The 69,619-nt window shown below is 55.6% G+C and overlaps 1 protein-coding gene across 4 annotated transcripts; it reads right to left on the reverse strand.

Annotated features, from left to right (window-relative positions):
* Positions 1-7,457: 7,457 nt before the first annotated feature.
* On the reverse strand, positions 7,458-58,434 carry FOXP4 (forkhead box P4). Of its 4 annotated transcripts, none has more exons than XM_070456459.1 (17): positions 57,907-58,434; positions 40,688-40,922; positions 28,462-28,557; positions 21,861-21,983; positions 21,259-21,345; positions 19,564-19,711; positions 19,218-19,428; positions 18,869-18,973; positions 18,062-18,149; positions 16,870-16,953; positions 16,554-16,761; positions 16,387-16,463; positions 15,530-15,631; positions 11,810-11,931; positions 10,318-10,384; positions 9,759-9,928; positions 7,458-9,329 (listed from the first exon to the last, which is right to left on the reverse strand). In XM_070456459.1, the coding sequence occupies exons 2-17, from the start codon at positions 40,904-40,906 to the stop codon at positions 9,182-9,184; spliced, it is 2,055 nt and encodes a 684-aa protein (XP_070312560.1). In that variant the 5' UTR covers positions 40,907-40,922; positions 57,907-58,434; the 3' UTR covers positions 7,458-9,181. The 4 variants fall into 4 exon arrangements, with proteins under 4 accessions (XP_070312560.1, XP_070312562.1, XP_070312559.1 ...); XM_070456461.1 differs by having other exon boundaries at positions 16,554-16,725; positions 57,907-58,433; XM_070456458.1 differs by having other exon boundaries at positions 19,218-19,431; positions 57,907-58,433.
* Between the last annotated feature and the right edge of the window lie 11,185 nt (positions 58,435-69,619).

The raw sequence follows: 69,619 nt of genomic DNA on the forward strand, positions 1-69,619 counted from the left end.
ATCTGGGAACAGCCTTCATGGCCACTTCATGGAACACTTCATGGCCAAGTGTTCTTTGGGAAGCAGGGAGAAGAGCAGAATGAGGAAGAGGAGAGATGGAGGAGAGGAATGTGTGTGGACAGAGGGGCGGGTGGGTGAGGGTGGCCAGCGCAGAGGGCAGGGGCGAAGGGGGTGGGCAGGCCTCCAGGGTCAAGGCCTCAGGGCGATGTCTTGGCTCCAGGCGCTGACCAGCCCCCTGCCCCACCTCCACTTCCCTACTTCTCTTTCACCTCCACATCGGGTGTCAGAGGCAACTTCACCTTCACCTTCACTAGGCTGGGTCTCCCCTCCCTTGGATCAGCATCACCAGGTCCAGGCCGGGGCCTCTGCTCCCTCCCTCCTCTGGGCCATTTGTGAGTCCCATGACTATGTCCAGACTCCCCCTCCCGGAGCGAACCCCAGCCCTCTTCCTGAGCAGCTGAGCCCGGGCCCTGGGGGAGATAACAAGGACGGGGTATGAGAGGCACCTACTCTGATGGACAAGGGCGGGTCCTCATGGGAGTGCCATGCTGAAACTCTGCTGCCCTCTCCTACCCCCACTTAAATATGTATGAAAACCCACAACATCAATACAGTCAAGAAAACAGATAGTAAAACCTCTTCTTGACATGCCAAGTCTATTCCCTTCCCCGCTGGGGTCCTCACTTGCTCTCTCCCTCTGCTGCTAAACTCGGTGAGAGAGAGTTTACACCCCTGCCTCCCTTCCCGCTCCATACATGGCCTCCTTAACACAACTCCCTTCTCTCAGAGTAGATGCCCTCCTAGGGCGCCAGGGGCTTCCTGTTGCCAAGTCCGTGGGGGTGATGGTAGTGGTTGAGCAGGGGTGGTTCTTCCAGGCTTTGCCCTCCCTGAGCACCTCAGCCCCGCCGTGCAGAGCCCCTGCCTGGGCCTCAGGCTGCCCTCTCACCCGGCTCACCTCCCTGATTGCCTCCTCCATCTCTGCCTTCCTTCCCAGCCACGTTTCTTGGCCCACAACCAGATGTGGGCCCAGATGGATCAGTACTTCAGCAAGTTTCATCTCTCCAGCCCCTCTGCGCAGGTCCAGCTTGTTTGTCCTGCCCCTCCCTGCAGGCCCAGCTGAATGACAGACCTCTTCCTTGGCCCTATCTTGAGCCCAGAGGGGCTGAAGGAGTGACATTTCTTCCTTTGGCCCAGGACCCAAACCTTGGAATCGTTGTTTTGTTTTTAAATGAAATAATCAAGCCACACAAAAGTATCAGGAATGACAGGATGAACCCCTGTGTTCCTACCAGCCGGCTCAAGAATAAGTATCATCGATATACTTGAAGCCCCTTGAGTACCCTTTCTCATGGCATCTTCCCTTTCCCAGAGAGGCAACCACCATCCTGAATTTGTTATTCATCATTCCTACAAATTCTTTAAATGTTCATACATGTATATGTGGCTTACACACGCAGGGCTTCAAAGCACTGTGTAACCAGCGGCGCTCTGTGTATCTTTCTTCCATTTTCCCCCTCAAATGTACCCTGCTTATGACAAGTTGTGCTGTGGACTCCTTTTCTCCACAGTCTAATATTCCACTGTGGAAATGTGCCACACTTGACCTCCTCCTTCTCCCCATAAATAGACATTTCAGATACACCAGCTGAGGTCATTTTGGACTTTTCTTCTCATGCAGCTACCTGGTCCCAGCGTCCACTCTGTTCAAAAAGCTTCCTGATATCATTTCCCAAAGCAACCTCCCTTTTTAGGACTCCATTACCTGTCACCTGGACAGCCCCAGTAGCCACCTAACCAGCCCCCACAGTCCCAGCTTAGCCCACTCGCCCCACAGTTACTTTTCCCCCACAGCTGATATCGGCTGGGTTGCCTCTGCCCTCAACCCTCTCCTGGGAGCTGCCCCCCGCCCCCAGCCGGGCCCCCCAGCTGGCCTCGGACTCTCCACAGCCTGACTCCCTCATTTCCCATGTCAGCCCCCACTACTGCAGCCGGAGCTCCAAACGTTCTAACCTGCCTTCTCTCAGCTGTTGCCCCACTTGCCAAGCTCTCCTGCTGCGTCTTCGCTTCCCCTCGTGGCTCCTCCAGTACCACATCTTCTCTGAAAAGCCTGCTCTGAACACCTCTGGAGGCCACAGCCCAGGGTGTTGGAACCAGATTTAGCCCCGGAGAAGGCAATGGCAACCCACTCCAGTTCTCTTGCCTGGGAAATCCCATGGACAGAGGAGCCTGGTAGGCTACAGTCCATGGGGTCACGAAGAGTCAGACACGACTGAGCGACTTCACTTTCACTTTTCACTTTCACGCACTGGAGAAGGAAATGGCAACCCACTCCAGTATTCATGCCTAGAGAATCCCAGGGACGGGAGCCTGGTGGGCCGGCGTCTATGGGGTCGCACAGAGTTGGACACGACTGACATGACTTAGCAGTAGCAGCCAGCTCACTTGAGGCTACAGTCCATTGGGTCGCAGAGTCGGACACGACTTGGTGACTGAATGACGATCACGATAAAGCTCACCTGAAGAATCAGACTGTCTCCCTCTGATGCCAACTCAGTGACACAGGCCACAATTCTGAATCTCATCAGCAGTACCAGCAGCATTGCTGCCGATGGGGTATCAGCCAGTGTGGGCCCCGTGTGCAGGCTTCATGAGTCCATTTAATTCTCCCCTCGATCTGAGGAGTCAGGGATTCTTTTTTCTCTTTTAAGATTTGGGGGTGGGGGATGTGAACCATTTTTTAAGTCTTCATTGAATTTGTTAGACTATCGCTTCTGTTTTTGGTTTTTTGGCCATGAGGCATGTGGGATTTTAGCTCCCTGACTAGGGATCAAACCCATACCCCTGGATTAGAAGGTGAAGTCTTAACCACTGGAACACCAGGAAGTCCCGGAGTTAGGAATTCTCATCATCACTTTATAGATAAGGAGACTGCTCTGAAAGTCACTTGCCTGAGACCCAGCCTGTGCCAGAGGATGTATACTGTCGTTCAGCAATGACAGTGGTGAGCCAGGCTTGTCAGCCCACGGCCTTCCCCGCACCTGCCTCCCCACACAGCTCTGTTTTCTGCCCTGTGAACCTTTCTGAAGCTCCATCTAGGCGCTACAAGTCTAGAATGCCTTTTTCTCTGCCCGTTCCCTACAGTCAGTTTCCCCTTCCCAGCTGTGGCCTCCAGGAGCACAAGGGGCCCCTGAGCCCCATGGTAACTGGCAGCCAAGGTTACATTTTATTAACAGCTATTATGTGCTGTGGACCTAGTGAGCACCTAATATGCATGACAGGTTTTTATATGTGTATCATTATTAATCTTTTCAACAAACCAGTGATGATCACCCCATCCCAATTTACAGACGAGGAAACCAAAGCCCAGAGAGATCAAGAAGTTTTCCCAAGACCACAGAGCTAGCAAGAGGCAGAGGCAGGATCTGAACCCCTGCAGGGCCTGAGTTTCCTCCCCTGCAGTCCTTGGCACTGATAGCCATCAGTTTCCCGGCCAGAGAGCTGAGAGCTGAGTCCGGGGCTTCTCTGCTGTCCACCCACCCATGACCGCGCTTGGCCTGCTCTTGACCCCAGGGAGCAGCCGATGGAGACAGTCTGAGTTCCAGTCTGAGAGCAGGAGGGGCCCTGACCCTTAGTGGGGATGAAAGGCTTCTATACAGGACCAGGAACTCCAGCATGCCCACCCCACCCTGTACCACTCCGTTTAATTCAAGCCATCTTTCAAAGGTGGCCAGTGCCCCCTCCCCAGCTCCTCTTAGCTAGGACAGAGGGCCTTTCAGCCTTGGCTGCCACCGTGACCACTTTCTTGGGAGGGGTTGTTTTTCTAAACTTGTGAACCTGAGGTGGAGACAGACTGCAGGTGTGCAGGCAACCTGGGCCTGTGTGATGGGATGTCACGGTCACTACCATGTGGTTTGTGTCCCTGCCCGGTGTGGCCACAGGATAATTGCAGGCTTTCAAGATGGAAGGGACCTCTTGGTGTAAATGTAGCTGATTAGCATCACGTGTGTGTGCCCATGTGTCTGTGCACACGCTCAGGTGCGTGCCTGTGTGTGTGTGTGTGTGTGGTCCTTGTGAGTCCTCCCCAGACCTCTCCCCTGCCCAGGGGCCTCTCTGCCCTCACCGCTCAGACTCTATTCCAGCAGGAGGCCCCCCACTACCTCCTCCCCCCTGTGTGATTATTTTTACAGGGCGTTTCAGCCTTCTTTCTCTGGCTCCCTCTGTCCCTCAGTGATATTTCAAGCCTCAACTTACCTGGTTCTGCCTAGAGAACTCTGAAGCCAGGGCCTGATTCCTAGCTCTGAGGCACTCTGTACCTCAGCTTCCCCTTTTGGAGTCTCCAAGAAGAGGGGAGGAAGCCACAGCGTACAGTGTCACAAGAAAGCTGAGACTAAGCCACCAAGTTGCTCTCTCCTCTTCCCCCAGACTGCAACCAGATTCCTCATTCTTCTAATGCTTCGTCTGTTAGTCTCTGATTTCCTGAGTCTCAGTTTCCTCATCTGTGAAATGGGGATAAAAATAGTATCTGACTCAGAGTTAGGTGGCATCACCTACTCAATGGACATGAGCCCAAGCAACCTCTGGGAGATGGTGGAGGATAGGGTAGCCTGGCGTCCATGGGGGTCTCAAAGAATCAGACACGATTTAGCGACTGAACAACAGCCAACAACAGAGTTGCAAAGATTAAACAAAATATAAGGCTTCTCTAATAGGATGTGGTATGTGATAAGAGCTCATTAAATGTTAGTAATTACTGTTACCATTAAGAATCTTTACTGAGCCCTTTACGGTGCCCAGTGTACCAGGCTCCAGAGGTGTCTTCTCTCCGGATCGCTCTCGTCTCTCTTACTTCTTCCGTTTCTGTGCAAGGTGCTTCATAGGTCAAAGTTGCATGGGTCTAGAAGCCCCCGAACAGCAGGAGGAATACTTTTCTGCCCTGGGCTAGAGACTGCTCTCTGGGACTTGGGGTCAGAGGGCTGTAGTTGTCACAGGAAGTTGAGCACTCCCTCCCACACTCCACCTCCCATCCTTCCCTGGAGGGCAAGTTTGCCCAAAGAGGAGCAGAAGCTCAGCTTTGTCTGAAGCGCCCTCTGCTGGCCACTGGCAAAGGCCTTGGCCGAGGGTGGCTAATAGAGGAAGAGGAGGCTCCCGAGTGTGAGGGGAAGGGAACGTCTGCCGGGTGCAGAGTCCACAGGGTCACCAGTGAGTGTGCTCAGTCGTGTCCAACTCTGCGATCCCACAGACTGCTGTCCACCAGGCTCCTCTGTTCATGGAACTTTCCAGGCAAGAATACTGGAGCGAGTTGCCATTTCCTACTCCAGGGGATCTTCCCAACCCAGGGACCAAACCAGTGCCTCCTGCATCTCCTGCATTGGCAGGCGGGTTCTTTACCCCTGCACCACCTGGGAAGCCACTGTTAGTTACCTTCTCACCCTCAAAATGTCTGGCTTGGAGTATCCCCCCCCCTTTTTTTTGTTGCTAGCCTGAGAACAGCTCCCCAAGACAGCTTTGCTCTAACCCAGTAAATGCAGAAATATTCAGACCTGAACAAGCAACCAGCCACAGCTAATAACCTGCTCCCGGTAACAGTAGGAAGGAGAGAAGCTAGACAACATGCAGAACTTCCTGACAGCAAAACAAGACTGGGGGTGAGGTGGTTCTTATTTAGGACGTAATAAATCCCATGGACAGAGGAGCCAGCGCGGTGGTCTCCAGTCCATGGGGTGGCAAAAAGTCGGACACAACAGCATCTGAACAGCAAAAGATGGGGGTGGGGGTGGGGCTGCCCCACGTGGGATCTGTCAGAACAGTAAGGACATTAATGTTGAGTCTGTAACTCAGAAGATGGAGGTCCACAGCAGCCTCCTGTTTCCTACATTTTAAGACCTTCTCTGCCAACATCTGGGACAGATCTCAGCTCACGTCCAAATTTACTGTTCAGGCATTTGCCACATCCCTGGGGGAAGGAATAAAAAAGACACTAGTTTGAAGTAGGAGAAACTGAAGTTGGACCACTTGAAGGGCTGTCCTGATACTGAGGCTAGGTGTCATCTTGTCCCATGAGTCTCCCATGTGGGAAGAATACTCCTAGGGCCAACCAGGGAACAAACCTTCTCCCGCGGGTGGAGTAGGGAGCTGGCGGGTGGCAGCTAACACCTCTGGATTCCCTAGAAGGCTGGTGGGTTCCACGGGAAAGCAGGGGGAAAGGGAAGCGGCCACAGTGAAATTGAGGGTAGCTGCTTTGCTGCATTGTCGAGAATGCCCAAGAATGCCTGTTGTCCACACAAATTACATGAAGCTAGTCCTGCTGTTGAGAACCCTGGCGGCCTCCATGGAGGGTGAGGGGGGCAGTGATTCGAGCAGTGCTACTTCTTCGTAGCGCCCGGTGGGCAGGTCTCCCCTGGCCTGGCCCCTCCTGAGATGCCCTCTCTAGGAAGGGACAGGGGATTCACTCCGAGCTCTGCACCAGTGTCCAGAGGATTAGGGCAGGGGGAGGAGGTGGGGTAGACTGGGCTTGACAGAAGGTGGAGGACCACAGATGATGGCTGAAAGGAGTAGGAAAGGCCTGAGACAGGAAGTCAGCAGAGACTCAACCTCCAAACCCTGCCGGCTCTTTCCCCCACTACTTCCCTCAAGCTTGGCTTTCGGTAAGTTTCAGCATTTTGATGCTTTGTGGGATTACTGGGTCTGCTTTCTCAACACCTTCCCTCCTCTCTCCACACTTCCCCCAAGTGCATACACTCCTTCCCGGGCCCCGCTGTGGAGACGTGCCCAAGGTGCTGGAAGGGAGCTGGGAGACAGCCCAGTGGTGGGCACTGGGGTCTGAGAGGTGGGGGGCTCCCCATTGGGGTTGGGTAGTGGGTGGGGGGGTCAGGATTTGGTGTGGGCTGGTGCAGTGCTGCCCCCTACCCTGCTCTGCCTTTAATGGCCTGAACCTCTTCCTTCCCTTCCCCAACTGTCCGGGGTCCCCTTTGCATGGGCTGCAATAGCCCCTTTTTTGACCCGAGTCCACCACTGCTTACACTGCATAGTGGCGGACAAGCATCTCAATGCCACTCCCTTCCCCACACACGCCTATCCAGGTAGCCTTCACCCATGGGTGATGGGCCCAGAGGGCTTCCCGGGCATGTGCTTCTGCAGCAAGAACCCTCTGGATCCCAAGAGGAAATCTACTCCCCAATGAAAACGTCCAGGCAGGAAAGCTTCGATGTCAAACCCATGAAGGAACTGGGCCCAGGGGTTGTGACTTTGGGAGAAAATAGGAGAACGATGGAGACCTGGTTTGAGAGAAAATTCCCCAGATGACGAGTGGAAAAGGGAGCCAGGTGGGGCAGAGAGGAGCTGGAACAAAGCTGTGAACGAATGTGGAGGCGCAGGTGCTGGGCTCGGCCCACTTCCGCGCTTGCAGCAAGAGCCCCTTGCCCACAGCGTCCTCCCCTCCCTTGCTGACACACGCAGGGCCCGGTGAAGAGAGGACGTTTAATATTTCTGTGCTGGTCAAACAGAACACAGGTGGGGAGTACATAGGGGAGGGGGCGGAGGGCCCCCTGCCTCTTGGGAGGGGTGGCTTGTGAAGGGGTGTATGTGGGGGTTTCTTGGGAAATAGTCCAAGGAGTCTTCTCAGCAAAGGGGCCTGGCCTGGGGTGTAAGTATCAAACACACCCAGTCCTTGGCCTTAAGTTGGGGTCCCCCATAGGGGGTCTGTGGAGAGAGTCTCACTTTTTTTTCCAGCTCCTTCGCTGGAATCCACACTCCCAGTGTGATGGGGAACTTGGTCCTGGAGAAGGGGGTCTGGAGAGCCCCCAGGAAGCAGCCCACGGTTGGGAGGAGGGCTCCCCATGCCCCCGGCCCAAGGGGACGAGAACCCGGGGGGCAGAGGGAGCTGAGGGAGGCAGTCTCCTCCCCTCTGTCCGTGCTCCTTCCCCCAGGCCAGGCCGAGCAGAGGGGAGGTGCGCAGGGCCCCCAGCTTCTACTGAGTCCCAGGGTCCTCAGGGTGGGGGTGGAGAGAGGGGGTCTTGGCCACCAACAGACACTGTAAACTTTGGTTTAAAACAATAACTTAAGTCGGGAAGGGCTTCCAGCCTGAGGCTGGGGTGGGCAAGAGGACCAGGGGATGTGGGAGGCGACAAAGGAAAAAGCCAACGAAAAGTTTTGGTTTTTGCTTCTGGCATAAGAAAGGTCTTTGGTCATCCGTGTAACTGAGGGGTGCGGGGTGGGGGGCGGGTGAGGGAAGACTGCAATGGGGGACCTGAAGGCTGGGGTGGGAGTGACCGGTTGGGTCACAGCAGCCACCATATTCATCCCGCCCGCCCCTGCCCGCCCGGCTTCAGCTGGGCCTTTCCCCGGGATAGAGGCAGATGCTTTCCTGCAGCCCCGGCACCACCCGGCCTGACTCCAGCCTCAAGGGTGGCTCGGCTCCACCTCCACGAGTCCACCGGGCACAGGCCTCTTCCTGTGCTTCCTGGCATGGGGGGCAGCGGCCAGCAAACAGGGATGCAGGCCTATTCAGCCTGGAGCCGGCCGCCCTACTTCCACGGGCCCGCCCTCAATCCGGGTTCTCCCACCACTAGCTGTGGCTTCTGAACAGGCAGAGCTGAGGGGGCTGGTTTCTCCTGGGGCTGCTCTGAGATTTAGCTGCCCTGACCCAGGCCAGGGCAGGGGAAGGAGTCGGGCTGGAGTTATTTCTTCACAGTACGGACAAAATGGTGGAAGGGAGCACAGATGGAGGAAGTGGGGGCCTCTGGCCAGACCACGCGGCCAGAGCCAGGGGTGCGGTGCCCTGGGTTTGAGAGGGTGGCTTAGCCCCGCCTGCGGGTCTCCAAGGCGCTGAGGGGCCCTGTAGGGGCCAGCTGGTGGGGGAGGAGGGCCCTGCTACTGCTGGTGGTTGGGGGCGGGGGGCGTGGAATTCAGATGTTGGGGGGGGGGTCTGAGGAGGGGTCTGGGCCCTCTGTGTCCTCTGCCGGTCCCAGAGCAGGGATTCTGTGTCCCCTCGGGGTGGGGGGAGGACCGTCCCTGCCCCCGAGTGTCGTAGGTCAGTCAGGTCACCTTGGGAGTTGCTGGCCCAGCCCCCCCATCTGAGTCCTGGAAGTGCCTTGAGGTTGGGCGGGGCGTGGAGTGGGGTAAGTGGGGCCTGGGTTCCCGCAGGGAGGGGTCTCACCCCTGCCCCGCCTGCCCCTGGAGGCCCTTAGGACAGTTCTTCTCCAGGCAGCTCCTCCTCCAGGTCCCTGTCTTCTGGAGGCCCCACGGTGCTGGGGTTGGGGGGCCCCAGGGGGGGTCCGGGCCGCCTGTCTTCCTCGGCCTCAGCCGGCTCCTCTTTCACCTGTACCTGGTGGCTGTGACGGAAGGGGTGATGCGGACACTCGGGGGGCCTTCCCTGCCCACTCCCATCCCAAAACGCATCCAGAATCTGGGGGCACGGGGGGTGTCTCCCCAGGAGCCCCTCATTTCTGAGGGACTGAGGGCTGACATCAGTCTGGTCTCCCCGGGGGCTGTCTTCAAAAGAAAGGTGTTGGGATAGGCAGAGACGGTCCTTGGTTGGGAAGGAGAGATGAAGGGAGATGAGAGAGGATGGAGGGAAGGAAATAAAAAAAGAGGATGGGGGTGGGGAGCCATGAGGAGAGAGGGGGGCCACCGGTCCTGGGAAGAGAGCTGGACCAGAGGTGACAAGATAGGGATCCCAGCTGCAGGGGGACAAGATCCCACCTTCCCAAGGTTTGGGGGTGGGGGAATGGGGTGGCCTGGGGTCCACGCCGCAACCTCACCTGTACTGGGGTGGGGAGAGGCGAGGCGGGCTGCTGCTGCCGTTGCTGGGCAGCGGCTCCACGGGGGCACCCGCGTCGTCGTGGCCGAGGGGCAGGAGGCTGCTAGCGGAGCCAGGGTTCAGCATGCCGGGGCTGTTGAGGAGGGGGAAGCTGCTCTCGGCCAGGGCAGCCTGGAGAGCACAGAGCGGAGGCCCGTCAGCAGGCTCCACCTGGTTGGGTGATGTCCCTTCCCCAGCCCTCGGGAGCCTCCTGTGCCGCGTGTCTGCGCCCTGGCAGATCTCCAGCGCTCCTGCCTCTGATTCTGACCTGCCTCCCAGCTTTGCTGAGAACCTGGGCGTGACTTATTCCTTCCAGGGAGACAGAGGACCACCCCCCCCGCCCCAACACACACACACAGGACAAGCCAGGGCAGGGGACGCCATTACCTATCTGTGCCAACCTCCCTGCCCCGTGCCCTGTGTCTCTGCCGGAGACAGTGGAGGAGGCTCTCTTCCGAGGCCAGTGAGCGGGTGGGAAGGTGAGGGGGCGGGAGGGCGCTGGTCGGGGACCAGTCCACTACCTGGTAGCTGGCGTTAAGTGCTCCGTAACTGAGGCCCGAGATCATGTTCTTCACCAAGGTGGGGCTCCTGGAGGAGAGAGAAGGCAAGTCTGCTTCATGCATCGGCTTACTCCTCACTCAGGCCTTGACCCTAACTGAGGGCCTGCTCTGTGCCAGGGGAGGGCCGTTCACTGTCCTGGAGGTCATAGTCGGCCGTGCCTATCTTGTTCAGCCCTCCTGCTGACCTGAAGCAGCAGGAACCAAGAGCCCCCTTCACGGGAGAGCTGCCCGGGCTCCTAGGGACCCTGGAACACGCCCAGAGTCTCAGAGCTATAGTGAGACAGATTCTTCCCTGTGTCTTGCTCCATGTCAGGCAGCCCAGTAGTTTTTCTCTTCAGTTTAGATTTCCTGCTGTCTGACAAGGTCTGAGTGATAGCCTCCACAGTCCCCTTTCTGTAAAACCCACTTTCCTGCCATCCTGAATTTTGGGACATCTAGTATGCCATGTGCTCAGCCTGTCCCCACATGCTCTATACCGCAGGCTTTTCTACACAAAAAGGACTCCAGGAGTTGGGTCAGGAAAAGCAGTGGCTCAAGGCCATCCTCTACAGTGACGACCCCCTAGTTTAGAGAGTGCCTCAGAAAGGTTAAGAAGCGGGCCCAAGGTCACATAGCTGTGGAGAAGTAGAGGTATAATTAGAGCCCAGGTCTTCTGATTCCAGGGTGAAAACAGGACATGAAGATTTTAAGTGTTGGGACTGGCATATGAGGGCACTCAGAAGGGGTGTGGTTCCTTTTTGAGTCCCAATCCTGCCCCAGCCCCCACTGCTGCCTGAAGGTAAAGAGGCTCTTGTTTGGGGAGAAGGAATCTTTGAGGGGTATAGGCACCCACAGATATACATCTAATTGCTTCACACCTCTCTCTGCCTCCTCACAGGCCTCTGGCCCAAGAAGCACAGGCAGGCCCACGTGAGATGTCTGGGGTGGAAGGTGGCGGTGCTGGGAGGGAAGCTGAAAGAGGAGCTTCTGACCCTCTCCCAGGTCCCTCAGTCTCCACTCAAAGCGCTACATGGGAGACGTCAGAGACCCAGCTTTGCCTGGGATCTGCTGGGTGACCGCCTTCCAGCCCCTTGCCCTCTCTGGGCCTCCTCTCCCTGTAAAAAATGAAGTGGGGCCCAGGGATCTCACAGGTTTGGCTCATCCCGTGACAAGAAGGGGGGAGAGCAGCCTTGGGGATGGTAGCCCCTTCATCAATGGCCACGCTGGCTACCACCTGCTCACGCCCTGGCTCCGGCTGAGGGCTCCACCCTGATGCCGGGTTCCTCTCAGCTCCTCCCTCGGTCAGAAGCAGAAGACTGAAATGTCCTCTCCCTGAATCACCTGTCACTTCTAGACTCTGGGCCATCCTGGGCCCCTGTGGCCTCATTTCTCCCCACCCTCCCTCCACGGTGGGAAGGCTCTGGTGCACGGAGGCGCCCTGGGGAGGAATGGGGGGGGGGGGTGGCCCACACACCCCGTCATCTTTGGCGGTCTTCGTTTCTGGTACTCCCGCTCGTCCACAGTCCACACAGCGCCCTTGACGTTCTCCACGCGCACGAAGCACTTGTGCAGGCTGAGGTTGTGTCGCACCGCATTCTGGGGGAACGGGGACAGGAAGCAGATGCTCAGAGGGGGCCCCTCCTCCAAGTGGGGGAGCACAGACAGGAGGGTTCTCAGGTCCTACCTGGTCCCACCTTCCCAGGCCTAGTGACAAGCGGCAAGGGGTGGGCAGGAGATGACACAGCCAGAGCAGAGAAGGCCCCTCTCCGCCCTGGAGCCAGGGGTCCCCGGTACCCCTCGCTGCCACCGGCCCGCTGTATCGTCTGCTCCCCGCCACATTTTAGAAAACTCTGTCTACCAGGTGACTGACACCTCATTAGCAATAACCCATTTTCCCACCACCATCAGACAGATGCATGCAGCCGTTGGGGCTTCTGAAGAACACGAGATGCCATCCAGGCCCTGGCCCTCAGTGAGCCTGGGACGTTGTAGCTCAGGCACACACAGAGTCTCTATTAAGCCTCAAAAGTCTTGGGAATAACTCAGAAGCCTCGCTGCAACTTCCTCTGTCCCCTTGGAGCATGGGAGCCTTGACTCTGGGCTGTGGCTGAGACTGTTATTGTTTAGCCGCTCAGTCGTGTGACCCCATGGACTGTTGCCTGCCAGGCTCCTCTGTTCATGGGATTTTCCAGGCAAGAGTACTGGAGTGGGTTGCCATTTCCTTCTCCAGGGGATCTTCCCAACCCAGGGATCGAACATGTGTTCTCCTGCATTGGCAGGTGGATTCTTTACCACTGGGGCACCAGGGAAGCCCTCTGGCTCAGAACACATAGCTTATTGAGAGCACGAGGTATACAGTAGGGGCCTACTGCATGTTTGTTAACATAAGGAAGCTGGGAAAAAGGCGAGTGTGAGTTTAGTGGCTGTACAGAAGGAAGAGGAGGCAAAAGAAGAAAAGTCACCTTGGCGGTCCCACCTCCTCCCAGCAGGATAACTTCAGGAATTGAGGTCATCTGGTTTGTAGGACACTTGGGTGGGGGCAGGGTGCTTGGCCCAAATCGCCCCCTGGGAGCCTGGGCTAGGACCCTAATCCATCCCCCGCCGCTTGCCACGTCCCTCACTCCTGTCCCCCCATTCTCCTCTTTCAGCTTCACACCCCCAGCCATCCCTGCCCCTGTTACCTGTCCCCCCAGCCTCCCCCCACCTCATCTCCATCCTTGTCTCCTCTTTACATTTCTAAACGGGGAAGAAAGCAGGCTGGGCGGGCAGCCCGTGCCCCTGGAGATCCCCTCTCCCTCTCTCCCTTCCAACTCTTGCCACTTGCAACTGGCCCGATTTCATTACCAATTTTAATTTGCCTCTAATTAAATCCTGTGTATTTTTCCGACTCGCTTGCTAATCCACGAGGGAGGCGGGCGGCTGGAGTGGAATCTCTTGGAGCGATAATTACAAAGGGCCTAATCACGCCGGGGCTCCTGCCTCGGAATAAATTTGCCCGCATTACGGGGCTCCGATCCTCCGCTTTGCAAATGAGAATGACCCCAATTTCCGAGGATGGCCTCACCGGGGCTTTTTTCCCTCATTTCGAAGCCTGATTCGTGATGAGAGACTAATTCGTTACGCTGAAACATTAACGGCAATTTAAGGGGTCTGGCGGGGGCTGCGTAAACAAAAGGACCGGCCCACAACACAGGCCCTGGGAGGGGACGGACACAGGGGGAGGGCCAGCAAGGACCGTCAGCTTGGCAGATGGCCGCTCTGTCCCCGGATGAACGGCAGCTGGCCTGGCCCACACTGGCTCCCGACCCTTCTGCCCTGGTCTGAAGCGGACAGCATCCCAGGCTGGGGGGCCTGAGGAAGGAAAGGAGGAGGGAGGAGAGGAAGCTGAAGTAGTTGAAGAGAAGAGGAGGGACCTCACGGAGCAGATGAACGGGTGGAAAGGAAACAGATGAGTCGGGTGTGTACGCAGGGTGCATTTCCCAAGTGACATGAGTGGAAGCTTGGCGGCAAAGACCCTGAAAGTCAGAGTGGACCACAAGCTGAGATGGTTTCTGCTGTGCCACCGGGAGGGCACAGGTGGTGCCCTACACGTGGCAGAAGCAGCAGCAGAGCACAGCTCAATGGGACAGTCACTCACTGAGTGGGCTTCTTGCTGGGACCTAAATGAAGCGAGGGGAGGTGGGGGTGAAGACACCCACGGAGGGAGACACACTGCTGAGACGACCAAGGCTGGGCCACCAGTCAAAGGTGGTTGGTATGAAGGCCCAGGGGCTTGGGCTATGGGAGGGGTGGCTTCCTAATGGTCATCGAGGGGTTTAAGGAAGTCACCTAAACCAGCTCCTCCTGACCTCAAGAGGGATTGCAGAGGTGATATAGTTAAGAGACGACAGGAAAGGAGGGTAGGTGGGTGAGAGGAACTCAGCCCCCAAGGAGGAGGCTGTCTGTAGCAGTGAGGCTCCACACTGATTCCCCTAAAGGTAGAGGATTAATATAGTAAAGCAAATGTTACATAACAACTGTAATGATCCCGACATTTGTATAGGACTCTGTCCTTTATGAAACCTGGTATCCAAACCGGCTTGCAGGTTGGAGACTGAACCAGGTGGCCCCCAGAAGGCCCTGCTGGCTCAGAGAGAGGGCAGGACTGTGGTTGGCAGGAAATGACATCACTCACAGCCAATCAGAGCAGCTGTCCCAGCCTCGCAGCATCTTTGGCAAGCATTGGGAATTGGGCATGGGGATACAGAAGGTCACGAAGCAGTCTCTCCTGCTGAACTTAGCACTCTCAAGGAAGAGAAGGCTGGGCTCTGTACAGACCCCACCTGTCCTGATCACTGGTGGGGAGGGGGTCCCTGTGACACTTGTGGAAACCTGGTGGGCCAGGGGAGGTAGGCTGCTAACTGCACCTTCTGCTCTGGCCAGCAGAGGGACTCAAGAGCCAGGGATCTGATTCAGGTCCTGCGACACCAGGCCCTGGTATCCATCCTTTCCCACAGAGAGCGGACACTTCCTTCTTTCCCCTCAGCCGCTCCCACCCTGCTGCACAGAATTTAATACTTTCACCCATCAGACAGACAGACAGACAGACGCACACCCCCCACGCTGGCTCTAGAAAAATAAACAGCTTAGTGTCTAAGCTCACATCTCTGTGTCCCATTTTTCTAGGATCTGCCCCTTGCCTGTTTCTGGTCCAGCAGGAAAACTCTACAGTTGAAGGTGTTAAAATGACTAATTGGATGAAGACAACTATCTTCCTGCCACTGATGGTGGAATTGGGGAAGAGTATGAGTGTCTGTATTTGTGCTCCATAGTACAGTCCAGGATTTCGGTCTACACACATGTCCAGGCCTGCAATCACCCATCCCCCCCACACCCATTCTAGGCTTAGCGCTTTGGCAAGGAATCTGGACCTTCAAGGTCTCCTGTGAATGGGACCCAGGCCTCCCCACCAGGTTCGGGCACTACTGACTCCTGGAGGCCCTACTTGAGGGGGCTGGGGTCTTTGGGGCCGGGGGTGGCCCTCTAGAGAAGTGGAGGTAGGGGCTTAGGGCCCAGGGCCCAGCCTGGGGCCCGCTGAGTCATTTGTACAGAACTGCCTCTCCAAGGGGCCTGTTAGGCAGCTTTGGTTTCAAAGAGATGTGGAGATGTCCAAGGCTGCCCAGGGCCCTGGTGAGGAGGAAGCGGCATGCCTTACCTTCCAGGTGGCCGTGTTCCTCCGGAAATAGGCAAACATCCTGGTGAACCAGTTATAGATCTCGTTCAGGGTCAGCTGCCTGTCGGGAGTTTCCAGGATGGCCTGTGGACAGGGAAGAAGTCCAGGGACCCTCAGTCTGGGCCTCCAAGGTTCACAGGCCTGTGTGCTCTCCCGAGCTCTCCTCTAGGGCCCTTAACTCATCTGAGGGCAGAAGAGACCCACAGAGGAAGCACGTGGACAAGACTGGGGGTGCTCTCTGGTGCTCTGAGAGGGGCAGGCTGGTTGCAGCCCAACCAGAGGCTACAGGGAACACAAGTCTCAAGGGCCATGCACTTGCTGGAGGAATGCATGAATCTCCGCTGGAGGAAACATGGCTCAAAGGGATCCTGCCTCGACTGGGAAGGAAAGCAGCATTCTTGAAAGTAGTGCAGGCCAGTTGGAATTTATCCTGGTTTTGGCAAAGGGCACCCCAAGAATGAGATGGAGAGTGTGTGTGTGTATGAGAGAGAGACAGAGAAAAGAAGACACGCTATGAGTGACCGTAAGTCTATTAGAAAATAGTCTCACGGGAGTAACATGTATGTGGAAAACAGAGAATGGATGACACGGTGGCTATTAGCAGCAAAAACCGACGAGTGTGCTCTCAGAGGCGGGTCCACCTGACCAGCAGGCTGGGATCAGCTGAGGTCCCATGCGAGAGGCCATTGGCCGAGGAGGAAAACGCGGGAGCGATCGGGACAAGACTCCCGTGATGCTCTCTGCTCCCAGGATCCCCTGGGGGCCGGGACCCTGAGCGAGGAGCGCAGCCAGTGTGCCGCCCCCCACCCACTCCCTCTACCTCCCCACGGCTGGCTCACCTGGCGGATCAGGGAGGCGTAGGTGAAGGGCGGCCGGACGTCGGCGTTCTTGTAGAACTCATGGTTCTGGGCCAGCTCTGGAGGGAGACAGGGAGAGCCTGAGGAGGTAACCGGAAGCAGGGGCTCCGGCTGTGGCGGAAGACGCCCCTCCCTGCGGCGGCCCTTACCTGAGGAGATGGGGGAGCAGAACTTGTCGCTGCTCCTCCGCCGGGCAGGACCCCCACTGTGCAGCGAGGCCGAGCCCAGGCCGGGGGGCCTGAGCGGGGTGACGGGGGCGGCGGCCGAGGTGGGGGGGTGCGCAAGGCCGTCTGGGAACGAGTCGGCTGCGGAGACGGTCACCTTGAAGAATGAGGAGGAGCCGGGGGCTGGGTTCAGCTGTGAGCAACGGGGCAGGGTGCTGAGTCGGGGGGGCAGGGGGGTCCCCAGTGAGGGGCGGGGGACGCGCGGTTCTGAGAGAGCCACAGGGAGGGGAGAGTCACTCACTGGCTGGCTGAAGGGCTTGGGTTCCGAGGGCCGCATGTGCAGATGGGTCATCATGGCCTGCAGCCGCTCGCTCTCCTTGGCGAGCTGTGGAGAGGCGGGCGGTGAGCTAGGGACCTGTGCTAGGGGCAGCCGGGCCCTCTTCCCCTTCCACATCCCAAACCTCCATCCCCAGGACCTCTCATCCCTGGCCCCTGGCATCTCCTTCCATCTCCTGCTCCAGGAAACCCTCCCTGCTCATCCGGACTCTGTGTCCCCGGCCTGGAGCCCAGCACAGCCGCTGCCTGTCGGCGCCCACTTCTCCCCAACAGCACATGCCTTTTCTCCCCCTCAAGGGCAGAGGCTGTGGCTGAAGTTCAGTGGCACTTGTGTGTGTGAGAGTGCCCTCACACACTGAATGGGGATACAGGAATGGATGGATGATTCATTCACCCCTATTCATAAATTCAATGGATCTTTCACAACCATCCTCTCACGCCAAGGTGCTCTGCTGGGTACTGGAAGGCAGTGGGTAAACATTGGTTGGCTGCCTCAGGGACTGTCGCGAGTAGCCTCCGAAGTATTCCAGGCTGCAGAGCGTGGACCCTGGAGCCAGACTGCTCTGGTTCTAATCCCAGCTCTGCTACCCACTGGCTGAGTGACCAGAGACAAGTTACTGCACCTCTCTGTGCCTCTGTTTTTTATATCTGTAAAGTGGGCATAGCATCTTCCCAGGTGGCGCACTGGTAAAGAATCTGCCTGCCAACACAGCAAACGCAAAGGGACACAGTTTTGATCCTTGAGTCGGGAAGATGCCCTGGGGTAGGAAATGGCTACCCACTCCAGTATTCTTGCCTGGAAAATTCCATGGACCGAGGACCCTGGTAGCCTACAGTCCATGGAGTTACAGAGAGTCGGCCACGACTGCGCACACACGAGGCAGGCATAATAATAGTACCCTCCATATAAGGTCATTCAGAGGATTCCTTGAGTCACCTAGGTGTTTAGCATAGCACAAACAGGTGCTCAATATGTTAGCTATTCCTGTTTATTTTTGTTGTTTTTATTAGTATGTGTCTCTTTGGGACCTCCCAGCAGAGTGGCCCCCAACCCTGGTTTTCCCCCTCAGAATCCAGCTGTGTTCACAGACCTCTAGAGCATAAGATGACCCTTCCAGGAGCCCCCCGCACCCTGCCCCCACAGCCTGGGGCCACACCTGGATCTCCAGCTGCTGCACCACCTGCATCTGCACACGGCACTGGGCCGTGCTCCGGTCGTCCAGGGCGTGCTCCGTGTTGAGGTGTCTTCCCGGGGGAGGAGGGGGCGGACGAGAGAAAGTTGGCCCTGGTCGTCCTGCTGTCACCACCCTCCCCTCCCCTCCTCTAATCCCGCCCACGGCCTGGAGAGCAGACAGACCATGACATACAAAGAAGGGAACCAGACAAAAAAAACGGGCAAAAAAAAACAGGGCCACGGAGGAAGCCGCCTTCTCGTCAGCCTCCTTTGATGTCTTTGCTAAAATCCCAGCTACAGAGAGATCTAATTGCAAATGAACTAATTAAGTAAACCTCTGACGAAGCGTGAAAACAATTTGTTTGACCCTGATGCAGCAAGGGTCTGGGAGACAGCGGAGTTAATCAGTCAGTGACAGAGCCTGGCACGGCTGTGGCAGCTGGCCGCCTGCTGCCAGCCGCCTGTCCGCCAGGCCCAGAAGCCGTCTCTAGGCCGTCACTCGCCGGGCTGGGCCCGGGGGAAGCTAGGGAGGGCGGTGGGAGAAGGTCTCTCCTCCTCACACCCCCACCCTGCTGGGCTTCAGCTGCCTGGGGACTGGGAACTGGGGACAGGGGACAGGGTGGGAAGGCTGCTAGACCAGGAACACAAATTGTGGGGGGGCCAGGTAGGAGCGATGAGGGAATTGATGGTGCAGAGAAGGAACGAGTGCCCCCCTGGGGTGAGGTCGCAGGACACTTGGGCAAGTTGGGTGGCAGGCTGGGGGACAAAGGAGCGGGGTGGTGACACCTACTTGATAAACTGGCCCAGGTCTTCACACAGGGTCTCACAGCCTGGCCACTTGCACTCTCCATGTCCGTACAGGGGGTGGGAGCCAGGCATCTCCTCGTGGGAGGAGCTGTGAGGACAGGAGGGAGATGGGGGTCAGCGACCCGGAACACCCCAGCAGCCTGGGTTCTGCGCAGCCCCAGCTCCCCTACAGATAAGGTTTCAGTCCCTAATACAGGTTCCCCGGAGGCCGAGCACAGTTTTGTGTGCCCCGGGGAGAAGTAAACCCCCCAGCCCCCACTATGCCGGCCCTCAGGGTCAAGGCCAGCCCCCGGGCAGGTGTGCAGTGCCTCCTCCTGGCCCGAGCTCCATACCTGTCTCTCCGAGGTGTGAGCACAGTGGGCTGTCCGTTGGGCAGGGTGTGGTGGGAGAGGGGGGGTGAGACTTTGGGGGGGGCGGCGAACGAGGTAGCGGTGGTGGCCGTGCCGGTGAGGTCCAGCCCCTCCTGCTTGACGCTGTCCTCGGCAGGCTGCCCAGGGGCACCCTCGCCCTTCCACAGCTGGGGCAGGTCTGTGGGGCACACAGCTGCTGCGGGGCGGAGAGGGGAGGCTGGTGGGGTCCCAGGAACACAGGCGGCCCCCTGCTGCAGCTCGCTCCTGGACGCCCTTGGGGGCAAGCGAGGGCGGTGGGGCTGGGGCTGGGTGGGGGCTGGGCACTCACCTTGTGGGAGGGTCTGCAGGGGCCCCGAGGCTTGGCTGGGCTGCAGGCTGACCAGCCCCTGTCTCTGCAGGTTGAGCAGGTGCTGCTGCTGCAACTGTTGCATCTGCAGAAGCTGCTGCTGGAAGGCCAGCTGCTTGTTCCCCAGGGCCTGGTGGGGGGCCCGCGGGGGCGGGCAGAGAGGAGTCCCCTCAGCCTCCGGCGTGCCATCTGGCCCCCACCCTGCAGCCACCCCCTCCCAGGGCCTGTCGGCTCCTGGAGCTGTCGTGGTGGCGTCCGCCGCTGCAGCTTCCCTGCTCCCGGCCCAGCTTCCATAGGGCTGCATGCTGCCTCGCGGTAAACACGCCTGCACGCACGCACGCAGGCGCGCAAACACACACACACACACACACAGCCAGACCCAGACACGCAGCACGACGCCCTCCTTGCTCCCGCCTCCCTCCTTCCGCGGCTTCAGCTCCCGCACCACAGCTGTGCTCGCCTTGGGGGGGCGGGGGGCTCTCATCACAATGATGGATGAGCCTGTCAGACTCGGGGGGCCACTCCCGCTTGGCAGGCACCCTTCCCACATGCCCGGGGTGCCCCCCTTCTGCTCTGAGGAGGGGGCCTTCTCCCCTCCAGCTCCTCTCCTCTCTTGCTTCTTAGATTCAGAGAATCCAGGAGTCTGATGGGACTTTTAACAGATCAGCATTGACAGGTCACCAGACAGGGGAACAGACACATTGCTGCTGCCCAGGTGCCTGCCGCCTGCCTGCACTTGCTCGTTCTGCTCTTGCTGGCTCTCTCTCCCCTGCCCTGGCCCTTGATCTCCCTACCTGCCCCCCACCCCCTACCTCCCTAGATTCAGTACTTCACACAAGCATTGGCGAGTCAGTCTGTCAGTAAGTCTGTTCTAAAGCCCCAGGAGCCAAGCAAGTCCTGGGTGCTTAGGAGGCAGGGATTAGGAGACAGGGATGGCTTGGAGGTGGGAGATTGAGGAGAGTGGCTTTTCAGTAAACCCACCCTAGAGACAATGCAGAGAATGTAACAAACACAACACCTCCGCCAGGGAGGCTGAGGCTAGGAGGGAATGACTGGGCGACAGCAAGGCAGCTTCTGGGAAGAGGCAACTCAGAACATGGCTGTGTGTGGGTGGCAGGAGGGGGGCGGGGGGCAGGGGCAGGAGGTGCGGGGGGGTGGTACAGGGCCTGGTGTGGAAGCTTAGGAGGCACTGTGGCCCAGAGAGGGAGAGTGATGTGGGCTGTGGGGTCCCCTGGAGAGGCAGCGCAGGATGCTATAGAACGTGACAGGAATTGGAACAGAGGTGAAGGGACTGAAAGATTCTCAGGACCAGGCCTGGAGGGCTGAGGTGCTGGGTCACTGAGATGAGGAGGCAGGAAGATGGTAGGACCACTAGGCAGCCTGTCCTGAATGAGGACACTCACACATCGACACACGCGTGCTCAGATAACCCAGGGCTCGGCGCTTCTGCTCTCCTCATCCCACAACACGAGGCGAGGAGATGAGGACTGAACGGGGTTGAGGGGAGATGGAAGAATGTGCCTCCACCCCCCACCCCCTCCCCAACCTCTCCTGATTTTTCTGCTGTTCCCACAAAGCAATTCTCTCCTGACCACTCCGGCCAGGATGGGGTTGAAGTGGCGAGTGAAGGGCAGGCGTCCTTTGAAGGGCACGTCCCACCCTGTCCAAGCCCCTCACCTCTTTGGGTTGCTGCTTCCCGGCCTGCTGTTGGGTGAGGAGTTGTAGGTGGAGCTGCTCTTGCTGCTTCTTGTAATATTCCTGCAGCTGGGGGCGGGCAGAAGGGCGGAAGGGGGTTAGCGCTGGCTGGACTGCTGACCCCAAGGCAGCACCAGCCTTGTGACTGGGCTGCTGAGAGACAGATGGCCCAGCAGGGAGGGCTGCTCTGCCCTTCCCAGTCTGTGTGGAGAGAGGTTCCCTGAGAGCCAGGACCGAGAGGGGCGAGGGGAGCTTCCCCCACACTCTGTGCCCTCCCTCTCCCCTAGTAGGTCAGGAAAAGGTGGGGGATGTTCTCTGTCCCTCCCTTGGGGTTTGGAAATACAGGTGGGGCCAGCAGGCTGTGAGGGTAAAGGGGGTGAGGGGTCTGCTGTGGGAGAGGCCTGCCCTCTGACCTCTCCCCAGCTGTCCTGGAGGAAGGCAGGTCAGTCTGGCCTGAGCAGTCTCTCTGGTTTCCGCCACTGCTGTGGCCCTTGATGATGGTAGTAAACAGGGTGGGAGTGGGGAGGCTGGAACACCCCGTCCTCCCCTCCCTGCCCTTCCCTTGGCCCTAGGGGCAGACTCACCTGCTGGATCATGAGCGCTTGCTGCTGCTGGAGCAAGGCCTGCAGCTGGGGAGGCGACAGGATCTGCTGCATCTGCTGGGGGGTAAGCATCTGGGGCGACATCATGGCCACGGACACAGGCACCTGCGGGATGGGTAGGGTCAGATCGCTCACCTCCTCCCCGGCCCCACGGAGGCCCCACCCAGGGCCCCGCCCCCAGCAGGGCAGCCTGGCTGCGGAGTGAGCAGCCTTGGGTTCACATTCTGGCTCTGCCACCTGCTAGCTGTGCATCTCCAGACGAGTGACTCACCTCCTTCATTCTTGGTTTTCTTTCTTCTTAAAACAAACATTTTTTGGCCATAGAACCTGTGGGATCTTAGTTCCCCAACCAAGGACAGAACACGTGCCTCCGGCAGTGGAACTGCGGAGTCTCATTCACTGAACCACCAGGGAAGTCCCTGTTCTTGGTTTTCTTGTCTCTGAAATGGAAGCAGCAACACTGCCTGCCTCTTAAGGTCATCACGGGGGCTAAGGACCTAATACTTAGAACCTTAGAGCCTGCAGATGTGCTGTGCTTAGTCATTTAGTCAGGTCCGACTCTTTGCGACCTCATGGACTGTAACCTGCCAGGCTCCTCTGTCCATGGGGATTCTCCAAGCAAGAATACTGGAGTGGGTTGCCATGCCCCTCCTCCAGGGGATCTTCCCAACCCAGGGATCGAACCCAGGTCTCCCGCATTGCAGGTGAATTCTTTACCACCTGAGCCACCACCAGGGAAGCTCTTATATGCAGTTCCTGGTGTGGGAAGATCAGAACCTCGTGACACTGGTCAGTAGAACCCATGCTTTGCAGGATTCCCACCACCACCACCACTGAGTGACGGGGAGGGGCAGGATGTAGCCATTGCCAACTCCTACTCAGTGTGTTCTGACAACAGACCCACAAGGGAGGCCTGGCCAGGAGGGCAGCCTGCAGCCACAGGAGGGCTTCAAAATGCCCACATGGTGCCAGGACCTAGACTTTGGCCCAGCTCACATCCATGTCATGTACTCCAGCCCACCTGCCTAGACAGCACATGCAGTGGCCTGGGGCTGATGCCCAGGGAGCACGGTAGTGCCATCCCGGGTGAGTGCATAGGTGGAAGCACCTAACAAGGTCCAAGTGGGGTGGAAATACCAGGCAGGGGCATGGGGAGGCAGGCCACTGCTCCTTGCTCTGCACTGAACTTGCCATGTGACCTCTTGGCAAGTCACTGGCCGTCTTCAGAATCTACCATAAAACAGGGATCGGACTGTGAGAGATGCCTCCATCCTGCTGGAACATGCAGGGTTCTCAAAATAGGGCAGCTTTCTGTCCCCCGCCCTGGGTGAGGCCTTTCTAGGAGGCCCAGAGAATCCAGCTCTGGGCAGAAGGTTCAGGGAAAAGCAGTACCATTATTCTTTCTCCTAGTTCCCACCTCCCCCAAAATCCCCAAGCTGGGCGTTCATAGCCAGGGTAGTCCAAGTGGCAACACTGTCTTGTCGCCCTGCTTTAGCAGGAAAGGTGTCCTGACCAGCCCATCGGTCACCCCTCATCAGTCTTCAAGGCCTATGTGGTCAAGACTCTGATCTCCCGCCTCACTCCCTAGCCCCAGCACAGCCCCAGCAGAGCTGGCACACCACAGGCACTCCTGTAAGTTTATGCTTCCCCGAGCTGAGTTACCTTCCCCTGCAGATCAACTTTGGGGTGGGGAGGGAGGGGTGCCAGCAGCCCAGTCCAGGAGGAGCATCCTGCAGAGACTTGTCCTGGTCAGGACAGGACAGGTTATGTCCCCAAGGGACTCCTGGGCCCTTTTACCTTTCCCCAGCCTCATGAGTACGGCAGAAGAGGAGGTGGTTCCACTCAGGATCCCTGGCAGGGGCCGGGCCCGGCCTGAAGCCACCAGTGAGGGTATCCCCAGGCAGAGGGGGGACGTGCAGGGCAATGAGGGACACCAGTAAGTCTCACTGCCCCCACCCCATAGGCAGTGGCCGAGCCACAGCCCTGGGCTCCCCTCCTCTACCCCAGCCATCTCCATGCAAACATCCCTGGAAGGAGCATCTTGATTTTTAGCCACAGTCACACCGGGTGAATGAAGGCGCCCTAAGCACAGGGTTGGAATTCATGCCCAGGTCTGTGCACTCCACAGTTCCCGCTGTGCCCAGGTCCCACACTGCCTGTCCCACCCGAGCAGCTCTTGAGAAGGGCTGGGAGAGTGAGTGGAAATGGAACCATCCAGGGAGCTGAAGGGGTCAGAGGTTGGAGATTCCAAAGCCCAACATCCCTCTTTATATCTGTCACTGGGTAAGACAGGGAAAAATCAGACTGCAGGGCTGTTCTGGTCCCCACCCCTGGAGGGGCCTGCTGTCAGGGGCAGACCACGGCACACACCCACCCCGCCTTGCAGAGCCAGCCTGTATCCTTTGCTGGGTGCCCCCAACAAGGTAGTGATGAGCTCAGAGTCATGGATTTCTGAGTCAGGTGACCCAGGTTCTTGTCCCTGACACCAACTGTCCTTTGAAATCCCTTAGGCTTCCCTTTCTGCATCCACTAACTGGCAGGCCTGCCATCCCTGCTTCACAGGACTTCTCAAGAAGAAGCTGTTGGCAACTGATAATGTACCAGGCTAAGCCCTGTATGTGCACCATCTCCCTGAATTTTCACAGCCATCCTGGGAAGACGGCACCATCATGGTCATCATTTTATAGATGAGAAAACTGAGGCCTAGAGGGACAATGGGAAAAGGGGTAAGTGGAAGTTATTTGTGTGTCACAAAACTCTACACAAACGTAAAGACAATTACTTTTGAAAAACCCTCTGGATTTTCCATTTTCCCTCTGTCCCCCCACTCCTCCACGAGTGTGCCCCAGCACTTGGGCCCCAGGGGCATTACATGGTAAGGGTCACTTGAGACCAAAGTTCTGGCCCTCCCATGCTCGTGGCTATGGGGACTGACCTAGTGCAGATGGCCAGGGCTCCGGCCAGGAACAGTGAGCCCAGACACCCGGGAGGTCTTTCCAGGCACCAGGGCTGTGAGTCACTGCAAGTGGCCTGCAGGAAAGGATGCGGCATTTCCTTCCTTGGGGCTTTCCTACTTGGAGGCAGGGGAATGGAAGAGATGACCTTGGAAGGCCTCCCCAGCCTCTGCTGTTCCTGCCAACTGGCCGAGCAGCTGGCCGGAGAGGTGGCTGCAGCAATCTGGAAGGATTACCTTGTGTGTACTCGTCTCCAAGGTGGCCCAGCAGGGTCAAGAAAGGTCAGTGAAGTGGCTGCTGCCTGCCGATCTCCCAGAACGCCTGAACCCATCCCTCCCCTTCCCGCCCCCTGGGGGTTCTGAGGACTGAGCTGGAGCCCCCCGGGTGGCCCTAGTGACCCCCCTCACCAGGCTGGGATGTGTCAGGATGGGCACCGTCAGCGAGTCAGCTCGGCTAGGCCCGTGAGTCACCATCTGGAGGGCGGCCAGGGCAGCTAAACGCTTACAAAAGCCCTGGCAGTGTGAGCCCCAGGCAAAATGCCGCCAGCTGCCTCCAGCCCCCCCTTCAGCGACCCTGCTCAGGCTCGGAGCCCTCCAACCACCATGCATACAGTATGCTGGGCTGGGAGAAGCAGAGATGGCACCTGGCATGGAAGCAGCTCCTTTGGAGGCTGAAATGGACACAAGTTGGTGCAAGAATCAAGGACCCAAACTCAACCTCTTTTAAATGGGTGAGTGGGGAGACTAGGCCAAGGTTGCAAATAACCCTTGAGAATAACCAGAAAGTAGTCCTCAGTCCTGGCTGGCGCTGCAGCAAGAAAGATCATGGTGAGACACCAAGAACTTCAAGGAATGGCAAGGGGGCTGAGAAGATGAGACAGAGGCTGGCTTAACTAAGGGGATGCCCCAACCACCCTCTGAACAAACTCCTAGCTACCTGTACTGCCTTTTGTGAGTGATTCTCCCTGCCTGGGGCCCAGGCCCAAACCAGACAATCTCCAGGCTGGAGCTGGAGACCTAACCTGGCTTTAGAAACTCTTGTGAAGCTGGCTTTCAGAGAGAGGGGCGGTGAACACAGCTGGGAGGTGAGCAGGCAGGCAATCCTGCCTTGAGTTTGGGACTACTAGGAAAGGGGCTACCACTGAGCTGCCTGACCCACCTCATTCAAACTCCAGATTGACACAATGCACTCTCCCGGGTCCTCCCACCAGCCGTGAGATCACAGAAAAGCTGTTTCCAGGCCCTGGATCTCACTTGGGGTCAGAAGCCCCAATTCCTTGAAACCTGAACCTGGACGTGGGGAGGAGAGGCAAGGAGAATGTCCAGGGTTGGAGGAGGAGGATCATCAGCTGGGACTCCAGACTCCTGGAGAAGTTCAGACATGGCCTTAAGAACCCCCATCTCCCAGAGCCCAGAGAACCATCAGGCCAGGCCTCTGTACCAAGGACTGTGGTTCACTACTGTGCTAAGCACATGACAACATCACAATGTAGGCAGGAAAGTGTGTGTTCTGGAGCTAGTTGTTTGGGTTCAAATCCTGGCTTGGCCCTTGTTAGCTGTGTGTCTTTGATCATGTTTCTTAACCTCTCTGGGCCTGAGTGGTTTCATCTGCAAAATGGAGCTAATAACAGCATCTATCTCCTAGGATGGTGAAGATAAAATGGGATGATATTTGTCTGCTCCATGGTAAGCACTGTGCAAATGCTGTCAGTTTAGGAAGTACTGAGTAAGTGTTAAGTGACCTCTCTCATTGTTGGCGGTGGGGGTTGTTTCCTAAGGAGGATACCACAGTGTCCCTTCTTTTCTCAAGTATTTCAGATCCTACTCCTCACACCCAGGCACAAATCCTTCTTGATGCCTGACCTCAGTCCTTCCAACTACCATCCAGCTCCTTCCCCTTACTGGGTCAACAGACCTCTCTGGATTGGGGAACATTCCAACGGTTCCCCAGCTGACTCCTCCCCGACTTTAGAAGGTGGTATTGGCTGGACCAGGGGCTTCCCAGGTGGCACAGTGTTAAAGACTCCACTTGCCAATGCAGGAGCCACTGGAGACCTGGGTTCAGATCTCTGAGTTGGGAAGATCTCCTGGAGGAGGAAATGGCAACCCACTTCAGTATTCTTGCTTGAAAAATCCCTTGGACAGAGGAGCCTGGCGGGCTACAGTCCATGGGGTAGCAAAGAGTCAGACATGACTGAGCATGCAAGCTATTCTAAAAGCAGTAGGCTGGGCCTAGGGTAGAAAACTCAGAACAGACTCAGCACAGTAGCCTGAGGGCCACTTCAGACCCAAGGAGTATATGGGGGGCTGGGGAGTGAAAGTGTTAGTCACTTAGTTGTGTCCAACTCTTTGCAATCCCATGTATTAGAGCCTATGAGGCTCCTCTGTCCATGGGATTCTCCAGGCAAGAATAATGGAGTGGGTAGCCATTCCCTTCTCCAGGGGATCTTCCTGACCCAGGGATTGAACCCAGGTCTCTTGCATTGCAGGCAGATGTGGGGGTTGCGTTCCCTAATTCAACCAGACCCAGTCTTGACACGACAAGAGACATGAGAACCTTATACCTCATTCCCATTAGCTCTCCGGATTCTGTCTTCCCCTCCCTCACCCAGGCCACTACCCCTCTGTGCCCCGCTCCTCCCCCTGCGAGCTGTCTCATTGGATTGGAGGCTTTTAGAAGAGGGCCACTGTCTGGCACCTTTAACTTATTGACCGCACTTACATAAAACACAGATCTGCATTCAGAGCCCTAGGATAAATCCCAGGCCTGAGTCCTTGTCCAGGCACCCAGTACCCCATCCCTGCCTTGCCCTTCTGGTCCCCGCTTCCTTCCCTCAGCCCCCCACCCCCCAAGGCTCCAGCTTTGCTCACCCTTCCTCCCTTAGATAAACTTCCTTTCAAAGCCCTGCTTAATCCTCTCCCCAATTCGGAGCGCTCCCCTCCTGCAAAGAGGGGTGGGGAGAGCGAGGAAGCTTGGCGGCTAGGCCGGGCGATGGGGAGGGGAGCGGGCTGCCCGCGGAGCTGTGACCCACCCCGACTCAGACTGCAATTCTCCCAAGTTCTTTGTGACACAAAAGGTAAACAGAAGGCCTGGCTTACCCCCGCCCCCCACCCCATCTCCCCTCCCCCAGCCGGCCAGATGGGCCAGCACACTGGGGGGAGGGGAGAGGGGGAAAAAAGGGCAGATTGTGCAAAGGAAAACAAAAGAGACAGAGAGACATCAAGAGACAGGAAACGTGGGGAGACAGAGGGTTGGTGGGTGAGAGATGAGGTAGGGGGAGGACCGGGCGCGGTGGCCTCAGCAAGTGAGAGAGCTGGGGAGAGGGACAGGCTGAGTGACCCAGAAGTGCCGGGGAGAGACCAGAGGTGGTGGGCAGAGAGGTGCAGACGAGGAGGGCTGAGTCAGACTCAGACTCTGAGCCGACTGGGCTTGCAGGGGAAGGCCTGCCGGTCAGGTGCAGATGGGAGGGCGGCGTTTCTCCACCCACCTGGCAGTGACTGTGGCTCCCGCTGGGAAGCTGCCCACTCTCTGGCACTGGGGATGGGCCAGAGCACTTCTCCAGCGGGTCCTCCCCTCCCTCTGTGCCCGGTCCACCCCGACCAGCCCAGGCCAGCCGGTGTCCTCCTCACCTGCACAGCAGAGGCCGACTGCTTGCTGTCATTGTTCCCTGGGGAGCTGAGGCCCGAGGCCTGCTGCAGCAGGAACTGCCGGGCCACCTGGAGAGCCTGCAAGACAGGGGCGCATCAGTGCTCCAGCGGCTGTAAGGGACATTTGGAGAGAATGAAGGGGAGGAGGTCAGGTTCATGTGGAAAGTCGTGGGAATGAGTGAGAGGGTCAGCGGGCTCCACCTGGGCTTGTGGATAAAGCTATGAGTCATTGAGAGAAGCTACCAGGCTTCGGGGATCAGAGCCTATAGGGACTCACCCTGGAAGCCCTACTGTTGGGACTCAATGGGGGCAGTGGTAAAGAATCCGACTGAGTAGGAAATGGTAACCCACTCCAGTATTTTTCAGTATTGCCTGGAAAATTCCACAGACAGAAGGGCCTGGAGGGCAGTCCATGGGGTCCCAAAGAGTTGGGCATGACTGAGCACATAGCACACATGTGTCAATGAGGGAGCAAACGGAAGGGTGGGTGGTCAAACAATGACCCAGGAGAAAGTATTAACATTAACAACAGAAATTATTTATCGAGCATCTACTACATACGTGTCAGGCACTTTACAGGGACGATCTCAATTGATCCTCTCCTGGGAAGGTGTGAGGTAGGGGTTATCAGACCCACTTTGCAGACAAGAAAACTGACTCTCCAGGAAGTTAAGTAATATGCCCAATATCACATAACTCAGAGGCATCAGAGCTAGGATTTGAGGCCAAGAAGCCTGGCTCCCAGGCTATCTGTCTCACTAGATGGTCAGTCTGAGGGCTCATGGGAATAGCATTCACTTGAAGTCATAGCACATAGTTGGGTGAATGAGGGTAGGCTCTCAGGGTCTGAGCGCTGCATGGCTTTACAAGTCCACGGGGGTCTGGGCCTGGGACGTCACTGAACTGGGGAATTGAACTAAATCCTGAAGGGAGTGTGAACTTTCAGTGAGGCCAAGGTGGCTCAGACTGGACCCTGAGGTGGTGGGATCATGACCATGATCATGGGATCATGGGAACGGGAAGTGCATGGAGTTTGCGGGAGGAGCATCTCTGGCCAGTCAGTGGGTAGGGGAGGTGGGCAGATGGGCAGTGGGAGGTTGGGTAGGAGAGGTCTGATAGGAAGGGAAGGCCCAGGAAGTTCTCTGTAAGGTCTGCCAAGCCCTCCATCCCTGCCCCTCATGCACACCCTCTCCCACTCCAGGTCAGTAGAGGGTGCAGAGGCAGGGGTACAGGACTAGTTTTGAATCCACATTCCAGAAGCAAAAAGTCTGTCCCCAGGTTCCTTGAAGGCCTCCTTGGGGCCGGAGTGGTCATGTCCAGGTCATGGACAGCAGGCTCTGGCATCAGGCAGACCTGAGTGTGAAGTCCAGCTGTGCCAACCCCCCCCCTCCCCCACACCGCCGTGGTGTGATCGTGGGCAAGTTATCCCCTCTCCTTGCATCTGGACCTCCTGCTCTGCAAACCTGGGCCACCACCCATCTCCAAAACGCGAAGGACAGGGGTGTTAAAGGACCAGTGCTTGGCACACAGCTGGCATTCTCAGGATCCGCTCCTTTCCCTTCTGAATTCCTCCGCCTTTCTCTGTCACCTCCTCCAGCCTCTCCCCAGCACACCTAATAAATGAATCCACCTGTGGCCCCCTCACACATCTGCCCACACAAGCCCTTGTCTAGCCTCACGTGGACTTCCACTCCCATGCCCACTGCAAGCTGAGCACCACCAAGGTGGCTCTGGAAGAGGGGGCATGGATGCACCCCCCACCCACTGCAAACACTCAGGGAGCCCACAGAGTACCAAGGGTAAAGGCACCCCCTTCGCAGCCCTTTCACTGAACAGCTGAGCCTCCCGGAGGCTTAAATCTAGTTTACCCTAGGAGAGTATCTAAACACACCCTGGTTTTATCTATGGAAACGTGTCCCTGGGAAGAAGTGGGGTCCAGATTAGCGTGGCCCTCACCACCAGCGCTTCAGATCCGAGACCTCCCCCATGCCCTTCTTTCTGCAGACCTCAACCTGGAGAAGTGGCCCAGGGTTGCTTCTCTTCAAGACACACATCAGAAAGTAGAAACCTGACCTGAGTCAAGGGCTCCGAGGGGCTGTGGGAGGAGGTGCGGGGTGGGGAGAGGAAGGGAGGTGGCTGGGTTGTCATCAGGAAGGGGCTCTGCTTCTGTGTGCCTCATTTTTAGGGACCCCCCAGGTCTAATGACACAAGCTAGACCGATGCTGTATGTCCTCCAAAAGTAGAGATGGGGCAGAAAGGTCAAGGGTCAGGAGCTGGCAGCCCAGGCGGCCCAGAGGGGACGCTGGTCAGGGTGGGGGGAGGGTGCACCCCAGATCTCTAGTAGGAACAGAGGAGCCACATGGGAAGGATTTCCAGGGGAAGTTGGGGGGGCGGCGCTGAGCAGTCTCCTGGTGGGGGGAGCGGCCTGGGGGGCTGAATTCACTCCCAACTCTCCTACTTTGTGGGCCCCTGGAGCATGAAATTACAAGACTTACAGGGAAAAAATGACAGGGCCTTACAATCTCATTCCTGTGAGACCTCCCTGTGGCAGGCCTTCATCACCGCACCCCCTCCCCCAACTCCCCCTACTCCCACCACTCTGAGCTTTCCTCCCGTCAGGCCAGGTGACGGGGGCCCAGGTGAGACTCTGGGCCTGGCCAGCGTGTTGCCTCCTCTGACCTCCCAGCCTTCCCCACACACTCCTTCCGGTTTCCGCTGTGCCCGGGACTGTGCTAGGTGCTGGGGAAACAAGAGAAACAACATGGCCCTGTCCCAGGGCTGTGACCAGACAGCGGCGACTGAAGCGGCGGTGGGCGCCGGAGCCCAGAGGCGGTGGCAGCGCTGACTGGAGTCTGGAAGGACAGGCTCACCAGGACTGCACCAGGAGGGTGAAAGGAGAAGGGCCAAGGGTATTCCTGCACGGCGACCCCCACCCCACAGACGACAGAAATGGCCAGCGAGTCTGGGGACCGTGAAACCACTTCCAGGGACAGAAAATCAAGTTGTGTTGGGGGTAAGTAGGCAGAGAGGCTGGGGAGGCTATGGGGGTCTGTTCCTCCAGGCACTTCATTCATTCATCCTTAACTCATTCATTCACTTTCATGGCCACTTGCCTCGTTACTGGCTTGGAGAAGATTGGGGGGTGACAGGGAAGATGGGGGAGGCCACAGTGGGCAGCACATGCTCATTTCATGGACTTTGTTTACAGCCCAGCCCCAACACCCGACCCAATGAGGGACTTGGTTCCACCTACAGCTGCCCAGGGGTGGATGATGAGTGGATAGGGGTTTGGGGCCCAAGCTCCCCTCCCCAGATGTCCTGGTCACATATGCTTAGTGTGCTGTGATGCTGCTTCATCCTCACCCCAATCTGGACCCCCAGCCAGGGGTGGTGTTCCAGCAGGAGGAAGGATGGGCCAGGAGAGGCCCTCTGGCCCAGGAAGTCCTCCCCCAGGGTGGTCACCCGTGGGATCAGGTAGGTCTGAGACTTCCTAGAGCCCCATCCGACTCACAGTCACCACCCTGGCCCTATAGGCATAAGTCTACCCTGCCTGCCTCAGCTAGGGCCTGATAGATCACTGCAGACTGCCCACCTCTGAGACACGTGGGAAATGACACCTCCCCCCAAACCTTGACAGATGCAGCCCCACTTTCTCTGCTGATGACGACCAGCTCCTGGCCTCCTTGAAAACAGAGACATTGTTAAATGGATCTGAGGGTTCCTGCCCCAGCCACCAGCACCCGGCAGACACCCTTGTGAAATGCACTTGAACCTAGGTTGAACAGGGAAGGCAGGCCCAGGCTGACACAGAGTTTAGGAGCCAGCATGCGAACAGTGCCTGGCAGTTTTCAAAGCACTTCTACATTTAGGTGAAGCTTCCTAACCTCGAGCTAGACAGGGCAGGTATCACTGGCTTCAACTGACAGACAAGGAAATTGGGGCCCAAGGTCCCATAGCTAGGAAGTGGAGTTCAGACACCGCTGACTGCCCAGCCCCTCTCGACCCCACGGAGGGACCATCGTGATCTCGTGCACAGTCTGGTGAGGCCTACAAATGTGCCTTCCCCCAAGTCCTGGGAGCTCGCAGCTGTGTAGGTGTGAAGGGGAGGTAGAGCTGGATGAAATGGGGGGAAAGACCAAAAAAAGAATCTCCCCGGGAGGAGAGTAGGCTCAGTTTCCCCTCCCTGCAGGCCAGAGATATTCAGATACAGCTTTTGGTGGAAAGAGGCATTTAGGATCCCATCAGGGTCAGAAATTCCCTGGAGGTCCAATGGTTAAGACTCTGTTTCCACTGCAGGGGGCAAGGGTCTGATTCCTGGACTGGGAACTAAGATCTCATGTGGTACAGCCAAAAAAAAAAAAAAAAAAAAAAATCCCAGAAGGGAGAAAGCATGGAGGACTCAGGGAGCAATAGGCAATCGGGAACCATTTGGCCTTTTCAAGCTTATTTTCCCTCTGCCTCCACCCCTCAGACTGAAAACCAAATGCCCAGCTCTGTGGTTCCGGAAGTGAGGTCTAGTTTTCCTCCCAAGGAGGCAGCACTGGTCCTTTCAGTGCCTGAACCCTGGTCAAAGGGATCTGGATCTAAATCCTGGCTCCACCATCTACTGAGTGACCTTGGCTAAGTCCTGCTCTGAGCCTCAGTTTCTTCCTCCGTAAAACAGGAATAGCCCTGTAGTCAGCTCAGAGGTTTGTTGTGAAGAACACACGGGACAGTGCACATGTGGCACCCAGAAGGTCCTAGACTGATGTTAACTCCTGTGATGGTGATTATTAATCTTTCACCTTCCCAGGCAGCTCCTGATCATTTGCCCACTGCCACCAGAAGGACTGTGAACCAACCCCTCTTCCATCTACACCCACCCCCACTCCCCCTCAAGCCTAAGAACTCAGTCTCGCTAATGAAGCCGAACTCTCCTCCCCCCACTGCCCATTCAGAAGTCATTAGCAGGATCTCCACAATTAGGAACAAATGGTTTATAACGGATGGCACCCAGGGAGGGCGGCGCGGATGGAGGGGAATGAAGCTAGTGCTTGGAGGGCAACAGGGAGCTGCTAGGAAAAGAAAAACAAGCCTTGGGGCAGAAGGATCTCTCATCTATGGGGTGAGACCACACCCTCATTTCTATCTGGGAGAATTCAGGGAAGGACCAGTGACCTCTGTGCGGAGGTCAGGTGCAGAGCTGTTTACCAGTTCTTTCTCCAAGCTGGAGGACTCCAGGTCTGAGTTGGGGTCCCAGCCTTGCTGTGTGCATGTGCGTGTGCCTGTGTGTGTGAGGATGTGGTGCTCATGAAGACAAGCTTGAAGGACTGAACTTTGAGAACAGAGGAGCAGAATCACAGATCACAGACCTGGTGAGCTGGAGGGTTAGAGAGTTATCTAGTCCGGTGTTTTCCAAATTGCTGGCCTGGCCCTGATCTAATGGTGGGTCACAGAGTATCAGTTGAGAAGGCAAAAAAAAAAGGAAAAAATACAAACATGAAAATATCAGAGTTAATACATAAGCATTATTTCATGAAACTGTGCTGCTGCTCCAAACAAAAGGTATTTCTTAAGACAGATTCCAGCAAATATATCTGCAAAACACTCCTGTAGTTCACTTTATCAACAAGGAAATGGAAATTCAGAGACAGGCAGTGAAGTGCCCAAAGTCACACAGCGGCTGAAGCAGAACCTGAATCCCCTGGGCCTGACACGGTCTCTGAACAGGGAAGAGAGGCCAGGAGGTGGGCAGGCAGGATGGAGGACCCCCAGGAATTAAAACTCTGGTTTAATTCCAATGGTGGTGAAGGGCAGCCAAAATAAACAAAACTGAAACTTTTGTTTGCATCTAGCTAATTTTGGCAAAATTGGAATCTCAACTGTCTGGATAGTTTCAACTGAGAGCTGGCTAGATTTAGAGGAAGGGGCCCAAGAAGGGTGTTTAGGGGGCCAGCCCACCCCAAACCTGAAAAGCCCTCCCAGGAAGGCCCATCACCTGATCACCTGTCCCCCTGGAATATGTCTTTTGATTCCTTTATCCATAATTCAGGGAGTATTTATGAAGTCCCGCAGGGCACTCACACTGTTCTAGACAATGGGGACACGGTGTGTTTGCTTTAACCGGGTTCACATCCTAATAGAATGAGACAGACACTACAACACAGTGAAGGGAGCTGTGAGATGGTGGCCATGTCGTGCAGGATGGCGGGATGGTTACTTAGGTAGTACGGCCTCTGAGGACACATTGAGGATGAGGGGGCTACTCTTTCAGGCGAGGGATATACGACTGGAAGGAGCTGGTACAAGAGCCCAGAAGCAGGCGTAAGGCTGGAGCGTTATGAACCAAAAAGGCCAGTGTGGCCAAGCTTCTGAGGAAGTCTCAGGAATGAGCGGCAGCCAGATCACAGGGATGCTGGTTTTTTATTGCATTTTATATTTGAGGAAAAATTGCTGGAGAATTTTAAGCAAGAACAGATACAATCTCTGAGAGCAGATACCTAACCCACTGCTAGTAAACAGTAGGTATCTAATAAGTACTTGTTGACTGGTATAGGAAACCTCTGTCTACCCCTTGAAATACAATAGTCCTCTGGGACCAGAGTGTGGAGGGAAGGGCGACAAGGGAGAAGGGTCAGAAGTCAGGGGTCCCAACCACCAAGGGTGCTGACCTGGGGAGATCCAGGCTCTCCACCAGCCAGGCTTTGTCCTCCAGCAAAGAGACATAAAAATGAAATTACGCAGAGAAGGGGGGGCATGGAGGATGGGGGAGAGGAGACCATAAAACCCCCGAAGTGATTCTACACCTTTTTCCCTTGGAAAAAAAAAAAAAAGCTTTTTGGGGAAGGCTGTAAATTTTTTTTACACCAACCTCGTAAAAATGACATCGGCACATTCTCAAATTAGAACCATTAAAATGAAAACCAGCAATGCACAGATACAGATGCCCACGTGGGTGGGAGACACACAGCCCAGTTTCAGGACCCCTTCCCTGACAAGTGTGTTGAGAATGCAACCCCTCCAAGGAAGACGATTAACAAAGGACCCCACCAGGGCCCAGAAGGGCAAGGCCCTCCCTAGAGGCTGGCCTTCCCCTCCATTCTTGCCCCAGCGGCATGGGTGCAGCCCCTTGGGGACAAACCTAGCTCCCCTGGAAGGTCCAACAGTGGCATCTGGAAGGAACTGAAGCACTGTGGGCTGGGGGTTGCGGGGTGATGGCGCTTCCCCTCCCAGACATGTCCCAGTAACTGGAGTTCTCTGGAAGTGGGTCTGCTCCCAGGTCTGGGTTCAGGGCCGCTGGTGAACCCAGCCACCGCCCTCAGGCTAGCCACCCCGAAGGGGCTCTAAGAGTGGAGTTTAGAGTGGGGGCTGTGCGGGGCATGCAGTTCCCTCCCCACTGACTCCCACTGGGGCTCCTGCAGGAGAACACCTAGCTGACCCCTGGAGAGGGGGTCCTGGGATGTGCCCACCTGGCTTCAGTCCTTCATCCTAAGAGGAAACACTCACCGTCTTCCCCCTCAGTTCTCCCCACTGTCCCCGAACTCCTTATCAGTAAGGACAAGAACTCTGGTATAAAAGGGAGATGAAAGAGGTTGGGGGGGGGCAGTGGTGGTGGGAAAAGGGGGTCTCAGAATTCCCCAGCAGAAGGGAAGCCTGGGGGTACAGTGGGCAGGCTCCTTCCTAGTCCCAAGGAAGCAGGGGCCTGGGGACATCCGTCCTCTACCTTTCTCTCCCCTCTTAGGGAAACTTCCTTTCCTGTTGGACTAGGAGGCAGACACGCAAAACAGGGGGGCCTCTGGCTTAGTCACCCAGGAGAAGTATGAGAAGGGGAGTTCGGCCCTCTCAGGACCCTGCCTGTTACCTTACTACCTGGCCCCACCTCCCACTTGCCCCCTGTTCCCAGGCAGGAGGGACGGAGGGAGTTTCTAACACTCCCTGCAGCTGTCAGCAAGTCTGGGACCTCCCCCGCGTGAACTTTCTAAGTCTCCCCTCCGAGGAGACTCCCCTCCTGGCTCTCCCTTCGGGGCCCCCAGCACCTCCTGGGAAAGGACTCATTCTACAGAAAGAGAAGGGGAGTCTGGAGGGTGTGGGACCAGAGATGAAAGAACAGGATCTGGAGTGGGAGCAAAGACTTGAAGAAATGAGCCCCAGACCTGCAGACGAAACGCAACTGCTGACAGCACGTGTGAGGTGTCTGTGCTAATTCACCTCCGAAGACCCCCCTTTTCCACCCCATCCCCCCGAGGAGCTGGGGCCATGAGAGCCAGATGGGGGAGGGAAAGGAAAATCTCTTCCATTCTTCCTTCCCCCAACTCCCTGACACTGCCCACCCCCATCTCTATGGAGGGGGCTGAGGTAAAAGCCCATTAATGTGCAGAGCCCCCCACCCATTCTGAATCTCCTCACAGGATGTGAACAGGGTGGGATTTGGCCCCGGTTGCCACAGCAACTGCAGTGGGAGTTCCTAGACGCTAGGCAACCCTCCCGTGACCCTTGCTGACCTGTCACCCCCGCAACCAGAGGACAATAGGAGTGGCGGCTCTGGAGGCCCCGGACGCCTTTCAGCCCAGCCGCTCTGCCCGCTGCCGGGCCCCCCTGCCCGCCGCCCGCCTGGCCTAGTCCTCCTGGCCCCAAGTCCAGCAAGCATCCAGCCTGGCCCCTGAAACCTCCCCAGGCCCTCCACCAACTTCCCTAGAGCTGCCACACACCCCCAGCCCTGGCTGCGACCCCATCGGAAAGCCCAAAGGATATTTATGGAGACCCCAGGGAAAACCCTACACGGGGTTTTTTTTTTTGTTTTTTTTTTTTCAAAAAAAACCACATTTTTTTTGAACGTTTTCAAACAGGTGAAGTCAGATTAGGAGAAAGTGCAAGGGCAACCTTCAAAGAAAAAACACCATCCTAGAGGGGAAATGTGGGCCAAAGGAGACTCTGGCTTGGTGAAGGAAGGCAGGGGTTGATGGGCAGCTGGCATGCCTGTCGGGTTCAAGGCATCTCTAACAGGATCACCAACCCCAGCGGGCCAGCGGGGTGCTGGGTGGAAAATGAACTTCCATGCATGTGTGCTGAGTGAATGCGCACTCCAGGGCCCACGGTTCTCCCCCCGCCTCCTTCTCAGGGGAGATTCTCCAGGACTGGAGACAGGTGAAAGCCCCAGGGACAGAGTGGAGGTGGTGTGGCTCCGTCACTCACCGCAAAGGGGGCTGGGAGGAGGGGGCAGGAAGCTGGGGCCTTGGCTGCGGGACCGAGGCAGGACAGCCAGACCAGACGGGGACCCTCTCTCCAGTCAGACAGGGCCGGGCAGCCCAGCCCTGCCCCCCCCAACCCCACCCCCTGGCTGCCTCTGTTTAAACAAGCTCTCGGCCTGCTGTTGCATGGAAACCGGCGCCTGCTCTTGTTCCAGAGTGACGTGGCTGCCCTCTTCAGCACTGTTTGTTTCAGCCTAAAGTCCTGTCACCAGCCTGACTTCTGACTCGCCCTGTTTATCTCTCTCTCTCCTTTGTCAACTCATTACTCCCAAAGGCCAAGACTGCATTTCCAGGGCTTGTTTATCCAGAGCAGAGGGGCAGGGACCAACCGACAGATGGACAGACGGACAAGGGGAAGGGAGCCACGGGGGCATGAGGAGGAGGGACCAGGGCACCGTCCGCAGACCCACTCACAAGCCCTGGAGTGGCCACTTAGAGCCGGCGGCCAGTGCTGTTTTTTGTTGGTTTGTTTTAAGAGCACTTTTAGCCTGAGAGTGGAGAGCTCTCAGTCACTCACAGACAGTGGTTTATTTAGCACCTAGTAGGCGCCAGGCCTTGCTGCCTCGGGGATTGTGAAGTGCAGTAGGAGGCGAGCCCTGCAGGAGGAAACTCTAGGAGCCAGGAGAACTACCATCCCTGGCATCTGGACAAGTCAGTGCTGCCTCTGGCTGCCCCCTTATCTGTGATGTGGGAATAACAACACAAACTTCCCCGAGAAGGTGAGGGGATTAAAGACCCAAAGCATCAAACAGTCCTTGTTTGTCCTCCGAGGACTTCCTGATTGGGGTTGAGGGAGCAGGCACTTGCTGGGCCCAGCACTTTTCCTCCATTCACTCTCCCCACAAAGAGTCAGAGACATTTGTTGGCGGGGGATGGGGTAACCAGAAATCATTACCCTGAAGCTCCCCCACCCCCGCCCGCCCCAAAGCTTCACTCATATATTGGAGGCAGAAGGATGGCCCACAGACTGTTTCCTTTTAATTGACAACTTTGTAATTTTAATTTTGCAGGGTTCTTTTCATAGTTTAGAGCCAAGAAAACCTTTTTTAAGTCTCAAATATTTTCCTTGGCCCTAGGCACTACGCCCGTAGTGAGCGCAAATGGATAAACCAGCCCTCCCTCCGCCTGCCTCCAAATCTCCACCCCAGTTTATTTGTGAAACAGATATAGGATTTTCCAGGACTTTGGGATATTCACCAAAACAAACAGGGATAACTGGAACGTGGAATATAGATGGTAAAACACGGCCTGAGTGCAACGCAGAACACAGAAACCTGATCAGTACAGACAGTCCCGTCTCTCCCCACCCCACACCTCTCCCCGCTTAATCCTGCTCACTGGGGCTCAGTCTTCTTTTCAAATAATTTTTTAAAAGAAACTTTCCCCCTGGCCTTCCTTCCACTTTCACAAATTTTCATAGCTCTGTCTGCCTAGAGGTGCGAAAGAAGTCTTCACCCATACAGAATGGGTGGCCGTGGAGATCTCTGGCCTGGTGTGTTTTGTTATTGTGTTGATAAAGGGTAGAGTTCTGCCCTTTGACCCTCTGTCCCCCACAGACGGTACAGACTCTGTGGGTCTCTTCCCCAGGGAACCTGCTTAGGCAAGCTTGGGAGATGCCTGCGAACTCCAAAGGACCATCTCCCTGGAGAAAGGAGACAGGCCCTTTCTACTTAGGTTTCCACTGTTTGCAAGAGGAAGGGATTTTTAAGGTCCTCAATTCTGTTCACACTCAATGGATCAGTCACTGGGGGGAAGGATTTCACACCCAAACTGCATCTGATCCTAACAGTCCCTGTGCTTCAGGTGCCGAGGCCCAGGGAAGCCCAGGACTGGCCCAGGCGGACTGCTCGGAAGGAGAGGTGGCGACGGAACCTGGGTGTGTTCATTTCCTGCGTCAGTCCTGGCTGGCCAGCTCCGGAGTCGGCCTTCTGACAGTGCTGCTTCCAATCTGACCTCTGGCTTCAAGTGTGGTGGGAAAGGGCTCCTTAGGGGCTAAGAAGTGGGCGAAGGGGCCCCAGGGTGGACCTGGGAGGGAGCAAGAGGGTGATGTGGGTACAGACACCTGTGCACACAGGCAGGGAGGGGTACCGGCCGGGAGGGAGGTGCAGGACCCGACCTTTCTGCATTCCCGACAGAGCCCCCCGGGGTAATGCCACCAGCAGTGATTTGAGAAGCAAAGTCAAATAAGAGAAGGAGCATCCCAAGGCCAGGCTGGCTGGGCCGGTTCTCCTGAACTTGTCAAGCATGATTTTCCCTTTTTCCCCGGGTGGGGCCAGGAACTGGGGCCCCTGCTCTGTCATAACCCAACCAGGCTCCCCACCCTAAGGCCTCCTGATCCTCAGAGAGGCTGGTCTTGGACTCCTGACCTCTGCAGTTTAGGGTGGGAATGAAGGGGGAAGAGGGAGGAGGGTACAGACAGAGGTTCCCAGTCCGGGCACTAAAAATGGAGGCCTGCCTCTGCCTGCTCCTCTTGAACTTCCCCCAGGTGCACTGACCCCTGGTGCCTGTGAGCTGACTCACAGCCTGGATCAGGGGCCCCGAGGCAGAGGCGCAGGTGGGGAACGCATTACAATACAAACAAAGTAAAGATACCAGTGTGTGCAGAGCCCCCTCGGCCAAAGAGCATACACCCAGAGCAGGGCCTCCCTCCCCTCAACCCTGTTTGTTAACTTAGCCAGAGTGCAGGAGGAGAGCCCAGGTGTGAGCCTGCTGTCCAGACATCTGTCTGCCCTTGTGGGCATTTCTGAGCCTAAGCCCGGAGATCTCAGGGCCCACAGCCACACCACCCTTTCTGGAAGAGCTGCTCTTCCCTGGCCTTAGTGATCACTAGAGGGAGGGGGGTGGTCTCTGCTGGCTGGACCTTCTCAAGAAGGTTAAGGGAAGGCAGCTAGGCTGAAAGCAGAGGCCCCCCAGGAGCCAGAATGTAGGAGCAGGGGTCTGGCATCCCTTCCAGGTGGCTGGGGAGGCGTGCTGGCTCCTACCTGTTGCTGCTGGAAGTGCAGGAGCTCCGCGGGGCTCATCTCGCCGTTGCTGTCCGCGCCCACGGCTGAGTCCCTGCCCGCACCGCCTGCGGCAGGGCCTGCAGCCCCGCCGCCGCTACTGCCGCCGCCGCCGCCATCGGCCTGCCCGGAGAGGCTGCCCACGCCGTTCTGACCAGACGGAGCTGACCTGATTGTCTCCGAGGCGGATTCCACCATCATGTCGCTCTAGCGGGACCTGGAGAGGGAGGAGAGACGTGGGGGAGGGGCTGAGGCGCGAAGGCTGGACGGGCAGAGCTGGCCAGCAAGGGATGCCCCCCAACACCCCCGTCCCCAAACAACACAACCCCACCGAGTCCTGGGGTGGCTTCTCCCTCTCAACTTCCTGAAGGCCGACCCTGGGACCCCTGTTAGGGCACAGACCCTCCTAACATCACCCTCCCCCCAGGCCCAGGTGGGGGCAGCTCCAGACTGTAGCTGAGGTGCGCCCATTGCCCCATATTTCCTCGAGGGGGCGAAGCCCCACCCCCAAACCTGTTCAGGCCTCTCCCTCCAAGCTAGTGTGTAAGGCAGAGCCAGGATGGGCAGGGGTCTGCAAGGACTTAAAAGCAGGTGAGGTATTCACTGGGAGCCACCATATTGCTTCCCCTCAACACCTGTGATGCCCATTGTGTTTATTCCCCCCAGCCCGAGAGCTCCCCAACGGCAGGGCCTCCTTTCCCAGACGCAACACAAGCAGCTGCCATCTGCCTAGCACCTACTACTGGATGCCAGTCCCTCAGCTGGGCCTGGAGCTGTGCCCCAGGATCGGGGGTAGCAGGTGGTCCAACACCCCTGACCTTCCATTCTAAGGCCCTCAGCCCAGCACCTGGCCCAAAGCTGATTTGCTGTGTTTACTGTCTCCACAGGCACCCGGACCCATTCTCACAAGAATTGTGGGAGACCCCTCCTTTCATCCTGATTTTACAGATGGGAAACTGAGGGTCCAGATCGTCAGGAGATTTACCCAAGGCCGAGCTAAGGCCTGAATCCTGTGTCGTCTTCCCCCATGTCCCCAAACTGCCTCTCAAGCAGTGGCAAAAACATGCTCAGAACGACAAGAGGATATGACTGGGATGGCCAAGGCCAGTGAGGAAGGGGCCTGCGGTTCCTTCTGCATCTCATGGAGGTTGCACTATCTCAGACACCTGTTACACAGGCCGAAGCAGATGGGGGGCTTCAGTGGGCTGAGCTGTTCTCAAAGGCTGGGGTCTCCAGCTGTCGCCAAAGCCACAGTCCCTTGAGAGGAATACTGATTTCAGCCAACAAGACACAGTGGTACCCACTACTGATCTCTGACAGGAGTCTTTAAACTCCCTACCTCAGTTTCTTTGTCTGTAGAAGGAATTTCTCCCAGCCTCAGAGTCCCGTGAGGAGTAAATAAAACAGCACACACAAACCACCTGCAGAATCAAGGGCCAATAATGACTGGCCCCTTCTTCACCTGTCCTCTATCTACAAGTAGAGGATGAAGGCCCTGGGCTTGGAGAGGTCGAAGACTTGGCCCAGATCACACAAACGAGGGGTGGAAGTCAGCCGGTGATCTTTCCTCCCCTTCTTGATTCCCTTTGGCCTTTGCAGACCCCACAGACACATGGAGTCCCTGGCCCAATAAGCGGGTACAGGAGGGCCTTAACAGACCAACGGCTGGAAGAGATTGATTGCCTTAGTTTCTTCTCCAAGGAGGCAGCTCCTGAATTCTTTCACTCTGGAAGAACTCTTTCCCGTCACCCTACTGAGCCCCTTGCTGTTTTTGTCCCCACTGTCAGCAGAATGGGAAGGACAGTGAGGGTGTGGGGGGAACTGGGGGGACAGAGCACTGCCGAGGGCCCATGGGGAGGCCACTAGTCCACGCATGCCACATCACACTTGCTCTTGTGACGACCTGTGCGGCCTCCTGGGTGACCCTGCGCTGCTGGAGTGTCCCTTCTTCTCTGCCTGCTCCCAAGGGCTTTTTACAAACCCCTCCTCCCCCCAGCTGCAGCTCCCAATCCTGGGTTCTGAGAGGAGTTGGGCCGGGGGCAAGGGCAAGGTTGGGGGTGACGGTTCGGAAGAGATTGAGCACTCGGTCTTGGGCCTTAATGGCCGTGTCAGCCCGGGGGCCAGTGGCTGCCAAATGATGGATGGGGTGGACACCATCCTCCACCCACCAGAGCACAGGGCTCCAGCCCCCTGCCCACAACCACCCACTCCAATCCCCCCCAGCAGCCTACAGAGCACCTTCCTGCACTCAGGCCTGGGCCCCCCGCCACCCGAGCAGGAGACAGCAGGGCCGCTCTGCTCTCCCTCGGCCTGACCCTGGCCCTGATTCCAAGTCTAGCTGCCCTGAGATCTGAGAACTCCTGGGCCCCTGGAGACAAAGACCAGAGCCTCAGGAGTGTGTGTGTGTGTGTACAGGAGAAAGAGAGAATCCAGCAGTTTCTTCCTTGGGGTAAGGGAGAATACCCCCCTTCCCACACTCACACACACACCATAAAGTTGATCAGACAGCAAGTTTGGAGAAAAGGAGAAAAAAGAAGGATGCAAACAGAAGTGTCCTTTTCTTTTCTTTTTTATTGGGGGGGGAGAGATAGAGCGACACCCAGTGAACAACATAATTGCTGCAATGTGGCATGTAATAATAGCTATTCAAGGGCTGATCATTCATATTAAACAGGGTGAAGCAAGCCTCTCATTTGCATGCTTGAGATTATATGCATTTGAAAAGTCATTTCCGCAGGGTGTATGAATGGCATTAATTTCCACGTGGCCCGCTGCTCTGCCCCCTCCCCGGGGGCCTTCAACTCCTTCCAGGCTCCTGCCCGCCCACCAGCACGCACCCAAACCTGCAGGTGAGTGCTCCCAGGAATCTCCACACCCTCACCTCTGCCCTGAGACACCTGCCCTCCCGAGGGGAAGCACCTGGGCAGCAGGCAGCCTCATGCTCTCCGCTGGGTGATGTAACAGCACTGGGGTGTTCCCTGCACTGTGGGTGAGCAGGTTCTGGGTGCCTGGGACCCAGCCAGGTAGGGGTGGGGTGCTGGAGGCAGGCCTTGATATCAGCGCCTGCTTCCCATATGGATGGGGGAGAAAGCCAATGTCCATGGGAACCTGGACTCTGGCTGGAGGAGACAGGGGCCTGAGTGTCAGGGCGTCTGAGCTCAGTCACAAGCAGCTGTGACTCTTTTCCCTCCTCCTCCGGGCTTCCGTTTCCCTGTCTCTGCGTGGCGAGGTGGTCCTGAAGGTCTCTTCGGACTTGGAAGCTCCAGGAGGAAAACTCCCCGGTCAGTGTGTTCATAAGAAACCACCACGTTCTAGTGACGGCTGAGAGACACGGAGGGTCTACCTGAATCACAGCTGGCCCTTTCCCAAAGGGAAATGCAGGTCTCAAAATTCCCAGTGGAGACCTGGGCTGCCTGCTGTGGTACTGAGGGGGCCCCTCCAAGAGCCCCCTCCTCTGTTCACTGCCCCCCTGCCAAGCCAGCTCCAGCCCTGGGCACCCCTGTCCTCAGCAAAGCGCTGCTGACTGACCACCTGCCCGAGCCAAGAGGCGCTCTGGGAAGGGGACCGTCTGGTTTCAAGGGCCAGCTGGGTGACCTTGGGCCAGTCACGGGTTGCTTTTTCTTCCTTCAAATGGACACGTAAGGAGAGGGAACAAGATCTTTCTAGAACTCGCTATAATTGATCGGGCCATAGCCACCCCAGCCTTCCCTGAACCCTCCCCTGCCGCAAGCTGGGAGCAGCGCGGAGTCATCCCCTGCGCTCCAGGATTTCTCCGTGGGGTGCTGGTCCTACCCTGGGGCAGTTCCCGTTTCAGCTCTCTCAGGGCTCCCCTGGGGCGCCAGGGCACCTGACAGCCTCTGGCCAGTTACGGAAGAAAGGAAGGAAGCAGGGTCAAAGCCGCAACCGCCTCTTCCGCTCCTGGGGAGTCTGCGGGGCCGCCGGGGGCTCTCCCACCTCCCCCGAGGCTCCTGGCCCTTCTAAACACGCGTGTTCGCAGCAAGACCGGCTCCGAACGCGCCGGGTCCGCCTCTGTCCCCTCCCTGGCCGGAAGTGACGAGTTCCACCCACCTTGGGGCCAAAGGGAGGACCCAAGGTTTAGGGTGTTTTTTTTGGGGGGGGGGGGAGAAAAGGAACAGGGAGCCCCACACGCGGAGAAACCTTTTGTGCCTCTTCCGCGGGCCCATATGGTGTACTGAGTATTAATTACCGTAGCTTTTTAATTAACAATCGCTTAATCTGAGCGATTGCCATGACACCCTATGCCTCGCCGCGAACCCGCGCCGCCCGCTCATCAATTAATTTTTATTGACGTTTTCTTCCCCAAACAGGCACAATACCAGGGTTTTCCAATTAACACCTCCGCGATCTCTAATTAGTGCAATTAACAGACTGACGGATGCCCGGAGTTTACCCGCAAGGGAGGGAGGGATCGAGGGAAGGGAAGGGGCGGGGCAGCCCCCAGAGCGCTCTCACACACGTGCGTGCGCGCAGCCGGAGAAGGGGCGCACCCCCAGCTCTCAGGGGGAGCCCGGCTGGTGGGGGCATGACCACAGGTAACCTGTACCCAGAGCAGTGGTGGTGATTTGAGTTGAAAATGCAGACACCGGTTCAGGCCCTTGGGAAACCTAGAATATAGTCAGGGGGGCAGTTGAAAGCCTGAGACTGGAAGTTGGGAAGCTGGCTTCTAGCCCCACCTCTGTCACCAATTTGCAGTTTAACTTGGGGCAAGTTCTTCCGTTTCCTTCTCTGTAGGATGATGGGAGAAACTGGACCAGATGTAGCTATCTATTTACAATGTATATACTCCTATCAACTTCCAAGAAAGGCTGGGAAGCAGACTGCAATAAAAGATAGACAAAGCTACTTAAAATACAATACCATGGGGGTAGTACACCGGAGAATAAATGGGCCAAGACCTTAAGTCAGAGGATCTCAAGCTTCAGTGCATCAAAATCACCTTGGGGGGCTTGTTAAAATACAGATTACTGGGCTCCGGGCCTGGAGCTTCTGATTTTAGGCCTGGAGTGCCCTGAGAATTCATATCTTAAAAGTTCCTAGGTGATGCTGATTTGGCCTGTCCAAGGCAACAGCAGGGCTCCAACGACAAGCACTGGCTTCAGTTATGAGCTTCCTGGTGACTAAAACAAGGTGATCTACCTCCAAGACCGTTCATTCATTCAACATGGATTTCATGCCCAGTTAAGCCAAGCACTGAGTGAGGACGTATCTACAGATACTGCAACTTGGTCCTAGCCCCCAACAGGCTTATAAAACTCAAACAAGCCAGCGGAGGTGTCCTGGGTGTTTTGAGGGCAACTGGTAATAACAGAGGTACAATTTCACCTTTTTTTTCTGAGTAAATTTGGCATTTGTCTTTTTGAAAGTTTAGCCAGTAGTGTGAAGTTTTGGCCACGAACGAAGTCATTCTTCTCTTTCTTCCAATGCTGCCCAGGAGAATATTTCACCAGCAACGACCCTTCATTCATTCACTGGTTCAACAAATATTTAAGCACCTACCCATGTGCCAGGCTGTGTGTGTACAGACCTGAGTAGGCCTTGCACTCCGGGAGCTATGTCCCCACGAGGTGAGGAAGACGACAAATAAGGACACATGTAGATAAGCTCAAATAAAATAAATTCTATAAATATGAGTACAGGCAACAAATAAAGGACTCAATTTATATGGAGGGGCAAGGAAGGCTTCTTTTTAAGAACTGGCATCTATACTTAGAAATGAAGAATAAGCAGGTATCGGTCAGGCAAAGTGTACACTGAATGCAGGGGGAACAGCATCTGCAGAAGCCCTGATTTTACAAGAACAGTCACTGGTTTCTGAAGACTTCCTTCAGAGCAAAGAGTCTTTGAACTGGATACATTTCTGGATTACATAAAAAGACATGGGACCCCGCTCCGTGCAGTGGTTCAGACTTCACCTTCCAAAGCAGGGCGTGTGGGTTCAATCCTTGGTTGGGGAACTAAGATCCCACATGCCTCGTGGCCAAAAAAACAAAACGTAAAACAGAAGCAATGTTCTAATAAATGCAATAAAAGACTTAAAAATAGTCCACATAGGGGGGAAAAAAAAAGTTTCCAAGATAGGTTCTCATAAGGTGTAATTTAGAGAAAAAAAAAGTCACACATAAGCAGGTACCACATGGAACAGAGCGTGGGGCTGCCTTTTATTTCCTTCCTTCCCTTTCTTTTCCTCCTCCTCCTCTAGCTGTCCTGCTATCAGATCTCACTTGTGTCAAGGGACATAAAGCAGAGGGCTCTTCAGAACAATGAGCACTGGCATTTCAAGCACCTGAAGGATACTTCCCAATCTGTCATCCCAAGGCCTGGGATCCCTTTGCCCATCCAGCTCAGGCCCCAAAGGCCCACTGGCTTTGGACCACCAGGTGAGAGGAGGGAGGGCTCCAGAAGGAGCCCTGGGGGCCTCGGCCTTTCCTCCCGCCGCTCATTGGACATCCTACCTGCTGACCCTGCCTTGGTCTCTTATTAGCTCTGTAATTAGAACATGAACAGTGAGGTCACCATCGGAGCCTTGGTTTCTTTGTCACATGATGTTAATACAGTAACCCTTCCTTACAGGGCTGCTGCGGTATTGCTGCCTGAAGGTGTTTAGAGAAGGCTACTTACTACTGTTGTGGGGAACCCAGCAAACCCAGATGCCACCCCCTCATCCCAGCCCTGACACTGGGGCCCCACCCATTCCAGGCTCGTCCATTTTCACTTTCTTCAGCACTTGAGGACAGTGAGACAGAACACAAGGGTTAGAATGTCTCTGTAGCTCCCAATCGGGTCCCCAAAGCAGGGCAGGGTGATGCGAGCCCCATGACTGCTTGGAGCTCTGATCAGCCCGGGCAGTGTCTCTCCTCAGGCAGAGGGGGCCATCAGAGCTCCAGGAAAAAGCTCAATCCCTCTCCAGGGCCTTCCCTGGACTGTGGGATGCTCTTGTGTGGGTCAGAGTCTGGCACCCTGGGCTTTCTGCTAAGAGTCTCACTTCAGCCTAAGAGTCTCCCTGAACGACACACTGGGAACTATCTGGTGTCCAACTTCAGGGATCATCGAGGCCTCTTCTTAGTACAAAACTTCCAAGCCCAAGGAGCTAGTGCACAGGCCAGGATAAGGACGTGCCTCTTAAAAGCCTGCAGCAACCTCTGATTTGGAAGGTGAACTGCCATTCCAGGATTCTCTGCTCTAGGTTCTCCCCCAAGTTTCAAATAACTTTATCTTCTAATCTTAAAAGTTAGACATCTTGGTAGAAACATGTGAAGAGGAAATAAATGAATAGTACCTGTAAGTCTACCAGCTGGAGAGCTAGACTTTGGGGCCCCACCCCTTTCAGTCTTGTCTATTTCCACTCTCTTTGGGCATATAAACTTCTAAAACATGAGCTTGGGTTCATCATCTGTACATGGTTTGAGTTTTTGTTTTCCCACTCACCACTTACTATCATAACCATTTCCACACAACAGCAAATATTTTAATCAGCAGTTTTTAGTGGTCACAGAGGGTACTGGCATTAGGGCACACAGAAGTGAATAAAACACAGCCCTTGCTGGGGGGAGGGGGGTTATAGTTTGGTGGAGAGAGAGAGACACAGGCAAACACAAGCATTAAAAAATATCCATACCTATGCTGTGTGCTAAGTAGCTTCAGTCGGGTCCAACTCTTTGCAACCCTATGGACTGTAGCCTGCCAGGCTCTACTGTCCAGGGGACGCTCCAGGCAAGAATACTGCAGTGGGTTGCCATGCCCTCCTCCAAGGGATCTTCCTGACCGAAGGAGCGACCTCATGTCCCCTGTAATAGTGCCACCTGGGAAGCTCCCACCTGGGCTCTACCTTGGATCAGTTTAATTGGATTCTCTGGGGAGTCAGATCTAGGCATGGATAATTTTTAAAGTATTCTAAATTTCAAGTACAGCCAGGGTTGAGAACCGACTACACAACACACAGCTTTGCCAGTGTTATGGTCAGTAGAAACTGGAGAAGCGGGCTGGCTATGGATGCCTAGAGGGAGTAGGATGCTCTGGGAAGGCTTCCTGTGGAAGGTGACTTCTGAGCTGAGTCTTCGGTAAGTGAAGCCTGGGCACACAATTTGTGAATATATTTTAGTAACAACTATTCCACTCACAGAGTCCTTGCAAGTTCTTTCCCATATCCTGTCACACACAACCTGGCACTCACTATGACAGATGAAGGAACCACACTTTGAGGAAGTTTAGTGATGTTTCAAGGTTTCTTGGCTGCTAGGAGGTTGAGCCAAACTGAAACCCTACAGCTCTTCTGACTCCCAAACCAGAGCTCTTCCTTGGAATTCTATCTCAAGTGGCAAAGCCTGGAGGGCGGTCACTGGAATTTCCCAGGAATCTGAACCTTTCCTCACCACCATCACCATGCCCCAGCCCCAGCCCCAGTGCACTTTTCACTGGCTCCGGCCCCAAAATGCTTCCACCAGGCCCTAGCAAGGTGGCCTCCCTCAACACTTCTTCCCAGTACCATGACCAAAAGAAAGAATTAACAATAAGAAAAAAAAAAGAGAACCAAAGAGCCCACTCCATCTCATTAAGAAAGTAAACATAAGAGCCATCTAAGTGTCTAATTAAGCTTCTAATTAGTCCCTGCTTGTTACTAATGCAAATTAGATTACTCCGCTTAACTACAGCATGTCCACAACACCCTTGTTAATTGCGGCCTTTTGAAATTAAATTACTCCCTAATTAGCATATCAAAGCCATTGATTCGGAGCTGGGAAAGATGAGGGCAAGAGGAGCCGAATGCCAAGTTTGGTTAATCAGAGGTGGCTAATTAAACAGTGCCGCCTTTCGTGGGGGGCCTGCTGGTTAAGGGGTGGGGTACTCACCCAGGGCCTGAGAGGCCATCTGGAGCATGGATCTGGTAGTGCCCCTGGCACCAGAGGGCTCCCGTGGGCACAGGAACGGCTCCTGCTTACCTGGGACAGACCAGTGGTCTGGTCTTCTCTGGCCCCGGCCCCTCCGTCTCCCCTGACGATACTAGCGGTGGCATTTACAGGAATCTTGGGTACCAACTCAGAGGCATCCAAAAAACACATCCATATTCAAATGTGCAAGATACAGCATCCTTCCACATCTTTCTCCCTGTTCCAACCTTCCAGAAAGGTTACTGCTGTCCAGTGCTTCTCTAGTCCCCACCTGTGGTTCCATTCTTGGAAGAAAGTCTCCTCTCCCCCAACAAAAAGTACATTAAGTTTCTGTTGGGGATGGCAGGTAAGAGGGTGATGACTTTCATAGAGGGGTTCAACTTCAGCTTAGAACAGACCCCTCAAGACATAAGACCCTAAAATTCCCTCCGTGGTAGAATGAAGGGGTGAAAAATTCATCTACCACCATCAGTTCTTAAACAGCTATGCAAGAATTAGATGTGGGTAAGGCTGTCCTTAAAGGTCTTCTCTGAGCTTGTACAGACCTTGCAAAGCCTCTCAGACACCCGCCCTGCCTAGTGCTTCCTAGAATACTGAAGTGAAAGTGAAGTCGTTCCGCTGTGTCCGACTCTTAGCGACCCCATGGACTGTAGCCTCCGTCCAAGGGATTTTCCAGGCAAGAATACTGGAGTGGGTTGCCATTTCAGCAAAATCTCCATGACAAAGTTGCTAACTCAACCCCAGCCTATCTTTACCCCACAGAAATGCAGGCTCCATGTTTGATAGTTTGGGTTTTTCAACAGAAGCCAAGCAGGGATATTGATGTGAAATTTACCACTGCAATAAACTTTGTGAGAGCCAACAAAGTGGTGAAGTTAGTCCATCTGGGACCTCAGTCCTGGGGCCAGCATTCTAGAGGGGCAAGCTCCAGTCAGCTGTGTGACCCTGGACAAGTTAATCACCTCTCTGGGCCAGGGGACCTCACTTGTTGAAAAGAACAAGGAGAGGAGGTATGTGAAATGGCAAATCACAGTTCCTCAGTCAGGGTCTGGTGACCACCTCGTTCCACTCTGTACCTGACATAATCCCTTCCCAGACTTGGGATGTCTTCTAGAACCTTCCTCCTCCATCTTCCCTGCAGAAGGCAGAGTCTGACCTTCCAGGTGTCTGGCAGGAGTTACACACCTGTGCCCTCTGCTGTACATTTAACAGATCAGCCCTGGTGGGGGCAAGAGATTTTAAATGCCTCATCTAAAAAGGACAACTTTCACAAGAATAAAATCTTGGTGACTGACGGTCCCTAGCCTGGTCCACCAATGTCTCCTCCGCCAACTAGGATGTGTATCTGTGTGTACACAATTCTATCCCCAGATCTTCCTACCCCAGTCCTCCTCTCCAAGTTTCTCACCAGCAGACCTCGAAGCACACAGAATCAAGGTCATGGCCAAATTTCCGAAGGGTTTGGTTTTGCTGATGAATGCAGGGATCAAACCGGGCCAGGGGAGAGGAAGCCTGCCCCACATCCCCCAGCACTCAGAAGGGTGAACCTCAGGTAGTGTCCAGTTCATGGGTAACCATCCAAGCCAAAGTGGGCTAAAGGGCCCATAGCAGTGGTTTTATTTTAGAAAATAAATTTCAAAGCAGGAAGAGAAACGGGGAAGGGGTGAGGCTGTCCTGGTGTGAGGGGGAGGGCAGAACGGCAGCACACAAGGGCCAAGCTGCAGCCCGCCTCGCTGAGCTCTCTCTCCCAAAGAGATTCAATTAATTGATAACAAGAGGCATCAAATTAATTTCTGGAGGATGTGAGATTCTGATGAAGGAAAATCTTCGTAGATGGGGATCGGGAGGGAGGGGGCGCGCAGCGGCCCCTCTAATCAGGCTCCGCTGCCTAATTGGGGGGGAGGAGACTTGCCTGGGCCTCAGGGTCGCTGCCCCGCGCTCCACAGCGCCCCTGTAGGGCAGGAACCACGGAGGCGGTGGAACAAAGGGGGCCGGTCTCCTCTCTCTCTCAACTCCCAATCCCCCCAATTCACAGCTGCGGGAAAGTGGGGAGCAGAAGAGGGGAATGTGGGTGCTCCCTCCCCAGCGGTACTGTCAGGAAAACCGGGACTCAGAGAGGGGAGCATCATGGTCCATGGTCAAGGTCGCAGAGGGAATGAGCAAGAGGGTAGCGGTGCGCTCACCCGAGCCCCTCACCAGCGAGCCTCAGACCCACGCAACCCAGACCGGCCCCAAGCTCAAGGAGGTCAGCACAAGCGTGGGAGATCCTCCCTGTAGCTGAAAGACTTGAGGCCACCAGGCCCCTCTTCCAGAGTTCCCTGGACCTCTCAAAAGCCCCCAGCATCTTTTCGGAGAGGGCCGAAGACACTCGGCGCGCACGACCCAGCGCTCAGGTCTCAGAGATCGAGGAGCTGCAGGCACCTCGCACTGAGGCGCTCGCGGAGGCTCAGGGAAACACTGTCCGGGCGAGCAATCCAGAACGAGTGCGCTCAGCTGGAGCGCGAGGACGCTCCTGGGAGCCCCGGAGGCTTCCGAAGGGAAAGATTCCCCTAAGTGGACCGACTACGCACCCTCAGCATCCAACCTTCGCAAGCACCTGAGACTCTGACCCGACCCGAACCGGAGATGCGGAAGCCTGGAGGAACACTGCGCCCAAACACCAGCGGCAGCCACCCCTCCCTCGGTCTCCTGTAAATCCGGAGTCCCCATCCCTCCCCAAATGCCCCTCCAGCAGCGTGCCCTTTTCTTTCAGGGTGCCATACACTCTGCCCAAAGAACCCGCTGAAGGAGAGAGAGGAGGAAGTATATGCTACCCTCTTTTGGAACAACTTCCTTCGGCCTGGGTCTCCTGGAAGCCTGAGCTCCAGAGCTGGGAAACCGAATCTGACGGAGTCAGCCGGCTGCCGGCTGGCCGCCGGATTGAAGAAACTACAGAAGCCCCTTCACCAGCCCACTGGGCCGGTTTTCCCTCCACACAGCTCAGCCATCCTGCAGGCTCAGCCGCTAGGACCTGGCATCCTGTTCAGGCTGGGGAGCCTGCCCCCCCCCAACCCAGCACCTGTGGGAAAGAGCCTCCCTGGGGTACTTGCTCCATTTCTGATTTTCCAAGTTGCAAGCGAGCCACCTCTTCTAAAACCTCTTTGCCCAGAGACTCCGACAGCTCAGCAGTGGAGCCACGACACACAGTGATGGCTCCACAAGGTTTGTGGAATCCAGGGCTCCAATCCCCGACCCACCCTTCCCTCCAGTCACCATCGTCTGTCTCTTCCTTCACGGCCTGAGGAAATTCTGGGTAACTTCCTCCCGCTGACCCTGCCTATCGTGAACAAACACGGAGGGTCACTAGTCTACACGGCTACTCTGTAACCGTCTGAGAAAGACCCACCATCTCACCTCCATTCCTTCCCATCTGCACTTGTGGCCCAGGTCAGGTGTTGTCAGAAACTTCCAGTGGGAGAGAAAAGACCCTTTCCCCACGCCCTGCACCACCAATGACCCCACCCAGCTTCTGGTCCCAGCTTGGGAGGCTCCAGTTGGGCAGAGGCTGGGGCCTGGGGAGGGAGGCAGAGCTGCTGGGCCCGGGGCGGGGGGCGGGGGCGGGGAGGGGGGGGGAACAGGCTGCAGGGGACAAGGATCAAAGGAAGGAAGAGCATCAGCCTGGCCGAGGCCAGAATGGCTCACTCCTTGAGGCACTAGAAGCTTTGACTCTATAGCCCAGCACACTGTGGCCTTGTCCAAGTGAGTATCTTTTGTGCTGGGAGCTCTTGGTTTCTAGCTCAGGCAGGCATGCTCTGAATCCAGGCTCTTTCCAGGGCCCACCTGAACGCTACTTCACAACTGTATCTGCAAGCCTCGGGGTGGGGGTGGGGGTGTTGGAATAGAGGGTTCCTGCTGTGCCCCCCAACATGGCAGCCGTGGGTGAAGGTAGGCATTTCCATGGAGAATCCAGGAAGGCAACAATGAAATAGACAGTGACTTCACCCTCAAGGGAAGGAGCTTTTTGCTTCTCCAAGGTGATCCATCCAGAGGTGGGTCCCAGAATGATTTGAGACTGCCAGCCAAATCTGTCTTCCATAAGACTGTGTGAGCCAGCATTCCAAACCATAGGAGTCTCCCTTTTTTGGATAAAGATGGTGCCATTTTTCCTCCTCTGTGTTCTAGGGTATTATCCCTCCCACTTTTGTGTCCACGAGCACCTTAGGATGCTGGGGGGAGGTGGACCTTCCAGGGTCTTGTGCAGCTGAGAGATCCCAAGTCCTGAGCCCAGATCCTCCCTTAAAAGGAAGACAGGAAGGGAAAATCCAGCCTCCTCGTTGGAGGGCTGAGGGGGACCCAGGCTTGAGCCCGTGAAAGAAGGAAGGGGAGTGGCAAGCCCTCCTATCCCCTCCTTTCTCCCTTCCCCACAGTAGAGGCTCAAGCCCTACCTGTGGGAGTTCTAGGAGCCCCACCACTAACTATGTGACCTCAGACAAGCTGTTTCTTCTCTCTAGGCTTTATTTTCCTAACTCTTAAAATGGAGATTAATTTCCAGTCCATCATGTGGCCTGGCAGTGCTGGGAACCTAATAAATGCTACCCCTTGGTCAGTACTATGGTATGCCAGGCACTGTTCTAGGTACTTTACACCTGCTCTTCCATCCCACTGGCAAACAGGCTCTCAACTGCTATCACTGACCTACTTTATGCATAAGAAAACTGTGGTTTGAAGAACTTAATTAAGTTCTCCAGAGTCCCATTATCACTGGCAGGTTCCAAAGCCTTTTCCCCTGTGACCCAAGTTCTGCCCTGGGGAGGCCCGAGTTCCTTGCCCTGAGCTCCGGAGTCCTGGCACCAAGTCATAGGAAGCCACTTCAGTCACTAGAGCCTCAGCATACAGTCAAAAACAGTGCCCATCCTGCCCTGGTCTGGGAAGCTGGGAGCTTTTGAAGGGAAACTGTGCTAGAGCCCCTTGGATGGAAGTATTACTTTGCACTGCTGCTGCTGCTAAGTCACTTCAGTCGTGTCCGACTCTGTGTGACCCCACAGATGGCAGCCGACCAGGCTCCTCTATCCCTGGGATTCTCCAGGCAATAATACACAGTTTGGATTATTAAAAAAGTAAAGACACTGTGCCTGCTTGGGAGGCGCTGGAGGGTTTGCATTTCAGCTGGAGAGACAGGAAAGCCACCAGATTAGTGGGGCAGCAAAGGATTAGGACATAGGGAAGAAGGGTGCAGCCACGCCAGGCGTCGCAGATCAGGGAAGGCTTCTTGGGGAGATGACCCTTCCCCTCCTTGCACCTCACACCTCTCTTCTGACAAAGACACCCTTGCACCACCCTCCTCTCTCTAATGTCTTGTCTGCCTTTCCTACCCTGAAAATGTGCAGACCCCAGCCCTCACAGCTTGGGCACTCCAATGCCCAGCCTGGGAGCTGCCCGGACAGTGTAGGGGCTCAGCAAACCCTTGGGGGATTAATGTATTAAAGGACCCTCCCACCACTCCTCCAACTTTCCAGCCCCTAAGGAAGAGGTGTGTTTAGAGTAGGGGCCCAGCAGGATATGCACATTCCTGGCAAGAAGGGACCTACCTGCCAGCAGCCAGAAAGGAAGTTTCTGGCCAAAGGCAGAGGAAAGCGAGTGAGGTAGGGGTGTCCAGGTGTGAGAAGGGACAGGACCTTTTGCAAGTTGGGCCCAAACTGGCCCCCCACCCCACCCCTGCATTCCCCCACATTGGTGTCAGGTTTTTCTCTCCTTGGGCTCAGGGGTTTACCAACTCCATAACTCCTGCAAAACCTGCCCAGGACCGGGAGAGGGAGAGAAAACCCCACCCAGCAATCAAGCACTTTGTGCCAGAAGAAAAGGCTCCCATGGCCCCCCAGCTTAGTGCCGAGGTTAGGATGGGGGAGGGGTATGGTAGTGAGGGGGGGATCCAGGAGAGATTCAGATGGGGGCAGGGGCGGGGGAGCAAAGCCACTTCCACCTGATGCCACTTTGCCCCACTGATGACAGAGGGAGTGACAGCAGATGGGGAGCCCACGAGACAGTCATGCTTCCGAGAGGCTCAGATCTAAGGGTGCCGGAGCGGGCAAGCTGTCCAGGTGCCCATAGCACGGTCCCAGGGCCCCCCCTCCTGCCTGCCAGGTGACAGAGAGCCCAGAACCCAGGCAAAACAAAGTTTCTCAAGTTAAAACCAAAACAAAACAAGCCTGCAGATTTCCCCTCCCTGCAGCAGTTTTCTGCCAGGTTGGGCAGGGTTGGCTGAGGCAGGGGCTGTCTGAGGTGGGTGGCTCTCCTGAAAGCAGCTGGGGCCTGGCAAGCTTACTGGGCCTTTGCCCCTTCCCCCCCACCCCCACCCCACCCACTAGCTTACTAGGAAGGTCATCAGCTTGAAATGCCCAGTGCCAATAGCATTCAGTCCCGGTTCCCGCAAATAGTGAATGTCTGGGTTCAAATTCTTGGTGTCGAGGTCTTCATTACCCGCTGTGTTCCACAATGGGACTGGTCAGACTCTCCCTTGACTACAGGCTGTATAGATGATCCCACAGCTCCTTCCTTCTGGGTGGGAGAAGGGGGCACCCAGGCGAGCCTCCAGCTCCAACCCTAGCTGCCTCTCAAACTGTGCTCCTGAACCCCTCAATCCCAGACCCAACACAGTTCGCTCTGGGACAGTCCAGGCACGTGCTTTAATGCGGGATGAAGATGCTCAAGTTCAAGTGAAAACCCGCATTGGCCAAAATGCTCCTGGGCTTTTCTCAGCAACCACCGGGATGAAAGCTTCAGACCCGGGTTTTCTCCTGGGGCACCTCACCTCCAACCTCTGCTCCGGCCTGCGAGGTCAATCAGCAGGTAGACCCGGCCCAGGGATGCAAGACATGCGGGTGATCTCCAGATGGCTTAAACCCAGGCACGGAGGGAGCGAGGAAATCAGCGGGGCGGGGGTTGGCAAGAGAAGCCGGCAATACACAGGGCCGAGCCCGGTGTTCTATATGGGCTCAGGGTCTCGGCGTTCCCATATCCTCTTCTCCCAACCAGGAGAGTCCGGGTGGGACGCCCAAGTGTTCACGAAGTCGCCCCAGTTGGAGTTGGAGAGAAGGAATCCGCAGCCGTTAGGGCCTCTGACTCAGAATCCGCCTCCCGCGAAAGCACACGCTCCTTTGCCGAGGAGGCCAGGACCCCAGGCAGCTCAGGGCGCCCCGCTTTCTAGCGCCTCGGGATCTAGCCGGGCTCAGCTCAAGTTAGTTAGGCGCTGATGGGGAGCGCAAGGCTGGAGCGCTGCCGGGGTGACCGCCGCTCGGGGAGAAGCGGCTGCGGGGGGGGGGGGGGGGGGGGGGCTGTCCAGGAAGATGCCACAGTCCTGGGTCTGAGGAGGGGGGGGGGGGGCCGACTTGGTTATCCCGGGACACTCTTCCCAGGCGACCTCCGAGTCCTGCTGCCGCCTTCTCCCCCCCCCCCCCCGCCCCCGTATGGTGAGGCGGCGCTCTCTCCAAATGGGGCGAATAAAGATATCCATGGGGTCACCCCCACCCTCCAGCACCGGCGCACAAAATCACAAGAGGCCGTTTCTAGACGCTCTCAAGTCCCCAAGAAGTTTTCCTCTCGTATCTCCCAGCCGACCCAGGGGTGGAGGAAAGGAGACGACTGGCCCCGGAACCTCCGAGATGCGACCCCGGCAAACCGAGTCCCCTCCTCACCCAAGGCGACGCGGAGAGTTGGACTGCGGTCTCCCCCGTCCCCATCTGGCTGCCTCCGGCGCGTCTTGGGGAATCCTGGACAGACTGGGGTTGGGGGAGCCCGCTTCACCACTTCCCTCCCCGGCGCAGCAAAGTCTAGGCCGGGAAGTACTCTTTGTCTCATTCGGGGAGTGTGTGTGTGTGGGGGGGGCGGTGGTCGTTCCCCCAAGACACCCCATTCCCCGCGGCTAGTCCGGGAGGGGGCTGGTCCTAGATTTTTGGGGGATGGCGGGCCTTAAGTGGTCTTTCCAGCCCCCCGCCCCCACCCCGGCCGACCTCCGCTGCCCACCCCCCGCCGCCGCGCCATAGCCCCCACCTGTTCCCCAGGCAGCTCCGGGCCGCGGGGGCCTGAGCCGGGGGCGGGTTGTCGCAGCCCCGCGGGGTCAGGGCGCCGCAGCCGGCCCCGGCTGGAACAAAGTGCGCCGGCCTGGGCCCGGCTCCTCCCGGCGCCCGGCGCGTCTCCGGCGGGCAGTTTGCAAACACAAAGTGAGCCAGTGAGCGGGCGAGAGAGTGCGCGAGCGAGGGAGTTGGGCTGGTCACCGGCCCAGCCCCCACCCGCGTCCCCGGGCTCGGCCGGCCACCTTACCTGTCCAGCCCGGCCGCTCCGTGCGGGCTCCGGCCCGTCAGCCCGCGCGGGGCATGGGGCTCGCTCGGGTCGCCGCCCGGGCCCGCCGCCGCCGCCGCCCGCTGGGGCTGCCCCTCCGCGCCGCCCGGCGCCGCGCAGCTCCCGGGCGCCCTCCCTCCGCGCCGCGCCGGCCGGCCGCCCGCCGCGCGCCCTAGCCTCGCCGGGGCATCGCACTTTGGGGGCGGCTCGGCTCGCTCCGGCTCTGCTGCTCCTTCTCGATCCTCCCGCGACGCTTGTTCGCTCGCTCCGCCGCCGGGGCTCCGGGACCCCGGCGTCCCCGCCCCCGGCCCAGCCCTGGTTCCGGCCCGGGCTCCTCCCCGCCGCGCCGCCGCCGCCGCCTGCGCCGCGCCCTCTTCGCGGGCTGGGGTGGGTGGGGGGCGCTCCGTCCCGGCCGCCGGCCGCACGCTCCGGTCCGTAGGGGCGGCCGGCTCCAGACTCCGAGGGGCTGCGACTGAGCCCGGGCAGCGAGTGGCTGCGAGCGGGCGGCACGCGGGCGGGGCGGGAGGGGGCGGGGGAGGCGGGGAAGGAGGGAGCGCGCCGAGAGCCAGGGAGGAGGGAGCCGGCGCGCGGCGGAGGGAGGGCACACCAACTTCTAGCGCTACCATAATTCGCCTAAAGCAGGTGCAGCAACTTTCACCCGGCCCCGCAGCCGGCGGCGAGCGAAAGGAGACCACGTGTACCAAACTTTAGAGGACGAAAAAATGGGGAAGACGTAGGGCTGTGGATCTGTAAAAAGGAGGTGGGGGTGGGGGGAAGTGGAGGGACCCCAGGGATTCACCCTGGCTTTGCGAATCCCGAGGCGCGCTTCGCAAACCCCAGCCTTTCTCCGGAGTCTGGAGGGACGGCCAAGCCCTTGCTCCCACACGGTTCATTGGTTCCCGGCGGGCTGTGCCCCGCGCAGGGAGTGGCCGGGGGCCCCCAGAGCCCGGAGCCGGCCGGTGTCCTTCCTACCCTCCCTTCTGAGCCCCGCTGCGTAGGGCTGGGGGGGCGTGTGCTTTTGAAGCGAGGTGGGGTGGTGGTGGTGGGGAGACTCCTCTGGGCTTTGTGAAACGGTCACCCCGGGCGCGCGCCGCCTCCCTCTCCGGAAGGGGAATTTCCCATAAAGTGCTCTACGAACCAGTGAAAAGGGGGCCCGAAGCCGGATCCGCGCGGGCAGAGTGGAGTGCAAAGTAGAAGCAATTATCCGGACAAATTAGATTGTAAACAAAACTCAACGTCTTTTGCCTGAGGGCGGGGAAGTGCGCGGGGAGGAACCCGAGGGATTGTGGCTGGAGCCAAGGTGTGTCTTTGGGTTTGGAGGGGGAAGTCCGGATGAGGAAAGGCCCCAGTTGCAAGGGGGAGGGCTGTGCTGGTAGCACGCGCCCCAAGCAGAGACTCGTGGAAATCTGAATAAATTCTCTCTCCGCCTTCTAACCCCAAAACATCTCCAGTCTGGCTCTGTGTGTTGCAGTGACGAGAGGTGAGGGACACCTCAGAGCTTGTCACGGACTGGCCCATGACCAAGGGAGGGCCCAGCTGTGAGAGAAGGCTAGGAAGGCCATGGCCCTAGAAGGCTCTTCTGGCCCAAATACCCCGAGGCAGGTGGAGACGGGCAGACACGGGATGCTCCGGTGGATTGGGAGCTGCGGGTGCCTCAGGGATGCCGGGGCTGTGGCCTGGGGAGAGAGGATTTCTTGGAAGAGAAGCCTGTCCAAGGGGACTTGGAAGAAAAAGAGAGGAGACTTCTTGCGTGCTCCTCGCTTTACACCATCCCTTTTCTGTGGGTGCAGATAAGCAGGTGGAGCTGTCATGTGTGTGCTGCCCGTCCAGGTCCAGATCCTATGCATCTGCCCTGCATGGGGCAGGTGTGACAGGCATATTCAGGTTCTGCTGGAGCTTTTCTGATAGCTAGCTGTGGAATCACTGGGAGGAGGACCCTGAGCGCCTTGTATGTGGATACTACAGGTCCTTTCCAGTGTAGCAATAACAGAAGCATTAAGAAGCATTTCCCAGCTGATGCTGGGAAAGATTGAGGTCAGGAGGAGAAGGGGACAACAGAGGATGAGATGGTTGGATGGCATCATCGACTCGATGGACATGGGTTTGGGTGGACTCTGGGAGCCAGTGATGGACAGGGAGGCCTGGTGTGCTGCGGTTCATGGGGTCACAAAGAGTTGGACGCGACTGAACTGAACTGTACATTTGGGTTATACCACATGCCAGGCATAGGACTCATTTCATCTTTGCCATAACCCTATTAGTAGATAGTCCTGTGACCTCCATTTTACAAAAATATTAAGTCCACCTGTCAACGCTTACCTGGCTGGTAAGGGATGAAGCAGGATTCCAACCAGAGCTACTTCGGTGAGGCCTCTGAAGCAGTGCTGCCTGCTTGTGGGTTACCTGAGGAGTACAGTTTAGGAGAGAGGAAGTCTTTGATGGTGTGATTCTATTTATTTTCTGTGGAGAGTCAGCTCTGGTAGGAGTCGGGACATGTGGACAGGCCTGAGCCTGACCTGGAGTTGACAGGTCCTATGAAAGCCCAGTTGGATGATGACCATGCCCCTCGGGCCTCCTTCCCATCTCTCCTGCAGAGATTTCAGGTGCATGAGAACTAAGGACTTTCAGTACAGAAGAAGGAATGACCTGAAGTCCAGTGAGTTGCTCCAGCTGTTTTCGGTCTGGCTCTCTGGCCCACTACATCCTTTTCCATCACCTTCCTGCAGCAGCCCCTCCGCACCTCATACGTGGATTCACTTGCCCAAAGGGATTTCCCTAAGAAATGCTTTGATTTTCAGTTTACCATTATCTCCAAGTCAGTTCAATTCCCAGCACCCTGTGAGTCACAGTGGGGGGCCCAAGGGAGGCAAAAGATCCTGTCTGGTCCTCACCTAAAGGGCAATTTAATTAGGAAACAAGGTCTTACCGAAGACATATACAGAACACCCCTCCCCACCCCAAATTAAAGCATCCGGTCCAAAGCCTTACTTTCTGATGCAGGAGCTCCAGGAAAAGGTTCCAAAGAGTAGCCCTTGGCTTCTAAGCGGGAGCAACTGTGAATAGGCAGGAGGGTCCTTTTTCCATCTGTCTTTGTTTCTTCAGAGGGTCCCAGGGTCAGGGCCTATGATGTGAAAAGAACCAGGGCCCATGGCCTGACCCTACTAGGGAGCCTATGATTAAGAGCCCAGATGCTGGAGTGAGGCAGCCTAGGGTTGAACTTCAGCATCTGTCACTTACCAGCTGTGTGATCCGGGCAAGTTACAGGATAGAGCCACAGTTTCCTCATCTGTGATCTTGGGAGAATGCCTCCTGGGGTTGGGAGGGTAGCATGAAAAAGCCTGGGCAGAGCATCTAGCTCCGTGCCTATTCATCACATATTTTCCATAAACACTCACTTTCTGTTTTGTGAGCCCCAGTTTCCTCACCTAAAAACGAGAATACTGACTTCACAAAATTGCAGATCATACATACATCTGCAGTTGATGCTTGTAAATGCCTGCTGTGTGCCAGGCACTTGATTCACATGCCGTTCAGCTGCATCACCCCAGGCAAAGTGGCTCTTCTCATTTTACAGTGAGGCATTCAAGCTTAGGGGCTCCCAGGTGGCAAAGTGGTAAAGAAAAAAAAAAAATCACCCTGCCAACGCAGGAGATGCGAGACACAGGTTCGATCCCTGGGTTGGGAAGATCTCCTGGAGGAGGAAATGGCAACCACTTCAGTATTCCTGCTAGGAAAATCCCATGGACAGAGGAGCCTGGTGGGCTACAGTCCACAGGGTTGCAAAGAGTTGGACATGACTGACCACACACATTACACTACTACTCAAGCTCAGAAAAGTCAGGCAACTTGCCCCACGTCACATACCTAGAAGGTGGTATAGCAAGGATTCACTCCCAGGTCTTCATGCCCTGAAGAGATGCCCTTTCCCAGGGTCAGCTACCTCCCTGTCCTGGGGATGAAGTGGATTCAGTTCAGTTGCTCAGTCGTGTCTGACTCTTTGTGACCCCATGGACTGCAGCATGCCAGGCCTCCCTGTCCATCGCCAACTCCCAGAGTTTACTCAAACTCATGTGCATTGAGTCGGTGATACTATCCAGCCATCTCATCCTCTGTCGTCCCCTCCTCCTCCTGACTTCAATCTTTCCCAGCATCAGGGTCTTCTCAAATGAGTCAGTTCTTTGCATCAGGTGGCCAAAGTATTGGAGTTTCAGCTTCGGCATCAGTCCTTCCAATGAATATTCAGGACTGATTTCCTTTAGGATGGACTGGTTGGATCTCCTTGCAGTCCAAGGGACTCTCAAGAGTCTTCTCCAACACCACAGTTCAAAAGCATCAGTTCTTCAGCACTCAGCTTTCTTTATAGCCCAACTCTCACATCTATACCTGACTACTGGAAAAACCATAGCTTTGACTAGACAGACCTTTGTTGGCAAAGTAATGTCTCTGCTTTTTAATGTGTCTAGGTTGGTCATAACTTTTCTTCCAAGGAGCAAGCATCTTTTAATTTCATGTCTGCAGTCAACATCTGTGGTGATTTTGGAGCCCAAGAAAATAGTCTGTCACTGTTTCCACTGTTTCCCCATCTATTTGCCATGAAGTGATGGGACCCAATGAAGTGGGTTAGTGGGTATGTTCTTAGTACCAGGCCTGACATTGGGGGTGGGTGCACTCTATTCCCACAGTCCCAACACATCTAGATTCAGATATTTTATGTTTCCATTCATCTGATTGCTTGAATCTTACTTCTTTTCCCCCTTCAAAACCATTTTTTTTTTTTTTAAGGGAATTCCCTGGTAGTCCAGTGGTTAAGACTTGGCACTTTCACTGCTGTGGGCCTGGGGTTCAATCCCTGGTTGGGGAACAAAGATCCACACAGCATAATAACAACAAGCCAAACTGTTTTTTGCTTAATTAAGGAACAAAACATTACCAACTTTATGTAGTGGCTCAACACCTAAATATATACCAACAGAAATGCATAATGCGTTCAGCAAAAGACAGATACTAAAATGATTGAATGGTAGAATAGCACCATTCACAATAGCCATTAACAGTGGAATGGGTGAACAAATGCTGATATTCTCATGCATGGGCTAGTACTTGGTAATGAGAATGAACAAGCCATAGGCATACCCAGCAATGAGGAGAAGTCTCACAATGTTGAGCATAAAAATCAGTCACGCCTTTGGCTGGAACTCCAATCTTCCAGTAATTCACCAAAATGTCCAACACAAAGGGAAGGAGGAGGGGCACCCACCCCTTTCTCTCTAGGCCTTTCAGAAAACATGGAGTCAGGCCTTTGACCAATATATGGGAATCTACAAAAAAGGTGGTACTGTAGATATCAAGGGAATGGACACTCTTCACAAAGGAATGCCCCCCAAATGGTATCATGACAAAACTGGAAGAGTCTACCATGTTATCCAGCATGCTTTTGGCATCATTGTAAACAACTTAAGGGCAAGAATCTTGTCAAGAGAATTAATGTGCGTATAGAGCATATTGGGCCTTCCAAGGTGGTGCTTGTGGTAAAGAACCCACCTGCCGTATAGGAGTCCTAAGAGATGTGGGTTCGATCCCTGGGGTAAAAAGATCCCAGGGAGGTGGGCATGGCAACCCACTCCAGTATTCTTGCCTGGAGAATCCCATGGACAGAGGATCCCGGCGGGTTTCAGTCCATGGAGTCACAAAGAGTCAGACTCAACGGAAGTGACTTAGCACACACGCACGCCTAGAACATATTAAGCACTCTAAGAGCCGAGATAGCTTCCTGAAATTTGTGAAGGAAAATGATCAGAACAAAGAAGGAAGGACTTTCCTGGTGGTCCAGTGGTTAAGAATCCACCTGCCAATGCAGGGGGAATGGGTTCAATCTGTGGCCCGAGAAGATGCCATATACCATAGAGCAAGTAAGCCTGGGTGCCGTGACTCTGAAACCCTTGAGCCTCGGGCCCACACACCAACACAGGAGAAGCCTCCGCAATGAGAGGCCCGCGCGCCAGAACTAGAGGGTAGCACCCACTCATGGCAACTAGAGAAACTCCTCACGCAGCAACAAAGACCCAGTGCAGCAAAAAATAATTCAATAAACGCTCCCTCCCTAACCAAAAAGAAAAAAGAAAGAAGCTAAAGAGAAAGATACTTAGATTCAACTGAAGCACCAGCCTGCTCCACCCAGAGAAGCACACTTCATGAAAACCGATGGAAAGAAGCCTGAACTGTTGGAGTCCGTCCCCTGTGAGTTTATGGCATGATGGGTGTAAAGAATCTAAAAGACCTGGAGTGCAAAAAAAGAAAAGAGGGGGGGGCAGTCACAGAGAGAAATTCTACTTATCTGAAATTCAAAAATCGATGGAATGAAATTAACAAGATAGAACTCAGGAGAGTGGCAGCTTTAGGTGGGGGAATAACTTGGAGTTTCTGGGGGATTGGGAATACTCTGTGTTTTTTGAATTTGGGATTTGGTTACAGGGGTGTGCTCACTTTATGACAATTGAGCTGGTGTACACTTACGGTTTGGGCATCTTTATACTTAAAAAAAAAAGCCTACTAATTGTTACTGATAAAACTGAGATTCTTCCATATCCCTTCTTCCTTTTCTCCATCCTTCCTTTGCCAGAGGTAGCCGGTTTCCAGAAGCTAGGAAGCTAGTCGTTTTCCCAAGTAACTTTTATACTCTTAGTCATTTAGTGTGGCTTTGGTGTCTTAAAATGTTAAATAAAATGTATCCTGCTCCTTGCTTTTCTATTTGTTGGTGTTGTTCTTTACTAAATTTCATGTTGCGAAGGTTAATTCAGGTTTGCTACATGCATCTCTGGGTCATTAATTGAAAAGACTGATGAAGATCGTTCTGTCACATCTGTGCACTCCCGTTTCTTTACCCAGCCTCCCTGTGACAGTTGGGTGGTTTGGCTGTTATGGCCACACTGCAGTGGGCTTCCTTTGAGCAGTGTTCCCCGCCGCCACCCCCACCCAACGCCCACCCCCTCCAGGGCCTTCTGCTTCTCTCCTTGTTTGCCTCCTGCTCAGTCAAGTTGACCTTCTTTCTCTCTGTGGTTCCTCCACTCACTCTGGAATCTTCTCCCCTCCCCATCTCCCAGCTGTCCCTCCCCACCCTGCTTCCCAATCTTTCTGACTCAGAAAGACCCAGGGTCTGTGCTGGGTGGAGGTGGGGGAGGGATGGAAGGGGGTAGCCTCTTTCTTTGCCACAAAGGCCCCTGTTCCCCAAGATAAATGACGATTTAAACAAAGAAATATTTCATTAAGGGTTGATATCTTAATGAACTGTGCCAGGAACCTCCAAGGCACTCTCCAGACTCTCCCCCTTATTAAGGGGGGCTCCTACCCTGGGGTGGGGGAGGCTTATCAGTTTACCATATTGCCCTGAGTAGAGGACCATGCAGTGTGGGAAGCTGTCCCAGGGGACTGTGAAGGAGGGGAAGGTACCCAGGCCTGTGGGTGGGGCCAGGTTGCCCCTCTTGGGGCAGACTGGCCTGGTGCTGGGCCCTGGGAGATGTTTGCAGGGCTCACTTTTAGGCTCTCAGAGACTCAGGCCTGTCCATGGGGTGGTGGGAAGGGGACTCTGCGCTGCTTGGTGGAAAATCATTCATTAAGGAACGAGACATAAACAATAACCTGACAAGCAGTGGACAATTTTTCTTTGGGTGAAATGAGAACCGCCCCCCACCCCAATCCCATGGAGGGATTTTGAGAGAGAGAGAGAGAGAGAGAGAGCAGAAGGTAGGCAGGGATGGGCAGACCCAGCGCATTTCCTCTGTCCACACACCACACCCAGCCATTCCCCAAGGCAGGGGTGGTGGGGAATGCCCCAGAGGCAAAGAAAGGCCAAGGGAGAGTGCAGAGATGAGAATCCCTTCTCTTTTCCTGCAGTTCATCCTTCAAGAATTACCCCACTTCTTCCTTCCTCAGAAAGATGCTTCTGGTTGGGGCTTCTCTGATGGTCTAGTGGCTAAGTCTCCTTGCTTCCAATGCAGGGGGCCCCGGGGTTCAATCCTTGGTCAGGGAACTAGATCCCACATGCCACGACTAAGAGTTCGCATGCCAAGACTAAAGATCGCAGATCCTGCATGCTGCAGCTAAGACCCAGGACAACCAAATAATTAAAATATTAAAAAAGAAGGAAAGAAAACCCCATAGATTTAAATCCCAATTCTGTTCTTTCTAGCCTGAAATCCTGAAGCAGCAGGGCTTAATCTCAGTTTCTTCAACTGCAGAAGAGGGAGAAAGATGAGCTGGCAGAGATGGTCAGTGAGTGTAACACCTGTTGGTTTCTCTGCGGAGGCATCCTATAGATCGAAGCCACGATATTTCTCTCTTGATCACCCCAGCCCACTTCCATCTCTTTCCCTCTCCTCCTTAGCTGCTTGTGTTGATGTTACAATGTGTTGTTGGATAATTTTTATTTCATAAGCACCAAGTGACTTCTAATACATTGTTTTCTTCCTTCACTGTTTAACCAAGTATGCCTCATCTCTCTAACTAGATAATAAACTGAGGTCAGAGCCCACGATTTTAGTCATTTTGGGATTTCCTCTTACGCCCAGCCTAGTGTGTTTTGCACAGCAAACGCTTGCTGATTTGGTTTGATTATTATTTGATAGTTTTTTTAAAAAAAATAGTCTGACACCTCAGGGCAAGTCGGTGCACTGCAGGTAATAGCAAAGGAGCCATAGAACCTATGCAGTTCCTATGTCTTCAGTGATTGGGGGGAAAGAGCTGGGGGTCGAGGTGAGGACTTGGATTGAAAATGGGACAGGACAGGACTTCCCTGGTGGTCCAGTGGTTAAGGCCTGCCAATGCAGGGGACAGGGGTTCGATCCCTGGTCCGGGAGGGTCCCATGTGCCGAGGGGTAACAGCCCGTGCAGCACAAGTAATGAACTTGGAGTTCTGGAGTTTGTGCTCCGAAACGAGAGGAGCCACACACTGCAACTAGAGCATAGCCCCTACTCTCTGCCACTGGGGAAAGCCCACACACAGCAACGAAGACCCAGCACAGCCAAAAATAAAACAAGTAAAATTTTGAAAATGGGACAAGATGGCATCCTCACTCCCTCGGGGCGGTCCCTGCCTCCGTGAGCTCTTTCCATCACTGCTCGCTGCCCCCTTTCTGCGTGTCCACTGTTGGAGATGCCTTCAGAACCCTGTACTCGGAAAGGGAAACATTCTTTCCCCGAGGAAACTGGAGGGCCTGGGGTTTGGGGTCTCAGTCACTGGTACTGAGGTGGGATGTGAAGTGAGGTGGGATGTGAAGGAGGAAAGTCAAAACCAAGATGGCCTCACGCTGGAAATAGCCATCACCTATTGAGTATCTATTTATCAGGCACTTTTCATGTGTATTGCTGATCCTCACAGTAGTCCTAGTTTTGAATTTTATTTCATTTGTTTGTAAAGAGAAAGCAGTTCCCCAAATGGCAGAGGCAATCAATGTAGGGCGGGTCAAGGGGAAAGAAGTGACAGTTTTATTTTATTTATGTATTTACTTGCCCTCCCTGGGTCCTAGTTGCGGCACTCAGGATCTTCCATCTTCATTGCAGCATGCCCGATTTTTAGTTGCGGCATGCAAACTCTTAATGGCGTCATGTGGGATCTAATTCCCTGACCAGGAATCGAACCCGGCCCGCCTGCATTGGGAGTGCAGAACCTTAGCCGCTGGAGCCCCCTGCATTGGGAGAGTGGAATCTTAGCTTCTGGATTGCCGGGGAAGTCCTAAGAGTGTCTTTGTAAGTCACTGATTATGTGTGGCATCTGGCAGGGCCCATGAAGTGGGGCTCACATACTTTCTTGGGCTTCCTCACACTGGTTTGAGTCCATTCCCTGCGAGGCCAGAACTCCAGGGCCTACCTCCTTCCCAGTTCTCCTGCATCCCCTCTTCTTTCTGGTCTTCTCTCTTCCAGATTCTTCTGCTCTTGACCCCTGGCCCCCCAGCCCTCAAGACCGCTCTCATGGTTGCTGGGCAGCAGGAATTCCCTGGAGCCAGGCATTCAAAGGCTGGAGTGAGGCTGAATCTTCATGAGAGAAGAACGGACTGTGCCCTAGTCACTATGTTAGAGTTCTTTGTGTGTGATGTCTTTTCACCTCCCGTCCACCCTCTGAGATGATATGGCAGATGCTGTGGGTGCCCGGACTGTGTGCCCTCATCACTTATACCCCTAAGGCTTTCAGTCATCTACCCGCCTATCTTTGCCTGACGGCTTCCTCTGGGCTTTGGACTGTTCTTTGCCAGTATGTGGGAGACCAGAAGTGCTGGGGATTTAACACCATCCAAGAGAGCCCTGCACCCATGATGGAAGGGCATTGGTGTGTAAATACGCTCCTCCTTCATCCCTGTGCTGGGGTCACTGAGGTGTGAGATCTACATGCACTCCCAGGGTTTCCCAGCAGGACAGAACCCACCTGAGGAGCTGGCTTGATGACCAATCTGATTGCTCTCCTTCCTCTCCTTATCTTACTCCCCCACTTCTCTACTGGTGTTTTCACCACCTAAATCACTCATGTATACTGGAATAGTGGCCTCAGGATACCTGCTTCTGGGGGAACCCAGGCTAAGTCAGGTGGGTACCGTCATCCTCATTTTACAAATGAGAAGACTCAAAGCTTTGAGAGGTTGACACTCACAACCAGTTCCACAGTTATGTGAGCGAAGTGCCTGCATTCATACCCTGGCTTGTTAGACACCAGAATGTCCACTTCATTGCTGTACTGTATACCTTCTTTTTAAACATTTTTTTAGTTAAAAAAATGTTGGAGTATAATTGCTTTATCATGTTGTGTTAGTTTCTGCTGCACAACAGTGAATCAGCTATTTGTATACATGGATCTCCTCCCTCTTGAGCCTCCCTCCTACCCCAGCCCATCCCACCCTCTAGGTCATCACAGAGCTCCCTGTGCTATATAGCAGCTTCCCACTAGCGGTCTGTTTCACATATGGTAGCCTATATATGTCAGAGCTACTCTCTCAATTCAGCCCGCCCTCCCCTTTATTGCTCTATTGTATGCCTTCTTGAGGACCCTGCCACTCTGCCCCCAAAGCCTGGGGAGCAGGCTGGGTCGGCTGTGCACTGGCTGGAAACGGGGAGTGTTTCCAGGTCACCCAGCCCTCCCTGCCTCCCTGCGGGCCCCTGGCCAGGAATCAGAGCCAGTTCCTGGATCATGGACAGAAAGAGAAGCGAACACCCACAAGACTGCCTACAGGATGAACGGAAAAAAGTGAATGCCACTTGGAGTGCTAGAAAAGAAGAGAAAGCCAGAGGTATGAAAAGTGATGGACTTGGGATGAGGAATCTTTCCAAGTCTTTGCATTATATGGCGGCCTGTGATCAGGCTTCCGTGCATGCAGCAGCCCCTGTAAAGTGGAGGAACCGGGGTGAGAGGTGGGAAGAGATGTCTTGATAGTGGAGTTTGCTCAGCCTCAGGCTCTGGAATGTCTCTTTCTGGGAGCCTCAGGCACAGGGAGAAGTTGGCCAGTGTCTTCTGTGAGTGTGAAGGTGGGCACTTGGTGGGTGAGCCCTACAAAGACAAAATTTCATGGACAGAACATCATGCAATTTTTTACCTGGTTGGGTTTCACGACACCTTCGTCTTAGTTTACATTCTAGAAGCAGACTCTGACACAAGGGTTCAAGGTCGAGTTGGGAATGGAAAAGTGGGGGACTGGGGAGACAGGAGGCCCACATC

This window comes from Odocoileus virginianus, chromosome 27, assembly GCF_023699985.2.
Source record: "Odocoileus virginianus isolate 20LAN1187 ecotype Illinois chromosome 27, Ovbor_1.2, whole genome shotgun sequence".
NCBI lineage: Eukaryota > Metazoa > Chordata > Mammalia > Artiodactyla > Cervidae > Odocoileus > Odocoileus virginianus.

Coding starts and splice junctions, on each gene's coding strand:
- FOXP4 (XM_070456458.1), bottom strand. CDS start 40,906: ATGATGGTGGAATCCGCCTCGGAGACAATCAGGTCAGCTCCGTCTGGT. Junction 19,432..19,563: donor CCTGCAGACCCTCCCACAAG/GTGAGTGCCCAG, acceptor TCCGCCCCGCAG/CAGCTGTGTGCCCCACAGAC. Junction 16,464..16,553: donor CTGCTCCCCCATCTCCTCAG/GTAAGGGCCGCC, acceptor GTCTCCCTCCAG/AGCTGGCCCAGAACCATGAG.